Genomic DNA, 70,940 nt, shown 5'->3' with positions numbered 1-70,940 from the left:
ATTCGTCGCAATGTAGTATAGATGCTAAACCCCCAGCTGAACATCCAGACAGAAGAGCCTGGAAAACAACAAAGAGGAAAAAAAAAACCTACAAATAAATAAAACTAAAACAGTGCACAAAAGTTGTATGGCAGGTTTGAGGGACCTGATTAGCATAGCGCATTCCTTTCGACATCAAATCTTCCATGACAACTGACCAGATTCTTTGTCCTCTAAAATAGAGTTGTGCTGCCTGTGGAGTAAGGATGAAGTCGTTATTCACTCAGCCAGAGGCCTGGTAAATTTTACTCAATCTTCCATTGGAAAACAAATAAATTTTAATTGGAGAATACAGCTCAAGTCCAGCAGCTTAGTGAGCAGGTCAGCAATACCCTCAAACTACTGATTGTGGGGAAATGTAGATAAATATTTGTAAATGAGAGTGGTACTGTAGATGAGCGGAGACGGAAGTAAGTTTATGAATAATGCAAGATTTTCAGTTCCTGCTTTTGAGACTTGTGCAATGAAGAACAGACTTGGCAAAGCACATAAAAGAAAATATGTGCTGAAAGATCACTGACCTCATTTTGACTGTCTCCACTAAAAGATCCACCATCACAATAACGAACCTTGACCCTGTTCCAATTATAAAAATCTGCAAATGCGCATAGCAGTTATAATTTGTGCAAGAATTATGAGAGTAAGTCATGTGAAGAAGTTGTTGAGAGACATGAATGACCAGGATTTTCTTCATTTTTGTTGCTGAGAATGCCTTCAAAAGGTATCTGCTTTTCCATATAATGTGAAGAACCATGGCGTGTTTTCTTACTAAAAACACATTTTCTGATTGAATTACACCATCCTCCGCCCTGTTTGAGAAAGAAAGAGAGAGAGCAGGTGCTTAGGAGAAGGCTTGAATCCTGAAGAACAAGACATGATAGAAGAGCAAGTAGCTGGATACCTCCAATTGAACGAGCCAACTGTTTGCGCCTGATCCATATCCTCTGTGGATGTGGTACCCTGGTAATGAGCCGTCCAGGCAGACTGCATATTATTCGAATAACAAGAGAGAAAACTGGTGAGGTTGCAAGTCATTATCATTCATATTATCAGTTACGGAGGAGATGAGGTGAGAGTTAAGAGTAATAAGAAGGTACCAGCTCCCTTTGAAGCAGCTGCATAAACAAGTGTAAGACCCACCGTTAACGGTGGTGTGCGACGAGCATATGCATATGCAAATGCTTCTGCTGCTGCTTTGTAAGTGACATTATTATTCCAATCTTGGAGAGGCAGAGGCTGAGAGTGTTCGAATTCAAAACAGTTTACACATTTCCATGTTAAAGAGCACATCATTGACCCATACATAAATCCCAACCACAAGTACAACGTCATCATCTTCTTCCTCCTCTTCCTCCTCCTCCTCTCACTGCTTGCATTAACTATTTCAGAATATATATACACGTATATACGAGTGTAAGATAAGCCGATCCCAACAACTTTATATCAGAATGAGAAGGAGAAGGAGAGGCAACGTGGTATTTCTTCTTCTCCATACATATATTTATTGGATAGATGGAGCAGACAAGATAACACTAGCACTACTTCTCCAAGCTTTTTACAGCAAAACCACACAATTTTTAAAATCATTATCATTTGACAACGTTCATTTAATAAAGATACTTGATACTTTTTACAAAAAGGGGGCTAAAAAGCCCCATAAAGGACCAAGAATCAACAAAGATGGGGCAAGCCAACCCCAATGATATCTTGGTATAAGAGAATCCAGCCATTCCTATTGGTGAGAAATCAAGAAAATAAACTCTTATCTATTAAGAGTTTTGATCGGTTGGCGGATTAATTCGCTAAATCGATCCGATTAACTTCCATTTAATTTAATAGAAAACCCCTTTAAACTAAATACTAAATCAATAAATCGAGTCACAAGATTAACTTGTTAAACCAAATTTAATTTAATTACAATAGTAAAAAAAATTATCACGACAACTAGACAGATTCACCAGCCCTCAATGAAATGCAAAGCCATTTCTTTTTTAACAACGACTAGATAGATTAACCTACAACTATAAAAATCAGATCTTGCTGATTTCGGCAGGGTAACCCTTTCCTCTATTGTGCCCATCACAAGGTACTCGTAAATTGGAAGAACATAAATTTGTCAGCAGGAAAGAAGATTATGACTTGTGCAAGGGTCCCGCTCACAAAGGTCTTGGACCTTTAATTCAATCGACAAGCCACTGCATTTTGTCCTTGTTTGATGATAATTAGAGAGCAGTGTAAATGTATCTTTTCTGGTATGGTATGAAATGAAAAGGGGGATGGAAGACGAAACGGGGTCTGAAGAAGGGTCCACACTCACTCGTCTTTTTGTTTTGGCAGTGACCTGAAAGTTCTTCTCCACCGACACCCTCGCTAATCATGAAGGCTTGCTGCCAGCCAGCTAGAAGGATGCAGGGACTCACTTTCTCAGCTTTTCACGAATTATGATCATGAAACCATTATATCAGCCTCGTGGTAGGACCACTTCTTTACATCACGTTTGTTTTTTTATTTAAGAATTTATTTTGAATTTATTTCTTTAATATTTTCAATTGATTTATTTGTTGATATTAAAAATAAATTTTAAAAATAAAATAAAAAATATTATTATAATGTATTTCTAAATAAAAAATATTTTAAAAAACAATCATTACTTTTTGTTTTTTAAACATTTAAAAAAAAAATACTTTCAATTAATTTTTATTTTTCATTGTATTTGAATTGTCTTAACATGTTAACATATATATATAAAAAAAAAAAAGAGCTTACCAAGGCAGATCTTTCTAAGCATCTCACATGACTCAATAATGAAGTCTTTGTGTTGTTTCATTTGAAAGACAACACTCACTCAAAAAAGAGTTTTTATAAATGACAAATTCTAAAGCAAACTTCAAGAGATTCCAAGCGTTAACATAAAATGATTATGGTTACATTCTTGATTGATTTATTTATTTATTTATTTATATGCTAATTTAGATATTCAAGGTTTCCGACACTATCACATTAGATTTGTTTCTGTCCATGATTTTATCGATAACATATGTATCGACAAACTATTAATGTAAATACCAACAAAAATTTTTGTAATTAAATTATTAAATATAATAATCGATGGAGGGTTTAGTCCACCATCTTTTACAAAAACGAGTCTCATATGGTGGTGATATAGAAAAGAATGTTGTTGTGCATCTGCTTCAAACTTTACTTGATGATTCATGGGTATGCATTTGGCATAAGCAGAAAGTTGATGAAAACAAGTGAACCCAGTAGTCGGATTCGGGTTTGAAACCCTAAGTTCAGTCAATTAAGAAAGAGAGATGGGTTCAGGCACCACAATCCAGAACCAAAATTTGAGATGATGGGTCCCCCAAGGCTCAATTCCAAGTCCAATGACAAGCAGGCTAGGCTCGAGACGGTAGGTCCCCACAAGGACCCCGCCCGAGCCCACACCTGGAGGAGGTCCTAGGGTTCGGGCTTATTTGAACCATGTCCATCAATGACCATAAATATGAATCTCGAGTACCTCTAAATTTCACGCAGGAAGCGCCAATTTCTTCTCTTATATGCAACCGTCGCACACCACCGTGTATCAAATCGTTCAGAAAACCCCACCAATACAAGTTATAGCCCAAACTGACTGCAGGCAGCAAGTTTTGGATTGGACAAAGGTCACAATGGCTGCGTTCGCAGTATTTCTATCTATTATTTTCGAAGATTGATAAAAATCACTAAATTCTAGCTTTTCAATCTAAGCATAACAAAAAAAGAGCAATAAACAAACAAACAGTGAAGCAGACTGCTCCTTTCAGAAGGGTTCTTGGAATATATAGCTTCAGTGATTACTTCTCCCCAAGTTTCAGTCACAATGTGGTTAGGAACATTGAGAAAAGCGTTTGTATTCGAATAGGCATAAACAAACAAAGAGAAACAGTGAAGCAGACTTGAGCCATATTTCTCCTGTCTTTTCCTGTTCTCAATCTTGCAAATCGATTGTTAAGGCAGTGACCTGAAAGTTCTTCTCCATCAACGGAAAGTTTTCAAGTAAAAACCGTCTTCATTAAACTAATCCTGGAATTAAAAAGCAAGCTAACCAGACGAGGAATCTTTCATTAAACTGATCCTACCTTGTGTCATCTTCGAGTGGAATAGAATTAAAAGGTAAGCCAAACATGATGTCAACGGATGTCCAATGACTCACTGATGCGCCTGGTTGAAAGGACACTGCCATTACACGCCTCCCACCTTTGTATTAGCCGTGACTGCACTGGCCATAACAAGTGCATTCTTCACGTCCAACTGAAGCATACAAGAGGGTACATTAGCCATAAGATCGAGGAGAATTCTAATCAAAGAAAACTCTACGCAGTTTATTAAGAAAAACTATAATTACAGGATTGTAAAAATTCAATAAAGTCATAATATAGACTTCGCCGAGAGATGGTGAACACCGAAGTAACAAAGGGTTCCTTTACCACCGAAGTAACAAAGGGTTCCTTTACCTCGATGGAGAACAACTTTCCTCTTCCAGGGATGCACATCCTAGAATAGAGCCACATGCTGGTCCACACATTGGCCTGGTTTCCTTCCATTTTAAAGGCCTAGCTACTGGATTGCAAACCCTCACCAAATCTAATCTCACGATGTCAAACCTTCCAGCTCCTGCCTCTTCCCACTTGAGAACCTTTCCACCCAATATATACAGTTCATCTCTAAGGGAAGCAAAACCATAACTAAAGGCCTCCAAAGCCCTCGTGTGGTTGGTAAGAATGACTGAAGGCACTGAACCCACAGTGTACCACTCTCCTCCCTCAGAGTCCCTTGTTTTAATCAAGCTCTCACCCCAATCAACAACTGTGTATACTCTTCCATCACACATGACTTGAACTGCAAATTGCATTGCCCTGGAGAAAGGCCAAATGTCCTCCATTGTGCACCATGTGTTAATTGATGGATTGAAAACGTGAGTTATGTTTGTCTCTGACAGGCCAACCTGGTCACTCAAAACATGAAATTTTCCTTTATATGATAATCCTAAGCAGTCCATCAGTGGTGCTGGCATTGGTGGCAATTCCTCCCATCTGCAATTTCTGCTATGTCATAACCAGCAACAAATTGCACTAGAAAAAGATGAATTTGAACAGGATCTTAATTCCATTAGCCCTTAAATGAGGTACTGTGGACTAAGTATTGTTCATGGAATTAACGCAATCCATTTAACATAGATTTTTCTGTGCATGTACATGCATAATACTCCAAAGCAAATATCCATATTGACTTAATGAAGATGCATGATTGATTGGGGAATGTCATTATAAACCTAAGCAGTAAACTGTAATGGTGATGGATTTAACAATAAAAGAAGATATAATCAAAGGAGGACCATGACAGCTTAGATAATTAACAAAAAAACAGATCGTCTTTTGGTAATTAACCATGCACTCAAATCATAAAGCATGCAAAAGCCTGGTGTTTAATAAGAAGCAACCAGTAGTCACTAAACAATTATCAAGGGTGTTTGACAACATCACAAATAAATATTGCAGTTGTGCAAATGAACATACTTGTCTGTTAAAGGATCGTAAACCTCAGCCAGCGCAAGCCCCTTGGTGCAAGATAAGTTGCGCCCACCAGCAACATAAACCTTACCAGCGATAACACTGCAAGCAAAGTGAGAACGTGGTGTTCGCATTCTTGCCACACTAGTCCATTGTTTCTTAAATGGATCAAACTGGAGAACATTATCTGTTATTAAAGGTCTTTGAATTAGAACTGACGAATCCAGTGGTGCATAGGAGCCCCCAATGACTAAGAGTCGATTATAAACACAAACGCAGGAAAATCCAAAATGCTGACGGTCAGCACAATCCCCAGAAACCTTTGGCAAGGGATGCCACCTGTCAGCTTCAGGATCAAAGGCAACCCATTGGTTGTTAGACTGCTCGGTAAGAACAAACAGCCAATCACCGCAACATCCTTGTTTCGCTCTATAGCGGGCATAATCAGCGCTCCGAATCATATCCCTCCATCTCTTGGAGACAGATTCAAGAAGTCCATGGTATCCATGAGATACCTTTGCCAGACACCGCAAGGCCAAGTCATCCGGCAAACCAGGTATGATGGGTTGATGCATAGATTCCTAAAAAATCAATAGATGGGTTCAAAAATCAAACAAATCCCACCAAACTCTTGATATTGTTTTTGCTTTTATGTTATAAGAAAAATCAAATTTCACATCATATCCTATTATGCCCAGCTAGCCCAGCTGAATTCTTATAATATTGAAACTAAACCATAATCATGATAACTAAATTTCGAGAAAAAAAAACAAGAAATGAGAAAACATAAACGAAATTACCTTCGTTAACGGGAAGATTTGCCTTTTGAGCTCTCCTTTCTTCTCCTCTCCTCTCCTCTCCTCTCTCCTGTGGGTTGGATTTTCTCAAAACCTATCCGTGATTTATATTTTTATCTTCTTATACGTCATTATATTATTATACTATAGACTTGAAGATTTGTTGACTTTTACTATTTACCTACTATCAAAGACTGTCAGAGATGAGAGAGCCATTGAGACAGAGAAAAATTTTGGCGACCACATTTATATCATAAAATAAAAAAAAAATCGATATTAATATTAATGCAATCGTCTTGAAAAGAGTAATTTAATTATGATAATTTTACCTTTTAAACATGCCACAAAAGATATATCAGGTTTCTAATTTTTTTTATTTAGTTTGATTATTGACTCTTAAGGTGATTAGAAGGTGTTTTAGGATTAAAAATAAAGTTGTTGAAGTCTTTAAGCATGTTTTTGAGGTTTTTTGAATAAAAATATATTAAAAATAGATATTATCTTTTTAATCATAAAAAAATATATAATAAAAAATACTTTGTCGGAGCAAAAAAATACATCGTTCGTTTTTATTTATAAATAAAAAGAAAATATGTCATTGACATATAATATTTGATTTTTTTTCATTTTAATCCAGGTAAGCAGGATTGTGCTTAAATACCTAAACGCAATTAGTTTTTTATATGGCTATTAATTTTTTATTTTATAATACAATCCATTTTAAATAAAATTATTAAGATGATATTTAAAAATTTATTTGATTATTTTATAAATTTTAAATAAAATTAGATATTTTTAATAATATTAATAATTACTTTATGAATAATTACAAATGAAAATTGATTTATTTATTCTTTTATATTTTTTATATAGTCACATAAAGATAATCTAGATATTATTTTTTAGTTTTCTAATTGAAAATTGCATTATAGATCATGATAAATTTTTATATGAAGAACGAGGATTGTGATAAAAAAAATCATTGTTTAAATAAAATAAATAAAAAAGAATGAATGAATGAATAAAAGTTCTTTGAACTTGTAGTTTTCACATTAAACAAGTTTTGAAGAGCAATAGAAAATAAAATAAAATAAAATCATGTAAGCATGCCTCCTTCTAGTCAAATCTACTGAATTTGCAAATTTCTCCAGTAGCTGGGAAGTTAGGTTCGATTTCTTGAACAGAAATCTTTTTTTTCTCATGTAAAATACTTTATAATTCTCAACAAAATCATATCTAACTTCAAAATAATTTAATTGATCAAAAACTCAAAAATTATCTAGAACAAAAAAAAACATAGGTCATAATTTATTTTTTCTAGCAAGATAAGGGGTCAAAAATGACTTAATTGAACTCTTCTCGTTAAAAAAAACTCATTAATATCGAGAAATTGTTTTTTTAGTTGTTTAAATATAGATAATTGACAACTTTCTCTTTCCTCCTTTGTTTTTTTAGTAATTCTCTCCTCTCGTGAAATATAGGGATCAAAATGCAAAATAAATAAAGTATAGATTAAAACTTGGATCAAAATTTAAAAAAAATGAAAAACTTTGTGGATCAAGATTTTAAAAAAAATTGAAATTAAATTTAGTCCCTGTACTTTTAATTTATTCTAAGTAATAAAATTAAATTCTATTTTTAAAAAATTTAGCATTAACTTAATGTCCAGAATCACCGCAATAACTCCATAACAAGCTAATAAAAATAAATTATTAAACTCAATTCTTAATCAATGTAATATGAACAATGAAATTGAAAAGAAAAATATTGGTGATTGGAATAGAAAATAATAAAAGTAAAAAAAAAATACATCTTGATCTGTAAAGTTTTCCTAAACAGATTTATTTTTATTTTTTTTTCAATTAATGAGTTATCTGTTTAGTTTTATAAGATAAAAAATACACTTGTGAATTCATTATGATTAAGTTAATTAGAAATGTAATGAGCTATTTAGTTAAACAAAAAATAATTTAGATTTTATCAATTTTTAAAATAATTTATATTTTTTTACTTATTTTTTTAATGAACTCCACTTTTTTAATTTTTTTCTTTTCATATATACTCTACCATCTTTACGAATCTTGATTTTCATTTTTAATATAAAATGATACATGTGACGTGGTTTAGAAAGTAAAAAAACAAATTATTTTATAAATGAACTATTTTGATCAAATTTTAAATTTTAAGGAATTGAAAAACAAAATCTTACAATTATATAATATATTAAAAGAGCTCAATGCATCTATTACTGTTTACGGAGAACATAGATTATTATGGATTGAAATAGTGTAATGACAAAATTGTCTTTGCCAAAGAAACTTACTAGACATGCAGTGGAGGGTGAGGTTGTCTTTTTTCATGGAATGCATTTCGCATTAAAAGAATTATTGGAAACAAAATGGTCAATTCGGATTTTGTTAGGGCATGGTAAAACTACAGGCCCCAGGCGTTGGGGCATGACATGGGTGTCAGACACTTGGCATTGGGGTCAGACAAGGTTACCAAACACACGTCTGCTAAAGCCAGCCATGTGCCTGGCTGCAAACCCGTACTAGGATTATTATTATTATTGAAAAAAAAACCATAGATTTGATTTGAATCGGAAATTAAAAACTATAAGAACTTAGGTCTAGCATGTTTAATATTATTATAAATATTATTATTTTTATTATTATTAATATAATTATTAAAAAAATATTATTACTATTAAAAAAACTATAAATTTGATCTGAAGAGTAAAATTAAAAATTATTATTATTATTAGTATTATTCTTATTGTTAATATTAGTATTACTATTACTATTATTATTATTATTATTATTATTATTAAATTTGAAAAATAAATGTTATTACTATTGAAAAAAATTTATAAATTTGATTTGAAGAGTAAAAATTATGGTTTTTCTTTAATAGTAATAATATTTTATTTCAAATTTAATAATAATAATAATAATAATATTAAATTTGAAATAAAATATTATTATTATTGAAGAAAAACCACAAATTTGATTTAAAGAGATTAAAAACTATAAGAACATAGGTCGGACAAATTTAACATTATTATTATTATTATTAAATTTTTTAAAAAATATATTACTATAGAAGAAAAACCATAAATTTTATTTGAAGAAATTAAAAACTATAAAAACTTAGGCTAGATAAGTTTAATATTATTATAAATATTATTAAATTCATTAATATTATTAAATTAGAAATAAATATTATTACTAAAAAAAACATAGATTTGATTTGAAGGGTAAAATTAATTATTATTGTTATTATTATTATGTCATTTGGGTTTTGCAGCCTCGTCTGACCTAAGATTTTGGGGTCTGGTATCCAGACCGAAGTCTCTTGGGATCAATGTAAGGATCCAAATCTCTGGGGTCAGGTGTCCGGACCATCATTTCTTGGGTCCCATGTTAGGACCCAAGGCTCTTGGGTAGCATTCGGGCCCAAGATATTTGGGTCAAATGTCTGGACCCAAGGTTAATAGGTTTGGTCTTATAGCCAGACCCAAGGTTCTTAGACCTAGCATTTAATAGATATCCAAAGTTTTTGGACCTGATATTGCAGTCAAATCCACTTAAACTTGGATCAGGCAAGTTTAATATTATTATTAATATTATAAATATTATTATTTGTATTATAAATATTATTATTTGTATTATAATTAATATTAGTAATATTAAAAATATTATTGTTTTATTTATAATTAATATTATTAATATAATAATTAGTAAATTTGAAAAAATATTATTAATATTGAAAATCAACTGTTGATTTGATTTGAAGGGTAAAATCAAATAATATTATCATCATCATTAATAAATTTTAAAAACATATTATTACTATCAAAGAAAAATCATAAATTTTATTTGAAGAAATTAAAAACTATAAGAACTTGGGTCAAACAAGTTAAATATTATTATTAATATTATAAATATTATTAAATTCATTAATATTATGAAATTTGAAAAAAAAATATTATTATTATTGAAAAATATATATTTTATTTGAAGAATAAAATCAATTATTATTATTATTATTAACTTGGGTTTGACCTTCTCTTCGAGACCCAAGAAACTTGGGGCTGGAAAGGGGCGCCTGACCCAAGTTGCTTGGGTGTGGCTAGGGCACATATCCAAGTCCTTTGTGTTTTGCAGCCTTGTCTGCCCTAAGGCTCCGGGGTCCAGTGTTTGGACTCAATGCTAATGGATCCAGCGTCAGGATCCAAGGCTCCTAGGTCTGCGTTAGGACTCAAGGCTCTTGGTTCCGGCGTTTAAGAGAAGCTCAAAACTCTTTGGGCCTGGTGTTACAGTCAGGCCCATTTAAACTTATGTCAGACAAGTTTAATATTATTATTAATATTAAAATTTTATTATGTGTTATAAATATTATTATTTTTATTATAATTAATATTATTAATATTGAAAAACAATCATAAATTTGATTTGAAGGGTAAAATTCAAAATTATTATTATTATTATTATTAAATTTGAAATAAAATATTATTACTATTGAAGAAAAACCATAAAATTGATTTTAATGGATTAAAAACTATAAGAACTTGAGTCAGACAAGTTTAATATTATTATTAATGTTATAAATATTATTGTTGGTATTATAATTGTTATTATAAATACTATTCTCGGGTTTGGTGTTGCAATCAGACCCAGACCCAACGCGTCATACTCAACGCTCTTAGACCTAGCATTGCGGCCAAACCCAAAAGTATTAGGTGTGGCTGAAGGGTATGACATTGCAGCTAGACCCAGACCCAACGCGCTAGACCCAACACTCTTGGACTTGGCGTTGCGGCCAGGCCCAAGAGCGTTAGGTATGGCTACAACGTGTTGGGTATCACTGCAACTTTAGGTCCAAGATCCTTGGGTTTGGCTGCAACGCCGGACCCAAGGCTCTTAGGTCTCTCTTTGCAAACAGAGCCAACATTCTTGGGTCTTAGATTTTTTTGATAATTTTTATGAAAAAAAAGTTGGTATCCGGCGTAGCGCGGGCCACCTAACTAGTTGAATCTAAACAATAGAATGTATAAATTTCAATTTAATTTTAATTGAAAAAATAATGGATTTGAATTAACAACATAAAAACATAAAATCAATGAAAAAAGACATTTTATTAGTAAAAATAAATTTCATAAAAACTAGTTTCAGAGCATCACTCATCAACATCAACATTATCCTTTCCTTCACCAATTCTACAATTAAGAGAGAATCAATGTCTAAACAAGAAAAAATATATCCCTTGAGTTCTCTGGCTACCAAAATATATCCCTTGAGTTTTACTCGTCACATCCACTTTCTTCTCTTAACATGCCGTAAAGAACCTCCAGTGTGATCAATGAAGTGCAAACTTTAATCACACTCCAAGTAATGTTCAACTTGTCTTGTCCTCAAACTATTGTTTCAAACTAGTTTTTTGGCCCATGGTTGAATTATTATTTCTTCAACCTAAAAAACATATAAAAATGCTAGAAAGTTAAAAATTTAATTTATACTTTTGAGAATAAATTATTTTTTGGCCCATGGTTGAATTATTTTTTTAATTTCTTCAACCAAACTAAAATGATGAAACATTATACAATGTATTTAAAAAAAAATATTGAGAAGGTGATAAAGATAAAAAAAAAATGAAAAAGAAATTTAAAAAAGAACAAAAAAAAACCAGTGGAGAAGAAATTGAATTGAGGGGGCTAATTGATATAAACTGTACTTGAGACCAATGAAAATTTACTTTTAGTTTGTGTTTAGTTTAGGGTTACAAATTGGAGTTGTGTTTAGATTTAGGTTAAAAGAAGTTAAATGTTAAGGGTTAACATTTTCCCACCTTGTTTATGCGGTTAAATGAGTTTTTTTTTTTTTTTTTTGGGGGGGGGGGGAATTTTGAAATTTGTGTAAATATTTTTCTTAAATCCATCTTTCAATTTTCCTTCTTTTTACAAATACCAAACATATGGATCCCATTACAAAATATTATTTATTATTAATGGAAATTTAATTTTTATTTAAAATAAATTAGATCATATCACTAAAAATCTTTTTTACACACATATCAAATATCTTTAATATTTTTACCCTCGTCTACTTTCTTACACTTTAACACTTAAATGATATTTGAGAGTGTGATAGAAGTTATTTTTTAAAGTGCTTTTTACTTGGAAATGTATTAAAATAATATATTTTTTTATTTTTTAAAATTTATTTTTGACATCAGCACATCAAAACAATTCAAAAACATTTAGTGAAAAAAAATTAATTTGAAGTGAAAAAAAATCAATTTTTAATGAAAAACAGGTTCAACCTCAATGTCAAATACCTTCTAAACCCCAAAACAATTCAAAAACATTTAGTGAAAAAAAATTAATTTGAAGTGAAAAAAAAACAATTTTTAATGAAAAATAGGTTCAACCTCAATGTCAAATACCTTCTAAACTCCAAACCAAATATAGCCTAGAGGCTACATGTTAATACATTATAGGTGTAAAAAGATGACCGACAAATAGAATGTTAAAAACATTAAGTTTGTGTATAAAATATCTATAATAACGAGTAATTTAAAAAATTCAACAATAAATAATATTAGTCATAGAATGTAAAGTGAGAAAATTATTTGAGATCATGGCATTAAGAATGTTAAAAAAGAGAGGCTACTGAGCATATTGATAAAGAAATAAAAATGACCATATTGATAAATAAAGAATACTCATTTAATATTGAAATAGAAGAAGAGATATTCAGTTAATTAATATAATGAGGACAAATCAAACTCCTGGGCAATCATATAACCTCATTATTGAACAAATAAAACGGAAAAAATATTAGAAGTGGCATGATTCATATATATATATATATATATATAGACACACACACTAACAATAGTATTACTTTCAAAAATTCGATTCAAAAGGTATTGGCACTAGAAAATCATGAGAAACCTTTACGTAAAATATATAGGTCTTTTACTTGTCTTACAATTAACAAAAACTAAAGGATGTGGTGTTTTTACGGCACACCATCTCATAAAATATTATTCATTGTAATAGTATTTTTTTTAATTTATATGTTTTTCTTAATTTTATTCTTTGATATTTGGTTTATTGGAGATTAGGTTTTATGATTTGTTGTGTTTTTTTTTTCTATGTGGTTATCTTAATCTCATGACTCATATCACGGGTTTGACGAGCTAACCCGGTTGACTCGAGTTTTTTTTTTGTCTTTTTTTTCTTGGTATTTATTTTCAATTTCATCCTTTAAAATCTTCACTCTGGGTTGATTAGGAAATAGACTTCATTATTTATTTTGGTTTGTTTTATATGAGGTTATCCCGATCTCATGACTTAGGTCATAAGTTTTACGAATTAACCTAAGTAGATTTAGGTTATTTATTGTGTTTTGAATTGAACTCTTTTTAATTTCATCATTCAATAATGAGTTTATTAGGAATTAAACTTTGTAATTTATTTGATTTTCTTTCTATAGGGTTATCCCAGTCTTATGATTCGGATCATGAATTTGGTAAGTTAAATAAGGTTGATCCACCAAATCATAATTTGCTTTATGTGTGTTATAATGGTCTCATGACCTGAGTCGTGGATTTGAAATGTTAACTCAGGTTGACTCAAGTCGATCTAATATATTGTTATCTTAATATTAAAAAAAAAATATTGTCTTGAGGTTTTTTTAGTTGAACTATGTTTGTACAGGTCATACATATTGCCTTTAAAAGGAAAAAGGTCGTTTCATTTAAATAAAACGACGTCGTCTTGGCTTTTAAGGTTTTAATTTAGAAATTTGGTCAAAGTTCAATTTGGTTCTCTGACTTTTGATTTTTTTTAATAGCACCCTTAATTGACCATAAACTTCATATTTTCTGTAATTTTATCCCTGCCAAACTTTAATATTAGCCCTGAATTCTAGTGCTTTTTTATTTTGATCTTTGGTCTTGAATTTATGCAAATTGACCCTCAATTGACTATTAAACTTTCAATTCTTTTTAATTTCACCCATAACTTCTATCAATTAGTCCCTCAAAGTTCGACGCCTTTTGAAAAATGGTCTTTGCATGGGGATTTCTTCAATTTAGCTTTTAATTAACCCCAAACTTTTGATTTTTTTTGCAATTTTACTTTTGATTTGAATCAATTGACTTGGTAAAAATTAAATTTGGTCTCTTAAAATTACATTCTTCTCAATTAAGCTCAAATTGGGCTCTCAAACTTCATTTTTCACCAATTAAGCCCCTAATAAAATTAATTTGACCCATTTAAAGTATAATTAAGTTCTTGTACCTAATTAAATTCTTTAATTGGACCCAAATTAATTCTTTAACATAATTAAACTTTTATTTTGGCCTATTAAAAATTGAATTATGTCCACATGCTTAATTTTTATGCAGATTCGTTTAATAATAATTTAATCTGACCTTAAATCTGCATTGTCTCCCAAGTTTTAGGTACAATAAGGTATAATTAAGCTCATGATTCCATCCAAAATTACAGCTTGATTTTCTATATTTAAAATCCTTCCTCAACCAACTTTTTTCCACATTGCTAGTCTCCTTGGTTTTATTATTTTTATTATTTTTAAAGGAAAAAGAGTAAAATTTTAAGGAATAACCCAAAAATAGATTATGACAATTGGTATGATTTTGTTGACTACCACGATATTATCATGGTAGATTATATTTGTTATTTTCTTCATATCCATCTATAAAGCCTTTATATTAGTGTTATACAAGTTTAATGGATGATAATAGTATACAATCTCAGAAATTGACATTACCAACTAGTTAAAACTTAGCTTAGCTGAGTTGTGACTACCTAACAAGAATTGGGTGAATGCAGGCTCTTGTTGGTAGCTGAAGTTTGTAAGCAACCGTTTTTAATTTTAGTATCACAGGATATAGCCCATAAAATTGAATGGCAAGCTTTTGGTGGGCACGTTTAAAAATTGATTGTTGTTAATAGGGATGCAACTTGAGAAACACCATTTCACCTACTTCGAACGTGACATCTCTTTTTTTTATCAACTGTTTGTTTCATGCGATTGATAGAGGCTTTTAGATTGGCTTTGAGTTGTCGTAGTATCGCATCTCTAGTTATCAGTTGCCCATCTATTTCCTTGACAAAAGAAAAACTGTTATGAAAAAATAGGAATGAGGGGGGCGAACGCTCGTATAACACCTGAAATGGAGTAATTCTCATTGAGGCATGATATGTTTTATTATACCATAACTTAGCCCAAGGAAGATAGGCACTCCACTTACACGACCATTGATGCACAAAGCACCGAAGATACTGCTCCACACAGCGGTTGACCACTTCTGTTTGGTCCTTAGTTTGATAATAATAGGTGGAGCTGAATTGTAACTTAGTGCCTGACATTTAAAAAAATTCTTACAAAAACTTATTAGTAAAGACTAGATCACGATCACTGATAATGGATTTTGGCAACCCATGTAACAAGATAATCCCTTTCATAAATTTTTCAGCCACACCTTTAGAAGTAAATGGATGAGTTAAGGTTAGGAAAGGTGAAGATTCACTTAATTTGTCCACTACTACCAATATTGTATCCTTATCGTGGGAAGTAGGTAGTCATTCAATAAAGTCAAGAGTGATATCTCCTTATACTTAACACGAAATAAGCAACAGTTGGAGAAATTTTGTAGATGAGAGTGTCTTGGATTTAATCTTTTGGCATACTTTTCAACATTGGACGTATTTGTGGACTTCTTAATACATTTAAGGCTAATAAAATTATTAAGCTAAATGCTTGATGTTCGTAATACTTCTGAATGCCCCTCGATTTTTATGTTGTGAGCCTCATGTAGTAGCCTTTTTCGTAACTCCCCTTGGGAAAGAATGATTACCTTGCCTTTGAAGTAAAATAACCCATGTCATTATGTATATGACCCTTCGGTTTGACTCTTGGTTAATTAAGCGAATGATTGAATGTATGGATCTATTTTATATGCCTTTCAAACTTTATCCTATATGGTTACGGTAGGTATATGAAGGTGATTAAGGACTAGACTGTTAGGCTTACATGAGAGGGCGTGTGCTACTAAATTTTCACGGCTTGGGCGATAAGTGATCTCGTAATCGTAGCTGTTGTTACTCAATTTTGGACCCCACGTGCTGGAGACGGTGTATACCTCTTTTGAACAGAGTATAGGAGTTTTAGCTCATATTCGCCAGAAGATTGACAAAAGCACAGAAAGAAATATTTTGTTTTTTAAAAACCTTGTTTGAGCTGCTTTCTACTCTTTTTATCCTTCCCCTTTACTACTAAAATCATCAGGTTTTCTTAGGTTGATCAGGAGTCTTCATAATGCTAAATTTGTTCTTTTTTATCTGGTCTTTAAGGTTGAATAAATCCCTCAGAATTTGCACTAAAAAAATGGTTCTGCTGTTGTCGCAATTTTTTGTTCCAACTTAGGCTCTGATTCTGACTCAGTTTCGTACGATATCTGACCATCCTAGGTATATTCTGTCACTCATTACATGTTGAAAAATTGACGTACACCTTTATTAGGTCCTAGGGATCATTGTTCTTAGAGCAGATTCTCAGTCAGATTTGGATGCTCAGTATTGTCAGATCAAGAACCTTTTTGACCAACTAGATTACTACCAGTTTCTGTTATGTAAAAAGATTTTATCTCACTTTGACTCCCTCATCAAAGTTGTAGTCCTAGACGCGTAGATGAATTTGAGCTTTTGAATCACTTGATTTCGATATCAGAAGCTCAAGATATTCATGTTTGAATATCTAGTGTGAAAGTAGGGATTCCTGCCGCGAGAAGGATCCCCACCCGATTTTTGCACTGAAAACTCTATTTCCGTCACAAATTGTGATGATTTGTTCTTAGGTCATACTCTCAGTCATATCAAGATTCTCGGCATTGTCAGTTTCTAAATCAAATCAGAAGACTCTTTTTGATCAACTAGATTACTGCCAAATTCTGTTCTTTAAAATGATTTTATCTCCCTTCGACTCCTTCATCAAAGTTGTAGTCCTAGACGCATAGATAAATTTGGGCTTTTGAATCATTTGATTTTGATATCAAAAGCTCAAGATATTCCCATTTGAATATCTAGTGTGAAAGCAGGGATTCCTGCCGCAAGAATGATTTTTTTTGCCCAAGTTCGCGGGACTGATTCGAAGGATTTTTTTTTTACCAAGGACTGAATCGAAAAGTGCTAAAATAAGGGATTGAATTGAAGAAGGATATTGAAAGCTGGAGAAGGGGGTTGGATCATCATAAATGACAGGATTTTTACCACACCGAATAAGGAAAATAGGACAAGAAAAACGCAAGAGAGAGGCAGTAGAAAAAAAACATAGAAAAACAGAGAGAGTTTCTTTCTTGCATTCTTGAGTTACTGTGAGGGAAGAGGAGAAAAAAAGACAAGACGGAGAGGGGGTTTTGCTATAAACTTTGACAGCAACGTGCGTTTGGTTTTTATTTCAGTTGTTGCAGTAAACCATTTCAGCGAGACCTGCAGGTATTTGTTTTGATGTTTAAACAATTGTTTTGTCTTCTGGCTTTTCACTTTCGTTTTCTATTTCCTTTTTGTAATAAAATGAATGCTTGTCTTCTGTTTCTTCCCGTGGCTGTGAGTTTAGATTTTTTTGTGTTAGAGTTGCGGGTTCCTTCTTTCGTTTTTTCTTTCTGGTTCATAAAGAACCGTGGGAGGGGGGCTGTTGTTTCTTCATCATCATCTCCCTTTTATGTTCGTTTTTTTTCCTGCTTCTTGAGAGATTAGCATAAATAGAGCATGCTTTTTTTTTCTTTCTTTCTTGCTGTCTGCATGGGGGATTTAAAGCAGGTTTTAGTTTTGTCAAAGAAAGGGGTTTGTGGGTATGAACACTGTCACTAAAATGGGTTTATGGGGATGAACACTGTCACTAAATTCGATTTTATTTCTCTCCAGTTATTATTTTTTTTAATTGCTTTAAGCTTTCTTGTAAATTTTAGAATATATGTGACGATTGGTTACCTTTTATTGCGATTCTTGTATTTAGTTGCGATGCTTGTGGTTTTTTTTTCAAAAAAAAAATGTTTTCTTGTGTGTTGCATACGACCAATACCCTAACATGTTTTGAACGCTTTTTTTTTTATACAAAAAATATTGGAAGTTTCGAAAATGTGTTTTCGCATGGATTTCTTAAACACAACAAAAATTATTTTCTTGCATTTCTGGATTTTACAACATGTTTGTAAAACTCCAAAGGGTATTGGCCAATATTTCAAAAAATATAAAAAAATCTTATTTTGGGGGGGAATTCATCTATTATTCACCGCTAATGTTTGGATAAAGAAATCCTTAGAGGACGAATATCCAAAATATTATTGGGAATAATTTGTTATTATTCACTGTTAATATTTGGATAAAAAAACCTGGAGTGGTAAATATCTAAAATAATTTTCTAGGAATAATAAATCCACACAAATTCTTGAAAGAAGCCTTGATTATAATCAAGGACATTTCAATTTTTTTACTTCACGGTTTATGAGCCGTGAGAGTATAAAACACTAAGATAAAAAAAAATAGGTTTTTAAAGCACCCTAGATTTCTAAATTTTTGTCCCTCCTCCTTGCGATTTACGAGTCGCAAACTTTTGAAAAACTAAGGGGAAAATGAGATTTTAAAGCACATGGAACTTCCTTGGATTTCTATCCTAATAAATTTAGTTTAAATCAAAACCTAGAAAACTGATGGGATTAGAAAACACCAACACCATAGCAATTATAAGACAAACCTAACACCAAACAGTTTACCTTAGGTAGGGCATACTAGGGGTGCTCATACCTTCCCTTTACACAACTAGTCCCTTGCCTTAGAATCTCTGAAAGACCAGTCAATGTTCCTAGTGACCATAATACTAGGTGGTGACTCCCTTATTCACAATAAACAAACAAAGACCCCGAAATCAATCGAGGATCGTCGCGACGCCGCGCTCCGCTCGCGAAGGTGCGACAATCCTCTAACTAGGAAAGAAATCACTGCTGATCACAAAATCAGAATCAAACATTCTGGTTTCCTATTTCTGCTCACCCGAGAATACACCCTAGAGTTAATGTAATATTTGTTTCCTAAATAAAGTCGTGTATAGGCTATATAGAAGCCTTGGCTGCTGACCTAAAGGGGGGTGAAAAATGCAGAAAGAAAGAGCATAAAAAGAAGAGAAAAACAGAGAGAAAAGAGTAGAAAAAAAAACAGCCAAAGATGTGTAGATAAAACGCAGAGAACATGAGTTTCTGTTCGTTACTGTGAAAGGAGAAAAAAAACAGGCAGAAAGAGAGCAGAAAAATAGCAAAAAAAAAGAGCAGAAAAATAACAAAAAAAAAAAAAGCAGAAAAATAAGAGAAAAAGAGAGAACGGGAGAGAGGATAGGAAAAGAAAGACAAGAAAAACGCAAGAGAGAGGCAGTAGAAAAAAACACAGAAAAACAGAGAGAGTTTCTTTCTTGCATTCTTGAGTTACTGTGAGGGAAGAGGAGAAAAAAAGACAAGACGGAGAGGGGGTTTTGCTATAAACTTTGACAGCAACGTGCGCTTGGTTTTTATTTCAGTTGTTGCAGTAAACCATTTCAGCGAGACCTGCAGGTATTTGTTTTGATGTTTAAACAATTGTTTTGTCTTCTGGCTTTTCACTTTCGTTTTCTATTTCCTTTTTGCCATAAAATGAATGCTTGTCTTCTGTTTCTTCCCGTGGCTGTGAGTTTAGATTTTTTTTGTGTTAGAGTTGCGGGTTCCTTCTTTCGTTTTTTCTTTCTGGTTCATAAGGAACCGTGGGAGGGGGGCTGTTGTTTCTTCATCATCAGCTCCCTTTTATGTTCGTTTTTTTTTCCTGCTTCTTGAGAGATTAGCCAGCCATGGTTTTGTTTTTTCTATATATACATAAATAGAGCATGCTTTTTTTTTTCTTTCTTTCTTGATGTCTGCATGAGGGATTTAAAGCAGGTTTTAGTTTTGTCAAAGAAAGGGGTTTGTGGGTATGAACATTGTCACTAAAATGGGTTTATGGGGATGAACACTGTCACTAAATTCGGTTTTATTTCTCTCCAGTTATTATTTTTTTTAATTGCTTTAAGCTTTCTTGTAAATTTTAGAATATATGTGACGATTGGTTACCTTTTATTGCGATTCTTGTATTTAGTTGCGATGCTTGTGGTTTTTTTTTCAAAAAAAAATGTTTTCTTGTGTGTTGCATACGGCCAATACCCTAACATGTTTTGAACACTTTTTTTTATACAAAAAATATTGGAAGTTTTGAAAATGTGTTTTCGCATGGATTTCTTAAACACAACAAAAATTATTTTCTTACATTTCTGGATTTTACAACATGTTTGTAAAACTCCAAAGAGTATTGGCCAATATTCCAAAAAATATAAAAAATCTTATTTTGTGGGGGAATTCATCTATTATTCACCGCTAATGTTTGGATAAAGAAATCCTTAGAGGACAAATATCCAAAATATTATTGGGAATAATTTGTTATTATTCACTGTTAATATTTGGATAAAGAAACCTGGAGTGGTAAATATCCAAAATAATTTTCTAGGAATAATAAATCCACACAAATCCTTGAAAGAAGCCTTGATTATAATCGAAGACATTTCAATTTTTTTACTCCACGGTTTACGAGCCATGAGAGTATAAAATACTAAGACAAAAAAATAGGTTTTTAAAGCACCCTAGATTTCTAAATTTTTGTCCCTCCTCCTTACGATTTACGAGTCGCAAACTTTTGAAAAACTAGGGGGAAAATGAGCTTTTAAAGCACATGGAACTTCCTTGGATTTCTATCCTAATAAATTTAGTTTAAATCAAAACCTAGAAAACTGATGGGATTAGAAAACACCAACACCATAGCAATTATAAGACAAACCAAACACCAAGCAGTTTACCTTAGGTGAGGCATACTAGGGGTGCTAATACCTTCCCTTTACACAACCAGTCCCTTGTCTTAGAATCTCTAAAAGACCAGTTAGGTTTTCTAGTGACCATAATACTAGGTGGCGACTCCTTTACACAAAAAGACCCCAAAACCAATCGAGGATCGCCGCGACGCCGCGAGGGTGCGACAGTAGCCTAGCAATTTGTTTATCCATTTTTGTTACTTCGATGTTGCCAAACATTGTTCCAAAAAAGATTTTAGGTTGTGTTGGTTAGTTTGGATGAAAAAATATTTTAGGTTGTGTTGGTTGGTTTGGATGAAGAACTTCCTTCCTAATAAATATGGTCTTCATACGCGTATAGCCTCCACAATTGTAAGCATTTCTTTGGCGTATTTTGGCCATGATTTTTTTGTAACTCCCAGTGCACAGCTCATAAAGGCAATAGGCTTGTCTTGTTAAGTTAAGACCGCACCTATTCCTTCCCCTGCAACCTCTATTTTTATGGTGAAGGACTCGTTGAAATTAGGCATCGCCAAAATAGATGTGGTGGTCATTGCTTGCTCAAGAGTCATGAAGGCTACTCTAACTTCCTTATTCCATCTGAACTGCTCTTTCTTGAGAAGGTTGGTAAGGGGTTAAGCAATGATGTCATAATTTTGAACAAATTTCTTATAATATCCTATCAAGCCTAAAAAATCATGCAATTCATAAATATTAGTTGGTTGAAGCCACGCCACCATGGCTGTAATTTTGTGATTATCGACCTTCACTCCTTGAGGCGTAACAATGTGTCTCAAATATTATAATTCATGTTGGCCGAATGCACACTTACTGGCCTTGGCAAAAAAAATGATGCTACCTCAAAATCTTCAAGGTTTGCTTAACATGCACCACATGTCTATCCCAAGTATAACTATATATAAGAATATCATCGAAGAAAACCAAAATAAACTTTCAAAGATAAGGTCAATATATAGAGTTCATAATGACTTGGAATGTAGATGGTGCATTATATAGGCTAAATGGCATCACTAAATATTCATAATGACCGTTGTGAGTATGAAAAATAGTTTTGAATATATTGAAAGAATTTACTCTTACTCGGTGATATCAGACCTTTAGGTTGAGCTTGGTAAAGAAGGATGTGCCATGTAATTCATCTAATATATCTTTTACTATTGGAATGAGAAATCGATCCCTGATGGTTGCGGTATTGAGTGCAAGGTAGTCTGTCTGTGTCAAATCACAAATTTATGTCCTTTTTCTTCACCAATAATATCGGTGATAAAAACAGACTAGTGCTCAATCAAATGAGGCTAAAATTAAGCATCTTTTAAACTTGTTTTTCAATCTCTTCCTTCTTGAAATGGGCATATCGATACGAGCATACATTAATTGGCTCAGTCCTCTTATTGAGCATAATTCAATGCTCTACTTCGTGTACAAGTGGTAGACTTAAGGGCTCCTGAAATACGTTCGTATAGTCTTTCTGTAACCTTTACATATCTTGTTGTTTATCATCAGGTGGTGCACCATATGACATTGTTCCCAGGGTTGGTTGGAAGCATACTACAAATAATGCATGGCCTTGGTGAAGCTCCTTTGATAATTTGTTGGGCGAAGCAATTGCAAGTCTACACCTTGCAGCCTTCAGTTTTGATTGTGCCAAATAAAATCCATGGTCAATTATTTCCCGTTACAGACCATGGAGCCAAGCATTTCAATCCATTGCACACCAAGTATAAGGTCAAAACCCATATCATAATGCCCTCGACACTTTAGTTTTTCTCCATTGGCCACCCAGATAGAAAATGCTTCTGTAAGAACGACTGGTATAGTTTTTAGACCTGTTCATCTTGTTAATGCATGCAACATGATTTCGGGTTCCAGTTCATGTTCTTATACTTTCCTTGTATCTTCAACTTGGTCTTCTTCCAATGTCTATTGGTCAGTAATTTCTTCGTATACCACGTTACCTACGTGCCCTTCCAAAAGTAATAATTGTGGTCTTTCACATCTATGCCCAACTGTGAAGCATTCATTACAGTTGAAACATAGTTTTTTTTTCTGCATTTCTTCCTATATTAAGTGTCTAATTAGAATAGTAGGGGTAGTAGAAGCTACACACATGGTTTATGAAAAAGCTAGAAGAGTTCTTGTGGGTGGAGTTCATGTGAATCGTTGATGTCATGTAAGCTACTTGTCTCATATTCATGCTAAATTAATGGCCTTCTTAAGGGATTACGGTTTAAACATCTGGATCCCATTAGAAATCTCATCCTTCAAACCTTCCGTAAACATCCACATCAACACCCTTTGCTTTCATCCAAGTACCTTGTTCCCGAGCTTCTTAAATTCACGTTAATAATCTCTCAATGTTACCAGTTGCCTGATTCTTGAGAGAGCTTCATTAAAGTCTTCGCATTTTGATGGTCCGAAGCAAGCCCATAATTCCTCTTTGGATTTTCCCCATGAAATCACGTGTCCTTCTTATTGTAACATCCTGCGAAGCTACTACAACCATTGGTTGGCCTCCCTTTCAAGGTGGTAAACAGTCATAAGAACCTTTTGGTTCTCTGTCGTGCCCTAGTATTCAAAGAATTGTTCCACCCAATTGAACCACTCCGCTGAATTGTCTTCAGAGAAGTATGGAAATTCTAGCTTGGTTGATTTGGGCGAGATGATTTGCCATCCTCCATCTTGTTTTTCTCGATGGTGATTGCCATGGTTTGAGGACTCTGAATTAGAGAGCAACATATATATTTGAAAGTCGATTGAGAGCTTCCTCTAAATGGTGGAGCTTGTCGTTCATATCAAACTCCATTCGTTGTAATCCCTCCTAAACTACATCGAGCCCATATATACTCCAAGTGCTTAATTCACTCCTTGTTGGTTCCCATAAGAAACCTGGCTCTAATACTAATAATAGGTTTTGTTTAAATGTAAATAAAAACATTCAAAAAAATATCCTCTTCGGCTGAGGATGTACGTACCATGGTTTAACTGAAATAGTTTTTTTTTTATCCCTCATTGATAATCCATCCATGGCTACTTAAATAGCAGACCGACCATATGCATGAAACTGAAAAACAAAGTAAGCTGAAAACAGAGGAACATCATAAAGCCACTACTAGTAATCAACGTCTAACAAATAAAATGATAATAAAATGATAGAAATGGACTCCATATATCATTGAAATAAAATGCAACAGAAAGATAACATCAAGCATAAATTTCTCCAATTGCTAAGACCCAGTCCATGCACGTATCTATGCTACTCTTTTGCACTAGATTTGTTTAAAATTAATGCCAAAATACATGCCAATAATATTTTTTTATTTTTTTAAAATTATTTTTGACATCAGCACATCAAAATGATTTGAAAACACTAAAAACATATTAATTTAAAGTTAATAAAAAAATAAAAAAAATTTAAATTTTATTAAAAATACTTTTAAAACACAAAAACAAACAGGCCTTATGTCTTTATGTCCCGTTTACATCTCCCGTCAATCACCTCCCAAATACATATTTGGGATTTCATTTGAAACCTTTAACTGAACATCGCGGCTTATCATACTTAACTATTCTAAACGTGGGCATAAATTATGTCATTTTGTACTTTGAATTAACTTAGGGATTATAAAATTTTAAGTTAATTTACACAAATTTGAGTTGTTAAAATAAATAAAATTAAGTTGAACATAATTTAAAATCTTCTGTATAAAAAAATCCCTCAAAATTTATTTCACTTATTACCCTATTTGACTATTTGGTATAAAATTTTTATTTTATCTTTAGTGGTTTCTTAACTAATATTTATATTTATTATTTATTTATATATAAAAAAAACATTATTATAAAACTTGATTTGATCTAACTCATCAAGTTTATAATTTATCTACTCAAGATTTAGTTTAGAACTAATTTTTTAAATTGGCTTGAGAATTAACATTATCAAATCAAATTCATTCCATCATCAATGATGACACAATCCAACCAGAACAATATTTTAGTTTGATTTAAAACAAAAATTAAAACCACATTGTTTTGATTTAAAAAAAAAAAAAAGGGCCTCATTTTGTTGATTTAGCCAATAACAAGTAACCTAGGTCGGGTTGATTATGAAGAGAGAGAGAGAGAGAGAGAGAGAGGAAGCATCTAGAATTCCTTTCTCCGCAGGTAACCGACTTTAGCAGCAGGAGAGGAGTAGCAGCGATGCTTTTTATAGTTATTTTCTATTACATATGTATGGATTTCGAATAGGCAGGAGAAAAGAGAAGAGATAGATTTTGAACAATCGAGTTTGTTAGATAGATAAATCGAAGGGAAATGGATAGAAGAGGAAGCTTAACAAAGGGAATGTTGCCGCTGCTGGCATTTCACGCTGTAAGCGAGTACTATAGGCTGCCATGGAAACCTCCTGTCACCGCGGCTCTTCTCGGTGCCAATACTCTCATCTATTTGAGGCCTGCTTTTCTCCGTCATATCCTTCCCTCTATCGATCAAGTCTGGTTTAATCCCCACCTCATTCTTAAGGTACCTACCTGGGTCGTCGTCGTCGTCGTCGTCATCATTATTATACTAGTAGAGTAGAGTAGATCCTACATGTTTCAATTGCTATTATTTGTTAATTGTGTAAATCAATCAATTGGGTTTTTCCAATATATCAGAAAGAATCGGTTTTTCCAATATTTTAGAAAGAATCGATTGATTGATTGATTGATGATGGGCTTTGCTATTAATTTGCTAAAGTCTAGTAGTCTTACCTGTCTTATTCTTTGTTAATTTTTGTATACAATTATTAAGTAAAATAACCATCTTGTGGTTTAAAGATATTGTATTTGTAGTTTGTGTCCTAATTGTAGGAAATAACTGATGATGCCTTTGCCTTTTGCTTTTTATTGAGCAGTATAGGGACCTGAAACGCTTCCTGCTCTCACCATTCTATCATGTGAGTGACTCTCATCTCGTTTACAACATGATGTCGCTCTTATGGAAGGGAATTCAATTGGAAACTTCTATGGGAAGTGTTGAATTTGCATCTATGCTTGCTGCTTTACTTGCTATGTCCCAGGGTATTACACTGTTGCTAGCCAAGTCCCTCCTCCTCTTCCTTGATTATGAGAAACCTTTCTACTCTGAATATTCTGTTGGATTTTCTGGTGTTCTCTTTGCCATGAAAGTTGTCCTCAATTCTCAGTCCGAGAGTCTTACTAATGTCTATGGATTGGTCATACCGGCACGCCATGCTGCATGGGCAGAGTTGATTCTTATCCAAATGTTTGTACCTGGCGTCTCATTTCTTGGCCACCTCGGTGGAATACTTGCTGGGATTCTCTATCTCAAGTTGAAGAGAGCGTATTCAGGTCCAGACCCACTCACTCTAACCATCAGAACCCTTACCAATGTAATAAGCTGGCCTCTGAGGTTTGTGAGGAATTTATTTCAATTCCGGCGAGGACGGATTTCTGGTCGTGGAAGTGTTGGTGGGAGGCAGACGGGAAGGACAATGTCAGGGCTGTGGAGATGCCAAGCATGTACATATGATAATTCCAGTCTGTTAAGTGTATGTGAGATGTGTGGGACAAGTCGGGGTGCTCGTGGATTGTCCTCGCGTGAATTTTCACGCCATTCCGATGACCTTACATTGGAAGAAATACGTCTTCGAAGGATCGAAAGATTTGGTTGATCAGACTCTGAACTCATTTTATACGCCACCATTTGTTTGTTGATTCTGTAGCCAAGTTAGATGTGGATTAAGACCAGTTCTCAAGTTTGGCAGGCCGTCCGCCCATTTTTATGCTCGAGGTCCCTTTTCTTTGAGATGTAGCTGGTCTTTGTTTGCTTTCGTAAAAGAAGTGGAAGATAGATTTTCCACTCAATCTCTTGGTTGTGGATGCAAAGCAGAAATGAGCAATGGGATAGCCCTCAAGTGTTTGATGTTGTTTTCAAACATTAGATGATTGCTTTGTGAAAGTAGTGGAAGTCATCGATAAATGTTTAGCGACTCGCGCGGGAAGGCTTTCTGGTTGTGTATTTTTTTAAAAAAAAAAGAAAAAAAAACTAATATGCATTGGTGTTTTACTGTACACGTGGTAGTTACATTGAAATTACTATTGGTGAAATTACACTGGCTACTGGGGTAAAATAGTATTTTTACATTGTTGATTAGTTATTATTCGAATAATCTAGGGCATATAGATCTTTTCATCACAAACAAATTATTAAATCATCCTTGAAAGTAAAATTTAATTAACCAGAGTTTATGAAAGATTTTGTATTCACTTTCAAAGCACATTAAAATTATTAAAATATCTTTAAATACCAAGTTTTTGTAATTGGTGTGCATGGTTCCTTTGTTTTCTTAATCTTGTTTTTTTATTTATTATTATCAAGTTAAAGGGTTGCTTTGGTAATTTTATAAATATAAATATTATTATAAAGATGGTCTCTCATCTTGTTTTTATTATTATTATTATTATTATTATTATTATTATTATTATCAAATTAGCTAAGGAGTGCTTTAGTAAATTTATAAATATAAATATTATTATAAAGATGGTCTAAATACACGTGTTGGAAAGTAGGTGTTTTATGCGTTTGTCGGGCTAGTGTTAGAGTGTGGTCAATGAATTTCCAGTTTGATATCAACGATTTTTTTTTTTCTCTTTAATTTTTGCATCTTTCCCTCTAATTTTTTAAAGTAGCCTTTTAATTTATTTTTTTTCATATTTGGTCCATATTATTTTGATTATTTTTTTTTATTTGAACTGATTTATAAATTTTGATTTTTTTCAATTTTATTCTCTAATTTTTTTCATCTATCATAATTGATCCTTATTTTGTTTCTATTTTTTTGTTTTTTCTATCATTTTCTTGATTTATTTTATTTTATCATTTTTGTCTCTCGTGATTTTATTTAATTTAATTTTTATACCAAAATTGGTTTTTATTTTCTTGATTTATTTTATTTTTTAATTTCTTCCATTATTGTTTTATTTAATTTAATTTTTAAACAAATTTGTTCATTATTCTTTTGATTATTATTTATTTTAATTTTTAATCTTGGATGATTGAGAGTTTTGCTTCATGATTTTTTCAGGTTTGTCTTCTATGAGGTAATCCAATCTCATAATCAGCGTCACGAGTTTTGAAAATTAGCTTAATTTAACTTTAGTTTTTTTTAGATCATGTTTTTAATTTTTTTTTAATTTTATCATTCGATATCATGTTTTTAGATCTTTAGTTTCATGGTTTTTGTTGCTTTTCAATATATGAGATTATCTCAATTTTGTATCCCAAGTCGCAGGTTAGGCGGGTTAATTTATATTGACTCGGGTTTTTTTATATTTTTTAAATTGATTTTTTTTTCAGTTTCATCTTTCATCGTTTAGTTTGTTTGAGAGTTGACATCCATTGTTTTATTTATTTTTTTTATGAGGTTATTCCAACCTCATAATCGAGCTGTGAGTTTAGCATGCTAACTAAAGTTAGATTTTTTCTTTAAATTAATTTTTTTTTCTAATTTGTTCAACATTAGATTGGCTGGTAATTGAGTTTCAATTTTTTTTTTATTTTTTTCTTCATGAGGTTATCGCATTCTCATTTAATTTTTGATTTGTTGTCAAATAAAATCGTTGATACCTTAAAAGAATATTTAGAGGCTATCTTTTTATAATATTGACAAACATTCATTTTATTATTATTAGTTATTGTCATTTTTTTTTGTCAATAGCCTTTTTATCATATTATTAAATTAATCAAACTTACTGAACCTATTTGAATTAATGACTCGGCTCCCAATTTTTTCTTGCTTTTTTGAAAACGCTATCATCACCTAAATATTTTTTATGTTATGAAAAATTTAACTTGCCTTATAGTATGGTACAAACTACCTATCTATAAGAAACTATAGGAAGAAACAATTTGTCAATTTAGCATTCTACATATAATTCATATTTTTTCAATGTTATTATTTATTTCGGTTCTGTTTTGTATTGTGATGTATTATGGTTAGAGATGCTTGTAAGTTGATCATAACTTTAAAAATTGTTTGGTTTTCATTACTTAAATTTAGCATTTTATATAGTAAGTGGACCACTTATGCAGTGGAGATTATGGAAAGAAATAGTTTGTGATTTTAGCATCTTATATATGATTCATATTTTTTCAATAGTGTTATCCACTTTAACTCTGTTTTACATTGTGGTGTGATGTGCTTAGAGATATGTTTAGGCTAACCACCATTTAAAAAGTTTTGGTTTATATCTATTTGAGAGTGTGTTTCTAACAACGTTTTAAAAGTGTATTTGTTTTGAAAAGACATTAAATTAATACTATTTTTTAGTATTTTTTGATGATTTTAATGTGCTAGTGTCAAAAATAAAAAATTATTTTGATATATTTTCAAGCAATAAATACTTTTAAAAAACAAATTACACTACAATATCAAACACATATTGAAATTGCTTAAATTTACTTTATATCTCAAATTGTGGTAAAAACTTGGATTTTAGAGAAGCTACAATTGAACCTTTTCTTAAACTTATTTTCTTAAAACAACTGCAATAGTAAAAACTATCATAATATCAAATACATACTTTGTGATTCATACGAACTCATTTTATTTTATGTATTTTTTATGATGTTTTTTAGATATATATGATTCATGTTTTGAAACCTAAAAGTATGAGAAATATCCAAAATCAATATCAATCATGTAATAAATCATTTTTTATGCATGATAAATTTTAATATGATTTTTTTCTTAGTTAGAAATCTTTTTGGATTTTAGCTTTTGTGTTGCTAAAAATCAATGTGGCTAATTCTTTTTTATTTTTTATTTTTTGTTAAGCGATCTTTATTGCTGCTCTCATCACCTCCTGACTCTATCATTGCTACTATCTCTCTTTATGACTACTAACGTAGAATAATTTCTTTAAGATAAACATAGATTAACTATTTCTTAAGGAAAATATATTTTAGAAAAATATTAGACTAAAAATCAAATGGAAATATAAAATCATATGAATTTTTTTTTGTTTTTTTTTGTGAGATAAAATTTTTATCTCACTTTCTCTGTCTAAATTATAGATTCTACAAGAAGAGATAACAGGTAAAGATTTATATTCTTCATTGCATAATAAATAGGATTAGAATTTGGAAAATAGAACGTTTAGTATTAGTACTATTTTTTTGCCAGGGAGTGCAAGTTTTTTTTAAATCAATTTTTACTTATTTTTGTTGTGATGAAAATAAATATTTGTAAGAAAAGTAAGGATTTAAATTTTGAAAAAGAAATATATTTTATTATATGGATTTTTATTTATTGTTAATGCATTTTTTTTGTTTTATGAAAAAACATATCTTTTTTATTAGTAGTATGATTTTTAAATAAAAAATACACATCATTAAAATAAATATTCACAAAAATCTCAATCGTTAAAGATGTATCTCTTCAATCAAAACTTTCTTTCCTTGTTCATTCATATCTTTTTTGTTTTAAAGAAAATATGTTTTCTATGTGAATCATTGTTTTTTAAAATATAAATTTATCACAATATAAAAAGTAAGATTTAATAAAAAAAATTAAAAAAATCATGACTCGATAATTTATAAGACGATAAAAGAAAAAAAGTAAAAGTATAATTAATATTAAAAAAATTTACAATAAGAAATAAGAAAATAGATTTTTTGTTTTTAATTAATATATATGGACATTTTTTCTTTATGAATCTTGCTTGATTTTTTTTTTAAGAATCTTGCATCTCAGGTTTATATAACAATTCACAAAGTAATCGCTAACATCATTTATCATTATGAATAATATAATCTTACTTAAAAGCTATGGAAAAAATATATAATATTTTAAAAATCATTTTTATTTTCTTATTCATAACAAATTTTATTTAAAATAATAAGAAAAAAAGGTGAAGGTTAACATAAAAAGATGCCAAGCACTAGCTAGTAATAGTTGAATCTACAATATTTAAATTAAAAACCATAAATATTAATATATATTTTTTAAAATTATTTTATAACTTTAATTTCAAAAGCATTCTTAACTAAACACATTAAACTACTTTTTGTTCAACCTTAATTTCAACCACAGTTTTAACCAAACATCTATTTTTTCAAATCAACCTTAACTAAAAATACTTTTTATAAAACAATTTTTTTTCAAACCATAACCATAACAGCTACCACAATACCAAACACACTCTAAATTTATCTTGCAAGATGAAAGTTTATAATTTAAACATAAAATTCTTAAATAAAAGGCACCATATATATATATATATATATATATATATATATATATATATATATATATATATATATCTTTCAATTTGTTTTCTGCAACACATTAAAATTCTATTTTAATGGTTAATTCACATAGAGAACCCTCGTAGAAACCTCAGGGATGTATAGAATGCAAATAAAAGTTTGAAGGGTAGTTTAACTAGTTTGGTTTTGGGTTTGCTCTTTAATAGTCACGAGTTCGATTCTTTTTAGGGTCACCGAAGACTTATATGATCGTTAATTTCATAATTCGTTGAATTAATTAAGATACACATAAACTGGTTTAAACACCCACGCTAATTTAAAAAAGAAATTATGACTCATGAAACAATATAAGTGTGAGCATGAAATAGAAAAAATGAAAATGAAACACTGTAAAATAAACAATAGTAGCTATAGTTTTAGCCCATCTGCTGATTTTTTTTTAAGTAAGTGAATTACCAAATATATTTAGCAAAGATTCTACCAATTTACTTATATTTTAACTTTATTTTTATTTAGAAATTATATTTTATATCCTTAATCGATTTATACTGGAAAAATTAAAAACCTGTATATAATATATCAAAAACACATAGTAGAATCTCTCTTTTCAAAGTAGATTTCTCTGTTTTTAGAATCCCTTATGTTTTTTCAAAGACTGGTAATTTCTTTTTTATTGACTATCAATTCTTTCATCTTTTAACTTAAACATTATATGCACACCATCAACCTCCACTTCTTTCACCTGATAACCGCTAATCTTACTAAAAAATTCAGTATATGATACAAGCCAAAAGTATTCTGTTACGCTTGAATTAAACCTTTTCGTTTTTCCCCTGCTTCTCTCTCTTATGCCTGGACCCTGGATTCGATGATGGCGGTGATGGCGGAGGACTGTTTTGTGGCTCGGTTGCGACGCTTGTTTTCTCGGTAGAATCGCTATCTTGACACTTGGCTAAGATTTTACAGTCTCTGATTTTGGTGTTGGATAAAAAATTGAATGTTTTAGGTTTGAGTCTATACTGTGGTTAGGCTAGTAGTGATTTTGTGACCCTTTTAGGTTTCTTCTGGAGACCGAAGGAAAAAATAATATTTTGTGGGCTATGAAAATGAAAAATTCAGTTATGCTGACTAGGGTCAACAATACTATAAATTATATTATATACAATATTAAAACATGTGGAAAACACTATAAATTTATTGTGGACACAAATTTATTGCACTGTGGATGATATTATAGCCATAGATTGTTTGTACTATGGACGATACTGTAGCGTTTGTGAAGGGCGTTCTCTTTGTTGTGTTTAATCAATAATTGTTGCTGGGTCTAGCTAGGTAGCTGTACCCAATAACATTGGGTTGGGCTTGACCACCAGACTCAAAGGCAGTCTCAAAAGCATTGGGTTTGGTTGCCCAGTCAAACCTAATGGACATTGTCTGTTCTGTGTGTAGTCAACAAATATTGCTGGTCTGGCTGGGCAGCCAAACCCAATAACATTGGGTATGGCAGACAATTACATTGGAACTGACTTGACCGCCAGACCCAAATGCAGATCCAATAAACGTTGTCTATTTTGTGTGTAGTCAACAATTGTTGTTGGATTTGGTTGAACAGCCAAATCCAAAAGCAAATCCACTAGAGTTAAGCTCTGCTCACAGTAGGACTTACTAGAGTTAAGCTCTGCTCACAGTAAGACCCAATAACATTGGGCTCTGTTGTTAAGCAGGACTCAATAACATTGGATCTTATTCTATAACAAGAAATAAATATACCCAAGACTATCGAGTTGATTGTGGGCAACTTTAATTTACAAGGTAGGAAATTGGATAGAAGAGGACCAGAGGATGTGCTTCCCTTAGTGTTCTTGGTATCAATGAAAACCAGTTATTTCTTATAAGAAACTATTGGGTTGATTAATCTCTCTTTAAAACTTATATAACTCCACATTGAAAGAGTAAATCCCAGCTAATATTTCCATGTCTTCTTAACACAAAACTCACCAAAAATATATGTTTTACTAGACCACCATTCTAACTCTGCATTTGATTGAAGAAAAGTTAGGATTTTCTAATGCTGAGTTTAAAGATGAATGTAGGACATTTCTCTGAAGGTGGTGATGGAAGAGCGATGAAAATAGTAAGAGCATTTCATTATTCATGGCCCTGTCTTTCTTACCCTTTGCCAAGTGTTGCATCTTTGCTCAAGATGTGTCCATATAAGATTTCAAGGAAATGCTCATGGAATGGAAATGCCCAAGTGTCAGCAATTCAATTGCTCGAAGAAATCTAAGTTTCCTAAAGGTGGGATAACAATATCAAGCATATCTTTCCAAGGTGGTGTTACATGGGATGATGATTGAGCTGTTAGTGTGTTTTGAGGGGATTCTTATATCTTGAATGTGAATTGTTGGCTTTGTGGATTTTAAGTGTTGGGGTTTGTTCTAATAATGGATGGAAAGGAAAAGTGGGAAAAAAAGGAGACAGGCTTTCATTCTTTTTTTATTTGAATAATCTAAGCTCGGGGATGGATCCTGCTGCTCAACAAGGCCCAACAAGGATGGGGGTAGCAGGACCCTAGTGCTATTGGGTCCTGCCGGGGACAAGACCTATCGCTAATGAGTCCAGGTGTCCAGCTGTCAGTAAGACCAATCGCCAATAAGTTTAATAATATATATAATTCAAAACTATTTTAAAAAAAATCTAAGCTGTTGGGTCTTGCTACCAAGCAGGGTCCATCAACTTTGGGTCTGGTTGCCTAACAGGACCCGATAGCGATGGGTTCTGCTAGCAGGTGGACCCATGAGCGATGAGTCCTGCTTCCCATCAGGACCCAATAGCGTTGTGATCCTGTTGGCAGCAGAGCCCATCAATGATGATTATTTTTAAAAATATTGTTTTAAAAAAATATAATGAGATAATTTTTTTTATTTGATTTTGTATATTATAACATCAAAATAATACAAAAACATCAACACTTATTAATTTACATTAAAGAAAAAATATTAAATAATTTTTTTATTGACCCAATCTCCTTGGGTCTGGTTGCCTAGCCAAATCATTAGAATAAAATAATACAAAATATTAAAAATATTTATTTAAAGTAAAGAAAAAAATAAAAAATTTCATATTTTTAAAAAATATTTTTGAAAAGCAATAACAAATATGTTTTAATAAAGAAATTCAACCCAATCTAAAATGAAAAAAAATATCATCACCCAACTTTTATACAATATAAAAAATTCACTTTAATTTAGTTTCTCTTTATAGCATGAATAATAAAAATTCAATAAGAGAATTATTTTTAAAGAAGACAAAAAATAAAATTGAACATATTTTAAAAGAAAAAAATAAAAGGGAAAAAAATTTGTTGCCGATATATTTGACGCTGCTTTGCTACATACTATTTATAATTCTATTGTAGAAAATATTTTATTTAAAGATAATGATAATACAGATATATTACATGCTCTTAACCCAACTCAAATATTTTTATATTTAATACAAAAATTATTATTTACTCACTGGATAGCGAATCATATATTAACAATATAATATTGCTCGTTGAATCATTTAACTTACCGGCGTGATGATTTAAATATCATATACTTATAAATCTTAAAATAGAAAGTGTAATTATATAAAAAATAAATAAAGTAAAAGATAAATATAAAAGCCTCGGTCTCAATATTAATATACAATCTTTATAATGAAATAACTTCAAAGTCCAAACTTTCAGAGTTCAAATTAAAGTTATTAAATTTATGATTTAGATCCTGAATTGAATATGTTATTTAAAATTAACCGAATTAAAATTATTTTATTTCCTTTTAAAATTAAATTAAAATTAAATTAAATCACAAATGAATTTCTATTTAATTGAATCAACTTTTATTCTAATTTGTTTTTTTAAATTTATATGGTTCATGTCGAAGTTTAATAAGCAGAGGCATTAAAAAATAGAAAAAACAGATTATCATGTTTACGTCGAGGTTTCAGAGGTTTAAGGGTATGTTTGATATGTTGATAATTTTTATTTTTTTTATTTAAAATATTTTATTTTAATATATTATTAAATAAAAAATAATTTAAACCGTTATCATTATTACAAACCCTAAAAAGCAGAGAAATTGAAAAAAAAATCGCATCCGTAGATATTACAACAGGCAGTGGTTAAAGTTGAAGTAGAAGGTGAAGTCGGATTAGAAGAGAAGAGAAGAGAATATCTCTATTCCTAATTCCTATAAGGTATCGGCATCTATCTCAAAGCTTTAAGCACCAAAGAAGAAATGGCACATCCTCTTCTTGTAAGCTTGAGACCCCAAAGCATTATCATCGCCTATCACAGCCACAGCCACAGCCACAGCCACATTGAATTGAAATTGAATAGTAGCAGTCCTAGGGTTTTGTCTTTGGTTAGAGCTGTCCCTCACCTTCAAGCCTCTGCTTCTCACTCTCACCTTCTCGATGATCTTCATCACACTCCTTCTCCTCCTTCAAATAAGGATGATTCAGGTTCTTTCCATTTCCTTCTTGATCTCTTTTTATCTCAAATTGTTACTGTTATTGTTGTTGTTGTTTTACTCCTTATCTGATTTTGGTCGTGGAATATAATCTTTTCCAATTTTAATCGATTTTGTTACTTGAAATAAAAAATAATGTGGAAAATGCATAAATTTCAATCTTCACTTATAATATTTTTAATTTTTATTAATATTTATGGGCACCGGCACTGTCATAGGTATTGAAACTAAGGGAGTAGCTGCAAATTTTGGGAAACTAAAAGCACACAAGCTAAAACTTATTGCCAGAAAGGCAAAGCAACAATTCAACAAACACCAACATTTTCGAGAAGAGGAGGAGGAGGCAGATAAAGAGCCCATCAGTAGGAATTCAGACGAGCGTGGTGTTAATAGGACATCAAGGCATGATATCAAACCTCGAAAATCCGATTCCAAAGTGGCGGGAACACATATTTCTTCTTCCCACTCAAGAGGTTGGGGTAAAGGAGTCGACTCCAGATCAATGCAGGTTTCTATGCAACGAGGACATGAGAATGACTTCTTTAGTAGAAAATCATTTAGAGACCTGGGATGCACTGACTTTATGATTGAGTCTTTAAAAGGGCAGGTTTTTGTGCGCCCTTCTCATATTCAGGTACAATAATATCATGCCCTGTTGGTTAAGTGTACTACCTTTTCTCTTTCTCTCACTTCCAGTCATTGCTCCATCTTTGAAGACTCGAGTATACCTCTCATTCTAACTAACTTGCTTTAATGGTTCTTTTAAGTGAACTAGCCTTGTAATTTTCTCTGCTTTATTTATAGCCTATGCTAGTTCCAGTGGTGACCATGTGTCGAGTAATCTAGCAGAGAGGCTTTCTTTAATTTGAAGACTTTTTTTACCCCATCTTTATCATGGACGGATTTGTATTTTTTAGAAACATTGCACCATGCCTTGTGAAAGTGATATCCATGTGAGGTGCAACTTATATACATTTGTACTGTCATGGATAACTGCAGGCCATGGCATTTGCACCTGTAATTGACGGGAAGAGCTGCATTATAGCAGACCAAAGTGGATCAGGGAAGACAATGGCATATCTCATACCTTTAATTCAACGTCTGAGGCAAGAAGAACTCCAAGGACTTGGTCAATCCTCATCTCAAAGTCCTCGAGTACTTATATTGGTGCCAACTGCTGAGTTGGCATCACAGGTTAGCTACCTTTACACTAAAGGCGATGGAAATCCAACTCATGTGATCTTGAAACTCTTTCCCTCATAGTTTACTCCGTGACTTTATGCTTGTTTTTTCTCGTATCATTTTTATGAGCTATGCATATGTGTTGGTGAGAAGAAATCAGATCACTTAGCATCCGTTCTCTCACCAGCTTATGCATCTGCTACCACTCCAATTTGGTACATCACCTTGTAAACTTTCCTTGATTACCTTCCATTAGTTTGTGGTAAATTATCTTAAAGTTGACGGAATAAACTTTAGCTTCTGAAATAAGAAGCACAGAGAATTAAGTCCCATATATATGAATCGGGAAATAATGCTTCAACCCAACTTTTGGCATATTTTTAAACACTGACTTTAATGTTATAATGTGCTTGACTTATAGTTGTGCTCAGTTGTTGCACAACTTATTTGCTGTATGAATTGAGCTAGTTTAACGTGATAGAGATGTATGATAATTATAGGGGTTGAATTTTGCCCTGGTTGATCACTATTAGTAAGAGATACTGATTTTAGGCTTCATCCAAAGCCATGTGAGATCCAGTTAAGATCCAAATCCATGTTCAGAAAGGAAAATGCCCACATTCATTTGTAAGGATAAGTGAAAACTCACCTCAGTCTCTCAAGAGGATCAAGTCTGTTGGGGATTTAAAAGAGAAGTGCTCTCTCTCTTTTAATAAGTTCAAAGACTTGAGCATTCAATGCATAAAACCCATGTTCTGTTAAAAGCTAAATTCCCTATCTTTCACCCATCTCTCTGTGACACTCACACCCAAACTCATTTGAGCATCAAAGGATTTGAGTTGTAGTTCGATTCACCATCAGGTTAAAAGCTGAAGCTATCAATGCAAGGTTTGGATTTACAGTGTAAGAGCCGGGGTAAGGAGCGAGTTCAGTTCCCCTCAGGGTGAAATTGGCAGCTGTTAGAGTAGCGGTCGACGGGAATAGGACTAGCTTTCTTTACAGAATATACTCAAGGGCCATCCTCCTGGAATTAGCTGTTGAAGGAATGGGAACAGCTCTTGTTCACGAATCTGCTGCCATTGAATCTGTTGAGTTTGCTCCTATTGTAGATAAGAGAAAGGCAGCTTAAAGGAAAGTTGTAAGAGAAAAATCCCCTTCCCGGCATTAGACTTTATTACCGGGCAATTCAAGTAGTCATTTATTTGGTACCTTCCAAGGAGCAGGAACTACCATTCTAACCCTTATTCACAATGGATCCTGGAATGTCCACTTTGAGGCCATTTATCTTAAGCAGTGCCTAAATTTTGTATATGATGTCAATGTCTATTGATTTTTATACTATTTTCCCTAAAAGTTTCACAAATGCAAAGTAAATACTTTTCTTTTCATGTAACTAAAAAGCACGGATATTTCATGCTATTGGCATCTGATTTTATGAATGCCTGGTGAATGTGTAAAGAAGACGTAACTTTTGCAGGTTTTGAACAATTGCAGATCGATGTCAAAACACGGGGTTCCATTTCGGTCTATGGTTGTGACAGGTGGATTTCGACAGAGGACACAACTGGAAAATCTAGAACAAGGCGTTGATGTTCTAATAGCAACCCCTGGTCGTTTCATGTTCCTAATCAAAGAAGGCTTCTTGAAATTACAGAATCTTAAATGGTAACCTTACTTCCATTGGAGCTTACTTGCTTTACATCTTATTGCTTAGCCTAAATGAAGGATTGGTATATGGTGCACATCTAAAAGTGAATTCTGCACTAATGTGTACTGTAATATTGTTTCTCTTCCTTGGTAAATGTTTAGAGGCAGCAATAATTGTTATCATCACTGTCAGTTGTCAGTCATTGTCTTAATTTTGACAAGAAATGACCATTATAATTAAGGATTTATCTATTTCATGTTTCTTTTTGGAGTACCATAAACCTATACTTCAAAATAAAGCATAAACTCTACATGGATGAACCTGATTGTCATTTTTGGGTGTAACTTTTTGTGTTTTATGTTTTCTGCTGGTGATAACAGCCCTGTTTTACTTTGCTTGATTAACAATTTGTGAAAACAGAGAAAGCAAGTTTTTCTCCCTATATCACATGAGGTGGATGGTCCAGTGAGGGCATGCAAACATGTACTATTTTGTTTTGTTTTCTTTTTTTTTTTCGATGAAAGAAAACATACAAATAATATCTGTTGTTATTGATCTTATAAAAGCCTTCCATAAGTTGACTGTTGTTCCAATTAGAATGCAATGAAAAAATTGGTAAATATGGTTTGCATGAGAAACACCAATTGCTATTAACTAGTTAAAGGCACTACAAGCATGTGAGTCAAGAGCTGGTTGGAAGAAGATCCCCTGGGAGTCTGGGACATGAATAACCGTAACTGATCCCAAATACCTTCATGGTATATTGGCTCCAAAATGGAATTTTTGTTGTTGTTGCAATGACTGTTTGTTCAGCTATTTTCAGTTTAAATGAAGTTGTATAGTTGTTGTGGTGATAATGATGGATGTGAGTCAATAATGGAGAGTAGATATTTTAAATTCCTTGGACAGAAAACAGCGAAATGGAAACTTTTTTTTTTCCTTTTTTGTTTAAGGAAACTAAACCAACTTGTTGCTGACTCCATTGAATACTGAGAAATAAATATTTTTGATGCCTCAAGATTTGGATCTTGCAATTTGCATTAAGAACACCTGTGGTAAGGAACTCTGCGAACTGTCAAGATGCTTTTTAAATTCTCGGTTTAGTGCACTACTCTACATGTGCTGTAACATTGATTGCATCAGAAGCACTGCAATGGGTTTCCTTGAGCATCTCATTTCAGTTGTTGTTCCTTTTATGCCATGAATTTGTGTTATTTTTACTCTATATGCGAATTCTACCTTTTTTTAATATCTACAGTACGTGCATACCTTTTGTAACCTGAGCCAAAAAGCCAAAAACAAGCATACACCAAATAAATTCATAAGGGAATATTTTTCCGTGATGTTGAATCATAAGGCACATTTAGCATGATTCAATAACTCTGACCACAATTTGTGTTGAATGCACATTCATTGCCAGCTCAAGCAACCTGTCAGCAGTGGTTGCAATCACCACAGATTTGTGTCTCTATGCATCTGCTTATCACATCAGTTCTCTACACTACATCGTGCCTGTGCTAAATGCTTCATCTGAACCTCATTTTTGCAGTGCTGTGCTAGATGAGATAGACATACTGTTCAATGACGAGAATTTTGAGGCTTCCCTGCAAGGCTTGATCAATTCTTCTCCTGTTACCACACAATATCTGTTTGTGACTGCAACTTTACCTGTAGATGTATGCAATAAACTCATTGAAGTCTTTCCTGATTGTGAAGTCATCATGGGACCTGGTGTGCATCGTACAAGTGCCAGGCTTGAAGAGGTTGGTTTTCTATTGCTCTTTCCCCCCATCCTTACCACCAATCATAACATACGAGAGCCCTCTTGGTGATGAGCTCTGCTGGTAGCCAAACTGTTCTATGGGTAAAGTTTAGCCATTATCAAGTGCCATAAAGTGCAGGCATCCTTCATATGATCATAACTAATAAATATGAAGACATTTTAGAATATGGAATATGATAACAGTTAACCTACATGGTCATGTGCATTATGTAGATTCTAGTAGATTGCAGTGGAGAAATTGAGGCAGAAAAAACTCCTGAGACAGCATTTCTCAATAAGAAATCTGCTCTTCTGCAGCTGGTGGAGCAAAGTCCAGTTTCGAAAACAATTATTTTCTGTAATAAGGTAAATTTGAGCTCTATGTATGGGGGAACTTATTCGACCTTTTATTGTTGAAACTGGTAAATTATAAATTTTTCCTTCTAAAATTACAGATTGAGACTTGCAGAAAGGTAGAGAATGCATTAAAACGTACTGATAGAAAAGGGACTCTTGTTCGAGTTCTACCATTCCATGCTGCTCTGGCACAAGAATCACGTCTCGCAAATATGAAGGAGTTCATGAATCCTTCTCGGCCCAAAGAAGAGTCTCTCCTTTTGGTTTGCACTGACAGGTATGGTGTTTGCTTATTGCATGAATTATATCCGCCTTAAGCTATGCTAACAATCAGACAGCTCTAAATCCGTGCCCTTGCATCCATGAAACTTAAGAGAAATTGCTCTGCACTTAAGATAATCTGACCATTTCTCATTTGCATCATAATTGTTAAAACTTAATATATTAATAATTATATCTCTGAAACTTGTGGCAGAGCATCGCGTGGAATTGACTTTTCTGGTGTGGATCATGTGGTACTCTTTGACTTTCCACGTGATCCAAGTGAATATGTGCGCCGTGTTGGAAGGACTGCCAGGGGTGCCAGAGGAAATGGGAAAGCTTTTATCTTTGCTGTTGGGAAGCAAGTTTTTCTTGCACGAAAGATAATACAGAGAAATGAAAAAGGTCACCCGTTGCATGATGTACCATTTGCGTATGAGCAGGTGGGTTAAAAAATAGCATGCTGCACTACAGAAAGACCTCCTGGAGATGTGCAGTTTTTGCAGTACCCATGAGCATCTGGGAGGGAAGTAAAAGTTATGCTCTCTAAGGATCAATTCTGGCTAGGGAAATTGCTCTGGGATAGGCTATCCTGTTTGGAGTCCTGCTTCATGAGCTCTAGGAGGTGATTTCTTTCCCTTCCTTTTCTTTTGTACTTTACTCTTTCTTAGGAGGATGTGTTCTTCTCCCTCGTTTTTCAATCTTAGCTGTTCATATATATTGAAAAACGAATGCACACTGCTGGCCAACACTGCTAGATCACTATGTTCTCTCCCTCCCTCACCGGGCATGTCCTTATTTTTCCATGTCGCTATGTTTTAATCATGAGATGGTGTGTTTTAGAGATACTACATAAAAATTAATTCTAAGAAAATTAAAAAAATCAATCAAATACTTGTATAGGAATAATATTTGAATAAAACTACTTGTATATAACACATATAAGGCACAAATATGAATATAAATTTTATTCAAGGTTATACTAAATTCTAACACGATTATATTATAGTTTTTACAAATCTTTTTATTTTTAAAAAGTTCTTTTTAATATGTATGAGACATATACAAATAAATACAATTTTTATTCTACCATTTCACTAAGGAGTTTTTTTTTTTTATTGTTAATAGAGTTTGGAAAAAGGTATAATTTCTTCTTCTTTTTTCTAAAAGAATCAAAGATAACATAAAAAATAACCAAAAGGTTCACTATAAAAAAACAAAGGTCTAATTTAATAACTTTATTGAATTTTCATACAATTTTATTATTTTTGAATTTTAATTATATGTCGTATGCATGAAACTTAAAAATACAGACATGAGAAGAAATTTTATGAACTGTTTTATTATTTAAAGGTGTCTTCTTTTAATATTATTAGTAGCGATGAGAAAAAAGAAATAGCACAAATTTTATAAATCTTTTTGTCTAAATGACACAAAAATAAAGAATCTCCTTTTGATAAATTTTGATCAGATTTTTAGATTTTTATTATTGGCTTTTATTAACTTATTTTAAGTTTTTTCTTAAGGTAAGATGATATATTTTTGTATTTGCTAATAAAATCTTGATTTTTAAAATTTAAAATTTAAAGATATTTTTATCGAATCAAATATTTTGATATAAAATTTCTGTTTTTATATAACATATATATTAAAAGGCATGGAGGATTCCTGTAGCTCATTTTTCTATTTACTACTATAATGTGGTGATCATTTTGTCCCAAAAAAATGAATGTCTTTGGATTAAGGGTAATTTGATATTTGCACATGGTTTATGTCATTACTGATTTGAGTAATTTGTTTGTGAGTATTTTTGTCCATTCAATGTTGTATAGAAAGTAAAATAATCAAAATATCCCAGGAGCAAAAAACATTAAGTGCTGTCTAGTAAGGGTATTTAGGTATTCATTCTTTTTTATACACAATAGAATTACACATGTACTCTTGGATGGAAGACATTTCATCAATTGTTTTTAGGGGTATTTTGGTATTTTAAACTCATTTTTTTAATTAATTGCAAGTTTGGTTGAGGGTAGTTACGTAATTTACCATTAAAATAATAATTTTTTTAATTTAAAAAGCTGCAAGCGCGTGCAGAGCATGTGCCCGCATGTTGGAGGTGCCATATTTTGAGTGGTGCATGCGACAATTTCTAATTGTCAAAAATGGTCGAATGCCATCTCAGATTAATTCTCACTGTTTTCTTTTCCATTACAAACATCATGTGTGCTCCAAATATGATCGGTATATCATCAATGATTTTTTTTTAATTCGTTCATTTCTCTTTTCTACCATTGTAAATACACTACCATCCTCATTTTTTTGTTATTTTAAATTTAGACCTAGTTTTAGTTGCTATTTTTTAGTCATTTTCTCTTTTATTGAAGTTCTATTTGTTTTCAATTTAACCATGAGTTCTTAATTTGTATATATAAGGTATTCCAATTTGGTTCTTTTACTTTTAATTTTATTATTATTTTTCTTTGCTCTTTTATCAAAGTTTTCATGGCTTGCAATTTAATCCTTAAAATTAAGTTTATGATTTTTGTTTTTTCAATGATAATAATGATTTGAATTTGATTCATTTTCTTTTGATTTCTTGTTGTTTTTCTTAACTCTTTTGTCTAAGTTTTTATAGTTTTCAGTTCTATTATTCTAATCAACTTTATAGTTTTTATTTTTTCAATTATAATAATAATAATAATAATAATAATAATAATAATTATTATTATTATTATTATAAAATATTTATAAAAATAATATTATTATTGATAATGACGACAACAACATTAATTAAATTAGTAATGATAATAATAATGGTGACGAAAATAATAATATTAATGATAGTTGCAACAATAGTAGTCGTCGTAGTAGTAGTAGTACTAATAATAAAATAAAAGTGATGATAATAATAATAGTAGTTGTAGTGTTGTGGTGATAACAATATTGCTATTGCTGCTATTAATATTACAAATATTATTATTATTATTATTATTATGGGAGAGAAGAAGATGAAGAATATTGATGATAATAAAAATAATAATAATAGTTGTTGTGATGATAGTGATAATGATAATAGTAATAGTAATAATAGTGATGATGGTTGTTGTGTTGGTTGTTAAAATAATAATAATATTAATAGGAATGTTTCTATTATTACTAACAATGATAATATTAGCAATAATTGTGGTGGTGGTGGTGATAATAATAGTGATGATATTACTTATTAATAATAGTAGTTATAATGATCTTGATCCGTATTTTCTGAATTGTTATTTTTTAAAATTCTTTTGGATGATTAAAAATTTTCTATTTAATTTCATTATTTAATATTTATTTCTTTTGGAATTAGACTTCATGATTTTTCTAGATTGGGTGCTTCAAGTTTATTGATTCGGGTCATGGCTTTAAAAAATGCTTCGACTCAAGGTTAGACTATTTTTTATATAAAAATTGATGTTCAGGTATTGAAATGGAATAAAAAAAGATTATGTGACTAAAATAATTTGATTAAAAAAATAAAAAGAATTATAGAGCATTTTTTTAAAACTATGTTAACTTTTTAAACCCGTAACCCGAGTCATTAGACATGAAACATCCAATCTAGAAAAATTGTAAAGTTCAATTCCTATTAAAAGATGAAGTTAAAAAAAAAATTTAATCAGATAAAAGGTTTTAAAAATAACAATTCAAAGAATATGGATTAAAATTACTATTACTACTATTATTAATGAGTAATATCATTACTGCTATTGTTATTACTACCATCTCTATTATTATTACAGCTACCATAATTATTGGTAACATTATTATTGTTATTATTAGTAATAATAGTAGCAGTCCTATTAATATTATTACTATTATACAACTATTACCACAATCATCATCACTATTATTATTGTTGTTGTTACTACCATTGTCATTATCACTATTATCACTACTACTATTATTAATATTTTTATTAACACCACTTTTCTTCTATTAGTATTGTTAGTATTGTTGTTGTTACTATTATTGTCATTATTATTATTATTATTATTATTATTGAAAAAAAAACTATGGAATTGATTTGAATGATAGAATTGAAAACTATAAAAACTTTGATAAAAAGGCTAAGAAAAAGAATAAGAAATCAAAAAAAGAGGGACTAAATTGAAATCAATATTATCATTGAAAAAACAAAAATTATAAACTTGATTTGAAGGATGAAATTGAAAGCTATAAAAACTTTGACAAAAAAAAATAAAAAAATAAGAAATTAAAAGTAGAAGGATTGAATCGAAAAATATTATATATACAAATTAAAAATCAAAGAGTTAAATTAAAAATAAATAAAACTTTAACAAATGAAAAAAATATAGAAATCAAAATTTGATGGACTGAATCTGAAATATCAATAACAATGAAGATCATAATGTATTTATTGGGGTAAAAGAGAAATTAAAAAAGAAAAAGAAAGGGTTATTGGCGATAAACTGGCTACATTTGGAGGACACCCATAATGGATGACGAGACAATGAGAAATAAAATGAGACTATGAAAACTTATTTTTTACCACTGAAAGTCGTTGTGTGCTCCCAAAGTGCATAGTTGCTTCAATGAGCTGACATGTGTAAAACGTGTACCAATAATTTTTTCAATTAAAATAATATTATTTTAATGATAAATTATGTTATTATTCTCAACCAAATTAACAAATAACAAAACAATTGAGGCTAAAAGATCCTAGTACCTCTTATCCTAATGAATTTAGTTTTTTGGATCCAAGAATATATGTGTAATTGTATAATGTATAAAAAAACAAAAATAAACACCCCTACTACTTGAGACAACTTATTTTTACTATTAGGTATATTTTGGTTATTTTATTGTTTATTAAAAAGTTGAATAGATAAAAATATATCTAAATAAATCAACAATGATTAATGCATCTTGTGAAAATACCAAAATAACTTTGGTTGAAAGGCAAATAATTTTTACTGGGAAGGATTTGTTCATTATATTGTAGTGGTGAATAGAATAATAGAGTCGGCTGCAATGATTTTGCCTTTCAGTTTGAGTTTTTTATGTTATTTGCTAGACATAAGAGTATGAGCAGGTGAAGTGTTCCAATGTTCGGTGGTGGACTGGTGCTGCTGCTGTATGTTACGTGTGGGTTTGGAATTGTGGTCGTGAATTTTGATTTGGAATCGAATTGCCACCTTCTTGTCCTGTTTGTATTTGAATGTGAATTCAGATTATCTACTAGTATTTAATGATTTAAGCCCATGATGTGCCTCCTACTATAGCCGACCTAAATGTTTTTCAACGTAAAAAAAATGGTAAGGTGATGCATATGTTTCTAAAAAATAAGAAAAAAATTAAATTCATCTAATTTAAATAATATAAATTAAAAACATGACAATAAATAAATTGATAAAAAATATATTCAGGTGATGATAGTGTTTTTAAAGAAATAAGAAAAATTTAAAAACAAGTTCATAACTTGAATGAGTTTAATAAGCTTAATTTAATAATATGATTTAAAAAAATTAATAGTAAATAAAGAAAAAAAATGACAATAATTAGAATAACTAAATGAGTTGTTCATATAATAATAGTAAGGAGAATAAAAAAAGCATGTTGAAAACTCATAATTGCTTTGGCATGGACACTTCCTCACCACACAAAAAAGTCACACCAAAAAAGGTTGCACTAGTCGTAGGTTGCACTAGTCGTAACTCATTCAAAAAGTAAACAAAATAAAATATTATAAAGCAAATATTTAATCTATTAATTAAATTTAATTCAAAAACAAAATCTCTTTTTTTTTAAAAAAAATATTAAATTTAATAAGGAATGACAATTAAAAAGACATGAGATAGCCTAGGTTATTTTTAAAATTAATGAAAAATTCTATAGAAAGCAAATATATATAAAAAATGACATAGTCCAATATCTAATTAAATAAATATTGTAGGATAAAACTGAAAAAACATGAACTTATAAAAGATATAAAAAAAACCCAAACAAACTTAGGCTAATCTTCTAAACTTGGTTTAATTTCTCATAGTCACAATCCATGAAATTCTAAATTTGTATTCAATTAAGAAGTTCAATTCCCAACTAATTTAATGTTGAATGATGAAAATCAGAAAAAATTATCAATTTAAAAAATTCAATAGAGTAAAAAAAATAATAACTTAAAGAATGAAGACCAAATCTGATATGAAGAAAAACTAAAGGAGGATAAAATCTTAAATAAAATAAATAGTAATAAAAAAAATTGAGATAAAATCTAACTCATGAAAAAATTGGAGTATAAAATTGAAAAATAAAATTCAAATTCTAGAAATTATTTTAAATAAAATAAATAGTAATTAACAAAACAAAAATCAAATTCGAAGGAAAACAAATTGAAGAGTTGCTTTGAAAATTCATAGGGTTAGGTGCAAAAATCGATGAGAATAGAGAAATGAAGAGGAAAAAAAAAGGAGAAGAAACCACCAACACCAAACTGAAGGTCAATAAGTCACACGCACTATCTAGGAATGGAGGAGCCACCATGATGATTTGATTGTTGTCCTAGAAGCCACCAAATAGCATAAAATTGATTCATGCATTGCACATATCAATCACTATGTTTTTTAAATAATATTTATATTTATTAAATTATCAACTTGCTCCTAAATCAACTTGATTATTACTAAAAAATCAAGATGAAAATAAAAAGAAGCCTCTAGATGTAGTTATTTTTTTTATTCTTAAGGGTAATTTAGTTATTTTACCATACTTAAAAAAAGTAAAAACAAACCTTAGATCCCAGTTACATATTTGTTTTTAAAGTAATTTAGTTATTATACAATGCATCAAAAAGTTGAAAAGATCAATATGCCCTTAACTATTTTGATAATTATTAATGAACCTTGGTAAACTATCATATTATCCCTAATAGTCAATTCAATGACTTTTGTTTAGAAGAGCAAAATAATAATTATATTGTTTCAATCCATAATGATTTGTCTCAAAGCATACAATAACTTCTATATATATATATATATATATATATATATATATATATATATATATATATATATATATATATATATATATATATATATATAATACGGTCCAATTTAGGAATAAAATAAAATTTTTATGGTATTAAAAAAGTATTTAGTAATATCTTATTAGTTATTTTTAAGGTTCATTTTGAAAAAAACAACCGACATAAAGAGGAGAGATAATATATAATCTACTAAAAGAAATAAAAATATTTCCAACTAGTTTTTTTTTAAAATTATTTCCTTGTATCTATTTTTTTTTAAGTGTATTCCAATAAATAACTAAGTAGGATATCATTAATTACTTTTAAATACAAAAAAAAATTCTAAAAAATACTTGCTTTATTCTCATAAGCTTGCTCACAAAAATAACTCAGGACAAAGCATAAAGCCGAAATAAGAAAAAACAAAAAGTGCACTTTAATAGACCCAATCACTAAAGATACTGATTTTTCAAACTCCAGCTTGTCCATATCCATAGATAGAGTGAATCGTTTTTAAATTCGTGTAACTTACTATTATATTTGATTTTTATTGAGTTAGATTGGGATTTATTTTGTTAGATTGGGATTTAGTATAATTCAAAATTAATATAGAATAGAATTCTATGTAATATAAGTATAATTTAGTTAATATATGATACTATTATTTAATATTTAATATTAAATTTAGAATAATATTATTATTCCATTTTATACTATATAGGTAAAGGTGATGTATTACATTACATACATGATATAGGTTTAGTATTTTATATAGATTAGTATTTTATTAAGAAATCTATTTTTCTTAGTTTATGAAAAATTCTATTTTGAACTTTTTTATATAGATTTTTCCACAACTTCTTTTCGAGTTCCATAACAAAAAAATGATATATTTTATTAAAAACGAGAATTGATATATTATGTTAAAGACCATCTTTGAATAGATTGCTTTGAATGGGTAAATCAATCATTTTTCCTTTCTTATATCAAACATATCAATATCCAACCCGCAACATACCATTTCTCAATGAATTGACATATATATATATATATATATATATATATATATATATATATATGTTTATATTTTTTATAATGATAGTGTTTTTTCATAACCAAACTTTGTTCCATCCTTTCCAAAGGGGTGGGTGTTTGTGTGCCAAGTTGGAACCTATCATACCATATCTTTAGCCATAGCCATACTTTAAAGGCACCGGTTACCTTGTCTCCACAATTAAAATTATACTCTATATATTAGAGAATAATATAAATTATATTTTAGAATTTTATTTACGAGTTTAAGGTATTGAGTTAAGATGATTCTTTTGATATGGTATCAGACCCTTGATAACCAAGCGGTCGCGAGTTTAAATATCATAATCTCTATTTATTTGATAAAAATTAAGCCTAAGATAGTATGAGTCTGTACAAGTTTTAAGCTCAAAGAGCTTTCATTTGAGGAGGTATGTTAGAGAATAATATAAATAATATTTTAAAACCTCACCTATGAGTTTAAGTTATTGGGTTAAAATGATTCTTTGACACTATGTATATGTCACAACTTGATGGATATCGCGGTGGGAGATTAAAAATATATATCATAGAAAATTAAGAGTCATCACTTTGTAACTAGAGATCCTAAAATATACATTGGTTCCAGAGATTCAAATAAGAGGTTAATTTTACTTAAAAAAAGAGCAACGTTGTTTCACTTGAGATTAAGGTGGCAATAAAGGCAAAAGACCAGCTCCCAAACAAGTTCTTTTGAAATCTAGAATTTCTGCAAAATTAAGAACAAAATAGTATCGTTTCATTTATATATTCATCAATTTGTTCTTCTCTAATTTAATCAATCAAAACGCACCGTTTTATTGTTTTTGTTTCTTAATTAAAATTAGACTCCCACACCTAACTTCAAATTCATCCTCTCACTTTAGTGACTTTTGCGTTTAAGTCCTTGATCTTTTGATTTTCCTAATTTAGGTTAATTCTTCCTTTTTCTTCGTAATTTCTTTCAATTTTACACTTGAAAGAATTAGAACGACCCCTCTAACTTCTCTAATACTTTCAATTTTTTATTTTTAAGTTGAATTAATGACCGAATTCAATTTTTTTTCTCAATTAGTCCCTTAATTGATTTTTTAATTTTGCTATTGGTTTCAAACTCATCATTGAACTTCAATTTATTTCGATCTTAGCTAAATTAAACCAATTAAGCTTTTTTCTATATTTCTTTAATTAAAACCCATATTTATGGTCTAAAAATTTTCAAACTTTATTTTTCCCTCTAATGCTCAATTATATTGGCCCAATTTCAATTCTAGCTACATTGGTTTTTTGTATAGATTTGTTTTTTATGATTTTCATGATTTTTTGACACAAAAATTAAATAAAATTGATGAAAATAACAAAATAATTAAAATTAAATAAATTTATTGAAAAGACACTTTTTTTTACCTTTTTTTAAAAATATTATACAAAGATAGGGTGAAAAATTGTCTTTAGTCTTTTCGTCTCCTTTGTAGATTTTTAGGGTAATAAACCAATGATTAGAAACTCTACCTAACAATTAAAGAATAAATCTAAGAATAATACAAAAAAAAAAAGGAAGAGAAAAGTTTGATTGCACTACAAAAGCAATCAATCTCGTGACTTTTGAACATGATTTTTCTCCTCTTTTTTGTACCAAAGATAGAAATGACAATTAATATATAGAAAACTACATGACAAGAATATTGCTGTAGTTGATAATAACAAGTTCATGAACCCAAAATCAATTGATGCAGTCATTGAACACGACACCGATATCTCCAACTCAAGGAAATATATGCTACATGACCAAGAAAAGAAAAAAAACACTTGAAAACTAAACCAAATTAATTTACCAAAAAAAAAAAAGAATTCTATAGACCCAATATATAATCATATTCTTAAACTTCCATCTATATTAGTAAGAAATAATTTATTATGATCAGTATAAAATCAAATTAATTTATTATGCTTCCAAGTAACCAAAGGAAAAAAAATCACGAAAACATAATTTATTATGCTTTTCAAAAAATATAATTATGATTAGTAAGAAATCAAGATCACCGGCCACATAAAAAAATATTCTCAGTTTTCAAAGAAAATAATTTACCAAAAAAAAAAAAACATCTAAAGGCCCTACACACATCATATTTTTGGACTTCCATTTATATTAGTAAGAAATAATTGATTAATTACGACCGGTAAGAAATCAAAGTAATTTATTATACTTCCAAATAATCAAAGAAGAAAACAAATTAAGAAAATAATCGAATGAGAAGCTTTAAGAACAATATATTCTGTTTTGCGTTACTGTTTTATAACACGAAGATAATGATTTGCTCCACACACACACACACTCTGATTACCGAGAAAAGCAAGTGAAAAAGCCCAGTGATCAAAACTCTAATTTGTTTCAAATTAGAGTACATTTGTTTGAATATATAAAAAGGTTTTTAAAATCATTTTAAAAAATTAATTTTAATTAGGATGCAAGGTTATTATAATTTTAATTAGGTTTAATCAGTTTATTTAGCCCTCATCGTCTAATAAATAAATATTTCAGATATTTATATATGAAATAAAATAATAAATAATTTTAAAAAAATCATTCATTCTGATGAACTCTAATAAATAACCAATGATTTTGAATTAAATTCCCAACTTCCTTGCATTTGGATGTGAATTCAGATCATTGACTAGTATATTGTATATCTCATCAATTTTTTTTTAATGATTTTCAAGTTATAACTAAGTAATATTTTATAAATTATTAATCCCATAAACTAATATGCCAAATCACCTTCCAGTTTTGATATTGTGGATGATCAGAAAGTATGTTTAATACGGGTAGCCAAAGATTCTTAATTTAGAAGAGGATCCAAATCTTAATTTAATACGGGTAACCAAACCATACAATATCACTGGAAGGATGCATGTATGCCAATATTCAAAGCAAGTTCGCATTTTTTTTCCAGCATTTCGAAAATAATAATACGAAGAACAACAATACAACCTATTCGTAATATTTTGAGCTCTATATGCTTCTGGAATCCATTCTAGACTTGGGAAATTTTTGGTGGGTTTTTTGTCCAGGGTTCGTGTGAGAATATGGCCACCAACACAAGTAATGTAACAGCTGCATTGCCAAAGCCTATGAAGGCAACGTCAAATGGAGCGTTTCAGCATGAGAATCCATTAGATTATGCGCTTCCTTTGTTGATCCTTCAGATATGTTTGGTCGTCGCTTTTACAAGGACCCTTGCATTCCTTCTCAAGCCCCTCAGGCAACCCAGAGTCATTGCTGAGATCATTGTAAGTTTCTGCTCTTGAATACCATCATCATCGTGCATGTGATCTTGTCTTTTATATATCAACGACTTTGTTCTTCGATAAAAGGAGTCGAGAAATTTCTGCAGGGAGGAATACTGCTTGGACCATCTGCCTTCGGAAGAAGCGAGAGATTTCTTCACACGGTGTTCCCACCAAAGAGCATGACTGTCCTGGACACGGTCGCCAACATCGGTCTCCTTTTCTTCTTGTTTTTGGTGGGTTTAGAGCTTGACATTCGATCCATTCGTCGCACTGGAAAGAAGTCCTTGGCAATAGCCGGCGCTGGCATCACCCTTCCTTTCCTTTTAGGAATCGGCACCTCATTTGTTCTTCGTTCCACCATATCCAAAGGAAGCGCTCACGCCCCTTTCCTTGTCTTCATGGGCGTCTCTCTCTCCATCACCGCTTTCCCAGTCCTGGCCCGTATCTTGGCGGAACTCAAGCTTCTAACCACCGATGTGGGCCGCATAGCAATGTCTGCAGCTGCAGTCAATGATGTTGTTGCCTGGATTCTCCTTGCACTTGCTATAGCTCTCTCAGGCAGCAACACTTCTCCGCTTATCTCCTTATGGGTCCTCCTTTGTGGCGTGGGGTTTGTTGTGTTTTCAGTTTACGTCATAAGACCATTACTGGAGCTTATGGCCCGGCGCAGCCCTGATGGCGAGCCGGTGAAAGAGATCTACATTTGCATCACGTTGTCACTTGTGTTGGCTTCCTCTTTCGTCACCGACTCCATCGGCATACATGCACTTTTTGGAGCTTTTGTGGTGGGAATCTTAGTACCCAAGGACAGTCCTTTTCCCGGGGTTCTTATAGAGAAGATAGAGGATCTTGTGGCGGGGCTCTTTCTGCCACTCTATTTCGCATCCAGCGGGCTCAAGACCAACGTTGCAACCATAAGTGGAGCACAATCTTGGGGCTTGCTTGTGCTCGTAATAGCCACGGCTTGTTTCGGTAAGATAATTGGGACAATGTTTGTGTCGAGGATGTTTTTTAAGGTGCCCTTTAGAGAAGCTGCGGCTCTTGGATTCCTAATGAACACCAAAGGCCTTGTGGAGCTCATTGTCCTCAATATTGGCAAGGATCGCAAGGCAAGTACTCATGTTCATTGCTTAGCTAGCTAGCTCTAGGCAGCATCACTCACAATTCGTAGCGCTTCTATCTTATGCAGGTGCTCAATGATCAGACTTTTGCCGTTTTAGTTTTAATGGCGCTGTTCACCACCTTCATCACTACGCCCATCGTGATGGCCGTGTATAAGCCTGCTAGAAGGGTAGCGCCTTACAAGAACCGTACTGTCAAACGCAAGGATCTTGACACAGAGCTTCGACTACTGGCCTGCTTCCATAGCAGCCGCAATATTCCTACTATGATCAACCTTGTGGAGTGTTCCCGAGGAACACGGAAACGAGGACGCCTCTGCGTGTATGCCATGCATCTCATGGAACTTTCAGAGCGATCATCTGCAATCTCAATGGTTCATAAAGCCCGAAAAAATGGACTCCCTTTTTGGAACAAGAAACGTGATGATAGAGATCAAATGGTGATTGCTTTTGAAGCTTATCAGCAACTCAGCAGTGTCACCATCCGTCCCATGACTGCCATCTCTGCTCTCAACACTATCTATGAGGACATTTGCACCAGCGCACACCAAAAGCGTGCTGCCATGATTCTCCTCCCATTCCACAAGCACCAGAGAGTGGACGGAAGCTTGGAGTCTTTGGGGCACTCGCTGCAGGAGGTAAACCAGCGCGTCCTCCGTCATTCTCCATGTTCTGCTGGTATTCTCATTGACCGTGGCTTCGGAGGCACCACCCAAGTCTCGGCCAGTGATGTGTCCTACGAGATTGTAGTCCCTTTCTTTGGAGGTAGTGACGACATGGAAGCTCTAGCCTACGGGATGAGAATGGCGGAGCACCCTGGAATCATGCTTACTGTCCTTAAGTTCGTGCCCGCATCAGGGAAGACGCTATTGACATTAGAAGGCCACGATACCAATGTGATCAGGGTTGAGAATGATAAAAATTCTAACAGCGAGGCTGATAGCGAGATCTTCTTCTCTGAATTCATCCAGCATGCTGCCAAAAAGCTGCAAGATTCAGTGTCACATGAGGAAAGAGTTGTAGAGAGTAAGGCAGACGTTGTTGCAGCATTGAAATCAATGAGCAAGAGCAATCTCTTCATGGTAGGAAGAATGCCACCCACAGCTCCTCTGTTGATCTCAACCGACACTCCAGAACTGGGTCCCGTTGGAAGCTTTTTGGCTTCCTCCAACTTCTCCAATACAGCATCCGTTTTGGTGATCCAACACTATTATCCAAATGGAAATCTTCATCCGGTCGTTGAGGAAGAAGAAAACGAAGTCACGGATGATGGCACAGATACACTGGTTTAGTTGACATATATTTCTATATAAGGCATCAGCCTACGGATATCCGTTCAGAACAGCCTCTTCAGATTATTGTTTTTCACTTTTCGGTTTTTTTTTTTAATTATTTTGAATAATCTATAAAATTAAAAAAAATCAATTTCAATCCTTTTAGTTTTTAAATCTTTTAAATTTAATTTTTTATTATTTCGATTGCTATTTGTTTTATTAGAACATATTTTTAAATTATTTTTTATTTACTAGAAAGGTGTCGTTTGTATTGAATAGTAGCTCGTCAATTTTCAGGTTAGCTCGGTTTTATTCTGATCTAGGATGATCCAATTGCTGGATCATTCTGATTGTGAGATATATTGTGTACAACTTTATGATCTATATTCTGATCGTTGGGTTCAACCAAATAATCAGAGGTGGATGATTTATTGTCTTTTGAATCTATTGCTAGCTTTAGCAAAATTTAGGAAGCTTGATTAAATACATGATTTGATGAAATTAGAATTGTGTGGGTGTAGGGTTTATGTAAGACGTAATGGTAAAATATGTTTTTGTTATTAGTATTATTTATAAATTAATTGTGTTGTCAAATGTGTTAGGGAAGTTTTGAAATTTGTATGAAGAGACATTGAGTTTGATGATTTAATGTTAGATATATGTTTTTAGGCATTAAAAAGGATTGGGTCTAATGGTAATTGAAAGAAAACTTGAAGAAAATTATATCCTTCATTTAATGTAAAGATTTAGCATAGACATATAAATGAGAGGATGAGCTTAATTGTTTTAATTGCTATGGAATTTGAGTTGAATGAGGTTAGAATAGATATGAAATGAATGAGTAAAGGTTTATCTGGAATAATTAAAAAGAGAATCATCTCTCACCATGAATGAAGGCATTCAGCCAGATGAAGAAGAAATAAGGAGATAAGATTTTGATTCATTTGCTATGTAAATTATGTATGGATGTATATATGTGTATATATAAAATTAGGTAGAGTGTCAATTGGAAGAATTTGAAAAGGATCAAAATTCTCATCATAATATGGAATTCAACCAAAAATGAAAATCTTGAACTTGAGTTTATTCAATTTAATGTTATAGGGATTTTATAGGATTGTGGTCTGTTGAATGCCAAATGAATTGTGTCATGTTTGAAATAATAGATTAATGTGAGGAACCATTTTTTTTTTTTGTGGAATTTTAAGGGTGTCCAAATGGATAATAAATCTATTATTTCGAACATAACAAAAATGGAATTTTAATGCAAAAAAAAATGGAATTATAATGCAAAATGTGTTGTTAAATTTACTTAAGATGAAGTAAAGTGGACTTATGAAAAAAAATTGAAAAACTCATCATGAAAAAATAAATATAAAAATAAGGTCATTCGGCCAAGAATTGGTTTGATAAGGAAAATGAATTAGTTTCAATGGTATGAATAAATGTAAGGATGTGAAGTTACTAAGTCTGTACATGTACATGATGGGTTGAGTAGACAAAAAAAAATAATAAAATTGTTACGCCATGTTTAAAGATATTCAGCTTGGAAAGACAATTAATGAAAGGAAATAAAATAAATAAATATACAAATGCATGTGTCATGCGATGTTAAATTTAAATGAGTTTTAGAATGGAATTTCCAATTATGGTGGAGCCACATTTGATATGTATCTTTAATGATACATGAGAGATTGCAGGATCTGTTCAGTAGTATGAGATTTTTGCGCGAGTTCAAGCATTAAGTAGGTGTCTTACACCTCATACTTTTGTTTTTACAATACTTATTAGAGTTAAATAAATGGTATTTCTATAAATATACTTGTGCTTGTGTAATTGTGAATGTTTATGTCAAGGAAAATATAGTAGACTAGCTGGCTTGAATAAAGTTAGTGGTGGCAATATATTGACTGTAGAGTTAGATATGTAATAACAAAAATGAAGTAAACTGATTTTAGGATGATAAATTAATGGTATATTATGATTAAATTATTGATGCTCGATTTATATATGTATATTAATGATGTGTATGTGTTTAAATAATTTATGGGAAGGAAGTAGGTGCATCAAACCTTATCTTTTTAATTTGTGTAAACTTATTGATAAATTTCATAATTTGTTGTTTTATTACTTCGATGATATTGGAATGAATAAGAGTACCTTGTGTGCAACGGTATACCTCTATTAGTTAGGATAATGTTTGAACGAATATGAGTGTCTTGTGTGCATTGTTATCTATCAAATTAATTATGTTATTATGGTCGTAGTGTCGATAACTAAGTTTGTGTGTGAATGATACTTAGCAAAAATGATTACAGTGAATATGATGTAAAAAAAGAAGAAGAAAAGAAAGGAAGGGGATCGATACAAATGGAAAATTCAGATGACATTGATTAGCTATCAGGGTTTGGATTGCTAATGGTGTCAATGAGGTTTTATTGGTACCGGCATTACAGGTGACATTGATTGGCTATCCGAGTTTGGATAGCTAATGGTATCAATGAGGTTTCATCGTGTTGATATTTTAGACGATATTGATTAGCTATCCAGGTTTGGATTGCTAATGGTATCGATGAGGTTTCATCAGTTCCGACATTTCTTAAATTGATTAGTCAATCCCGAGCAATTGGGTGACTAATGATGTTAGTAAAGATTAATAACCTTAGTGTGGTTACTTCTGGTTCAATGAAAAAGGTAAGTTGATTAACTATTCCGAGTTGAGAATAGTTAATGATATCAATAGGTCATATTGGTATCGGCAACCATTTCTAGTGTGATTAACTACTCCGGGTAAGGAGGCTAATGATGTTAAGGGTTCTTGACATCGACAACCAAATATGAATAAGATTTGATTAACTATTCTGGGAAAGGAATAGATAATGATGTTAATTAGTTGTATTGATATCGGCACGTGAATGTAATTGATTAGTCTAACTCAATATTTAAAGACTGATGATACTAATGAGATTTCTTAGTGTCGGCGATTACCTTCCAAAAAACTAAAAGGGATAATATTGATTAGTTATTCCAAAAGAATGAGATAAGTTAATGATACCAAGAGAGGAATATCTTGATAACAAGTGAGAATTGATTTATAAGGATATGGTGTTCGCAAATCATTAAGTTGTGTTGAGATTTCTAAGATGAAATTATTCTTGGCAAATAAGATATGATATTAGATGGATATTGGTAATAGATGAAAAATATATGTTGTAAAAGAGGTTTATGCCTAATTTTATGTATCAAAAGAAATTCTATGGAGATCATTACATGTCATTGTTATTGTTTGTTATTACCCTTTTATATTTATATGTACACGTTAATTTCTATTTTCAGGTCCATCAGGGTCGCGTCAGGAGTGATATTGGTTTATTTATCTTTTGTTTTTGACCATGTAAATTACTTGTAAATTAAGAAGCTTATCTTCTAAAACTTGAAATGTAATATTAATCCATAAATTTGAATGTATGACCTTAATCTAATGTTTGTAACTCTAAAACCTTAATTTAATATTTGTAACTCTAAGTACCTATTTAACCGTGTATGTTTATAGTTGAAATCGAATCTTTCATTTGAATTACATTATATGATATTGAATAAGATGTGGTGTTGATAATCATGAGTTGAGTTGAAATCCACGATAATTGGATCCGAATGTAAATTAAAATTAGAAGTGTAATAAAATTTTGTTGATAACTTGGGACCTCCTAGTATAGGGGAGACTTGCCGGAATTTTGGTAGAAATTTTGGTGTAACCTATATATATATATATATATATATATATATATATATATATATATATATATATATATATATATATATTACCTAAAAAATCCCACTATATCGTGAAAAAAGGGATTAGGAAATCAAGGTTGTTACACTCTATATGTACATGCCTGTATATTCTAACTAGCTGGTTTCCAGCTTAGTTTCATTTTGATCTATAAAATTTCTTACATTTGATCTAAAAAAAAAAAACAAAGAAAGTGTCAAACCAATTCATCAATATTGTCTGGTATGATTAATGTACTAGGGACTCCATAAAAAAAAAACTCGATTTGCAAGGATTGAACACCTTCTTGATATGTTTTAAACATTTCCAATTATGATCATTATCTTCATGTTCACTGTCTTCAACATTTAAAATTGCTTCAACATCGTCTTCCCTCTCCTGCTATACACATATCATTGTGAGCATCTTAGTTAAAAAAAAGAGAGAAAAAAATTAACAAGACATATAAAAAAAAGACAAGTATTCATTTACCAATCGTGAAGAAAAGGATTGTGCACTCCTTTCCTTTGCCCCTGAGGAGTTAATGGATTTCGTTTTTAGATGATCTTTTGAAGCATTCATTCCCTTCACACTAGGAATCACAAGTGGTGTCTTCTTTATGTGGGCACATGTTAGGGCACCATTCTCCTTGCCTAAATCAACATCAACTACTTGCTTGTCTCTTTTATTGGTAGGAGAAATTCTTTTCTTTTTTTATTAAGATAGGGCCATTCTTCTTTTCTTTTTTCTCCTAGGATCTTTTGAGAATGATTTTCATCTCTGGAGGACAAACTTTGGACCACCTTGGAGTCCACCAGTCCATGTAGCATTTAGTCACCAAGAAAGTTTAATGTTTGGGGGCAACAAAATCTTGCACTAAGAATGAGTGTTGAGTTTAGTAAAACTATACCAAAGTTGAAACGTATCTTCCAAGGTTGGAACCTAGTTCTCCTTCTAAAATCACGAGGAATATATTGGCAAAATCCAAACTGTCTACTAAATCTATTAGGAAAATAGAGCTCAATAATAAAAGTTCATCATAATAAAGATTCAAATAGCTGGATCGAATACACATAAAATAGTCACTCTTAAAGACCAATAAGTTGCCATCATCATGCAAGACAACAACTTTGGCCAGGGAAAGTAATGTTGGAGATATGATTCTCTTGAGATTTCTAAAAAGAGCATTAGCTTGAGATTTATTGAAATGTTTTCCTAGCCTTGTGCCGACATATCTTGTCATCCTAACTAACTTTGGTTGTTTGATAGGTGCCAAAGTTTTCTACAAGCCAACTACTAAGAAAATAAATAGGAAAATGGATGTTTCATGTAGTCACACCTAATACAGATTGGACTTTCTTTAAACCTTGAAAGATACTTACTAGAACTGGTATTGCAAGAAAGAATTGTCTCTTAATCACCATCATAGATGCTACTTTAAAATTACTAGGATGAATGAAACCATCTTTGCTAGGAAATACAAATTTACATAGCCAATATGAAAGAAAAGCTGCTAAATAAGCTCATCCTGAATATAATGAGTGACATTAAGCTTTTTAAGAGGATAAACAAATTTTTCAGAGCGAATACGAGACTTGCCAATTAAGCCAGATAGATAAGTAATTTTATTGGATTCACTAGACTTACCTATTGAGAAAGGCATCTTATATCTCAAGTCATCTCGGAACAAGAAATCTACCCAATCTTGAAGAATCATTACATAGTAACCATCGATGGTCTCACATTTTTTATGAAATGCAATAAATAGATACTTGCAACTCTTTGAAATAAAAGAACATTCTTTCTTATCAGCTTCATTAAGTTCATCAACAGAAAGGATGACTTCATCATAAAAGTGCTAAAAATAGAAAGGCCACTATATGATTTCAATTCCCAAAGTGACACAGACTCCTCACCATTCGGGGTAGATAGCATGTTAGTAGCAGGATTCCAATGGTTGTAGAAAGAAAGAATTATTAGAGACACAAACTTTATACACGAAAATCATTAGATTGGTTTGGTTTTTGGATATATTATGGTTCTCACCACCCTCTAACATCTAACCATTGGGATCTGAATGTTCTGGTTTGGTGTGAAAGATATAGCCCTCGCAACATTTCAAGGAAAATCTACCTGCAGGTCCGTCATGGTTGTTAGCTATTTCTGTCTTTGTCCATCGTTGGCTCTTGCTCAATTTTTGATATGTGGGTCATATTGATGAGCTCTTCATTATGAACGGTGAAGATTGGGATTAGAGACTCTGAAAAGAAGTTATTCATCAGAGAACCTTTTTTGTCCATCTCTTAAAAAATTAGTATTCATAACATAGTTTTAAAACTCGACCTGGCCCGGCAAGTCGACCCGGGACCCGGCTGACCCGAGTATGGAATCGGACCAGGTTTATGAAAAAATAATAGTTAAAAACCCAGCTGACCCGACGGGTTGACCTGGTCGACCCGACGAGCTTAGTTGATGACCCAGCAAGACACTGTCAAAACCCGGTTGTAACTCGTTGACTATTTTTTTATTTTTTACCAAAACGATATCGTTTTGATTTATAAAAAATTAGGGTTGACCTAGGTGACCTGATCAAAATCCGGTAACCCGGGCCTTGAGTCGGGTTGACCACCGAGCCAAGCTTAAAATCACTAATTCATATGCATTATTTTAATAAAGAAACCACAACACGATAGTAGAACACCATAACACCCTTTCTTGTTCATCACGATAGTGAAATCACTATTCAAAAACTATTCTTCTTCTTTTTTATTTTATTTATCCAAATTTAATTTCTTTCAATTTAGTCATCAAGATTTATTTTTTATGTCGGTTAGATTTGGTGTTTCATAACATGTCAAATTTACATAGGAAAATCTTGAATTATTGTAAAAAATAAATAAATAAAACAACAACCATCAAAATTGATATTTGTAAAAAATAAATGTAGACTTTTTGTTAATGAGACGTGTTAAAATATAGTTTAATCCCTCCATTTTAATTTTCTTAAAGTTTAGTACGATCTAGTTTCTAGTTTCGGATTGTTCATTTATATCATAAAGTTTATTTGATTTGCATTCCAATCTCTAAAATTTAAAAGAACATGGAGAAAGTTATTAGAAAATAAAAAACAAAGAGAAAGCTTTTAGGTGGCCGTTTCCGAACACCATTGACTTTTATTTTGATGACTATGGATTTGTCTTTGAAAGTGTAACTTAATGGAGGTAGTTTTCATTTTCAATGATACCAAGAAAAGTATATCAAAACTCCCAAAGTTTTTTTTATTTGATTTATGTTTTTAATTTTATTAGAATATGTTTTGCTGTTTGAAACAGGGTTATAATGGTTTATGGAATTCTTCAGATTTTCTTATGAAATAAATTGTTAAAATTTGGGTTTTTAGGGGTATAATAACTTGAACCTCAATTTTCAAATCACTGAATGCGTCTCCAATGATTGGAAAATGAGGTAGAAACAGGCGGACATTTTTCAATTTTGAAAAAAAAAACAACTGAGAAGATGACCTTAATGACAAAAAAAAAAAAAAACCAAGAGCGTTTGGGTTTTCATATTGGTTAGGCATGAATGTCCAATCCTTGCGCGCCTGGGTTTTTTTATAGATTTTTTATATATATTCTTTTTCATTAAATTATTTTTTAATAAAATTATTTAAATAATTTTTAAATAACTATCCAATCATGCCATTATTTTTAAATAATATTAGCATTTTCTATGGTAATATTAGTGATTGTTTTTTTTTTTGAATAGGTATATATGTATTTAATATAAATGATCTTCTAAATGTGTATGAAATATTTATTTTTAAATATTTTATTTTAAGTTTTTTATATAATTTCTAAATATTAATTTTATTAAACATTTTTATTAATACATCTCCATAAAAAATAATAATTCATTGTTTTTTTATTTATTTATTAAAACTTGCTTTTAAGACTATAATAATTTTTTGTCTGGGAACATTTTTTGATTAAGTTAATTTCTTATATTTATTTCAAATTGTTAGAATTGATATTGATTTTAATTGCTTACAATTTCTAAGCAATAAAAAAAAGCTAAAGAAAGATATATGATTTTTTTAAAAAAATACATTAGTTAAAAAAGATATAATTATAATAATAATTAAATATTTTCTACAAAATTTAAATTATGACATTTGTAATGAAAATCTATTTTTATTATTATTATTATTATTATATATATATATATATCAAATTTTTATTTTAATTATCAATTAATATTAATAACTTTTTTATATTTTATTAACTGATTTAATTTTCTCTGTATTTACACTAAATACTGGTAAACTTTTCAATTCTTAATTTAAATTTTCCTAATAAACCAATAATATGAACATCTAAGGAGAGATGGGCCAAAGAAGGCCCAAAAGTCTTCCTTTGAAAGAATTCTTTTTTTTTTTGTGAGGAGGAAGGATAAGGTGAGGCGTGTTATTGTTTTAAGGGTGAGACAGAGAGAGATTCTGAGAAGATAGAAAGGAGAAGAATGGGGAGCAGCGGTACTTGTTCTCTTTGGAATGGGTTCTTAGGAAGTGGGGGGCAGCAGCTCCGGGCATCGGTGGCAGCAGCCAAGCAGAGGACAAGCCCAAGTCTAAGCTTTGTAACAGTTGAAGCCAAAGCCAAAACTAGACGCGAAGACAGGACTGCTCGCCATATTCGTATCAGAAAGAAGGTCTCTCTCTCTTTGCACTTCTTTATGTGATGTGATGACTTTTAGATAATCCCACCTCAGATGGGGTCTTAAAATTCCCTTAACTTGTATATAAAAAGCTAAATCCTTTTTTTTCCCGCATTTTTTCATAATTAATTAATGCTTTGGATTGTTGTCTCGGCTGGTCTTGAGTTGGCTGTGGAATCTTGGTCTCAGGTGGAAGGGACTCCAGATAGGCCTAGATTGTGTGTCTTCCGTTCCAACAAGCATCTCTACGTCCAAGTGATTGATGATACAAAGATGCACACGCTCGCTTCCGCTTCAACCATGCAGAAGCCCTTCGCTCAGGACTTTGATTACTCTTCTGGTCCAACCATTGTAAGCTTACCAACGCTACAGTCTTTCTTTGATGTTTTCTTTTCCTTTCCAATGTCTATTACAGCTACTTAGTTTTAGCCATGCCAACTTCTTCATTCTTATTCTGTGATAGTCTTTTTGAAAATCTGCAAATTGTAGCTTCTTCTTAACCAAGATTTAAAGAGAGTTTGGAGCAAAACTGTGATGTAAACCAAACACTTTCAAATTTGTGGTTGGGGCAAAACGACGGAAACAAACGGAGCCTTAATACTTGTGCTTTTTAATGCATTGCTTACTGAATTATGATCCCCCTACCTACAACCCTCCCTGAATCACTTCATTTCTGTGCTGCAGCCGTTTTGCCAAACCTTTTCTCATTGATTGCAAGCTAAGCTTTTGTTTCTACTACCTTTTCCTTTCTCACCAGGATGTAGCTAAGAAGGTAGGTGAAGTCATTGCAAAATCTTGTTTAGAGAAGGGGATAACTAAGGTGGCTTTTGACAGAGGTGGGTACCCTTATCATGGGCGTGTAGCAGCCCTTGCAGATGCAGCTCGGGAAAATGGCCTTCAATTCTAGAAATGTGATTGGTCAGTCACTTTTGAGCATTCTTTTTTCCTTTTCTTTTTGAACTTTGTGATGGAATCATGGATGAATTTGTTGGTGAAACTCTGTAATTTTGTTAATTACTGAAAGTGGAAAAGTTCTTTAGTTCTCTTGGTCAATTCATATCATTTATATTTGAAAAAAGGAAATCAAATTCAAATGTGTCCTCTTATTTTGATGGATGGAATTCACATTGAACTTGACAGCTGTTCTTTCCTCTCCCACCAGTGGGTTGGGAGCTGAAATGCATAAGCCCATAATCGCTTGGAGTGGCAGCTTAGTACAACATAAAGTTGATTGCTAGGGGTGTGATAGGAGCATTTATGCTGGAAAAGAAAAGTAGGAGCAAACGATTCTATGGAAGCTCTGTGAAGAAATCCAATATCCCAGTCACTCATTAGCAATACCGGTATTAAATAAGGGAAGAACAATGTCACTTGAAATCGTGTCTTTGATTATGACGACTTTTGTTGTCTTTGAATACTTGATAGGAAGAGGCTATAAGCAAGTTTTTTTTTTCTTGGAACAACCTTTCTCATGTCAAGTATTTAGATATATCACATCCCTAGATTCAAATGTAGATAGAAGGCTTCATGTTGAGCATGCATATAGAGGCAAGAAGCCTATCTTTAGCATATTTACATAGCAGTGAACGCCTTTGAGTTAAGTGGTTATTTCAATGGTACTGAAGCTCTGTTTGATCTAGCATCTGAGAGGTCCAAGTATTGGGACTAATACTCTCATTTATTTGCAAATTAATTTCAACATAATTGGTAGGTATTATATCTGCCTACATGGTTAAATATTGCACATCTCAGTTTGGCCAATCATACATGAATTCCCAAAATCCAGTCTGTCCATTCATCCCATACATACCTTCTTTTGATATTAGCCACGAGCATTGAGTCTCACATCTTGTGTGATCCCTTGAAAACGAGTATGCATCAAAATGGGATCTCCTAGCATTTTCCCATTCCATATCACAATAAAATAGAGTAGTTCCCCATGCATTGACTGAGAAGTCCCAACCAAATTCACTTCCATCGGCTATGTCCTGCTGGCCAAGATCATCATCTTTCGACTGACAATGTATGCTCAAGTTTTCCCCATTGCCTAATCTGTTCTTGATGCTTGCATGCACGTCATCTGAAAGAACCATCCTGGAGAAGCTGAATACCAGGAGAAACACCACATGATAACCCACCTGATATGGGGCTGGCATGTTGTTGTAGTCGATTTGAACAATTCTGATCTGGTGCTGGTTTTTTTTGACGAATAAAAGCTACAATGATAGCTTTATTTATGTGAGCGAGCTTGTTCAGCATCATGCGATAATTTTAGTTAATAGTGTCAGCCACAACAAAATGAGATCCGATCCTGTCTACAAAATTAAGGATTGGCGATGCTTTCTAGTACGGTTCCTTGTTTTGTTACAGGAAGTAACGTCATCCTTGTTTTAACTGCCGAGCGACAAGGTTCTGGCATTGGGATTGCTGGACTCATGACCCACGTACTGATCTGATCTTGCTACACTGAACAATTTTACTCCCAATTCTTCTAATCAATGACTTTTTTTCCTAATCACGATCACCATCATATCCAACCATTGTTGTACTAATCAAGTCGTTGTTGATTTGGATCTTGCAGAGGAGGTTTGATATTTCTAAACGAACACACCACACATCTATTTTCATTGAAAGAAAGCTATGATTTACAAGCACAAAAGATCATGCTTTCTTTTTCAGTCCACTTCAATCCGGTTACTATCATTTGTATGATGATTCTTTTGTTTTTTGTATCAAATTATTTTAGTATTTATTATCAATTAACTCATTATTTCTATTGCAGCTCATTAGACATTTATTTGCTAGAAATTGAGAAGTTTTTGCTTAATTTTTAGAACCCAGAGCACAAAAGATTCACCAGAACTGAAACCTGCTTCCTTAAATGAATCTATATATATATATATATATATATATATATATATATATATATATATATAGATACAATGACACAATGATAGTCTTAGTGTGATTTTGGTATTGTGATAGGTTTTTGTGATTGTGGTATAAATAAATAGATTTTAAAAAAATATATAAATTTATAACCAAAGTTTTAAGAGAGTTTTTAGTGAAATATAAATAAAATTATAAAAACTATAATATATATTGATTAGCCAAATATTTTTCAAAACTGTGATCGAAGAAAAAAAAACAGTTTCAAGCACAGCCCATTGAGAACTAACTTTACAGGTGGGTGGTGTTTGAAAGTGTGGTAATAATTGTTTTTTAAAATGTTTTTTGTTTAGAAATATATTGAAATAATTTTTTTATTATTTTTTAAAAAATTATTTTTAATATCAATATATTAGAATGATCAGAAACACTAAAAAAAATTTATTTAAAGTAAAAAAATAAAAAAACTTAATTTTTTTTAAAAAATACTTTTAAAACATGATTTAGTGATTGTATACCCTAACGTAGCTATCATTGAGCATTTAACAAGAAGCAGCCCTCCTCCCCCTTTCATAGCCATCCTATATATTATCCAGGGCCTTAACTCGATATACCCAAGTAGACATTCCAAATTTTAACTGCCTTGGGCTGTCCCCCTTGAGGAATATTTCATAAATAGCTTGCCTAATTTAATTGCTATGACTAAGGATCGACAAGGAGAAGGTTGCCTTCTCTGGCAGAAAATACGCACACAGCTCATGCATTCTTCCCCACAGCTAGCTAGCCCTCAATTTAAATGTATTAGCAATAATATGCGTGCTCTATAAATAGTCTTACGTTGGATAAATTATTATTTTTTCTGAAAAGATTCCAAGCTTGTTGAGAACCCCAGTTTTTCCTCCTCTCTGGTAATTAACCTGTGGGGTTCTGTTGCTCATGTTATATATATGTAAAAAATAGTGTTTATCTAGGGTTCGTGTGAGAATATGGCCACCAACACAAGTAATGTAACAGTTGCATTGCCAAAGCCTATGAAGGCAACGTCAAATGGAGCGTTTCAGCATGAGAATCCATTAGATTATGCGCTTCCTTTGTTGATCCTTCAGATATGTTTGGTCGTCGCTTTTACAAGGACCCTTGCATTCCTTCTCAAGCCCCTCAGGCAACCCAGAGTCATTGCTGAGATCATTGTAAGTTTCTGCTCTTGAATACCATCATCATCGTGCATGTGATCTTGTCTTTTATATATCAACGACTTTGTTCTTCGATAAAAGGAGTCGAGAAATTTCTGCAGGGAGGAATACTGCTTGGACCATCTGCATTCGGAAGAAGCGAGAGATTTCTTCACACGGTGTTCCCACCAAAGAGCATGACTGTCCTGGACACGGTCGCCAACATCGGTCTCCTTTTCTTCTTGTTTTTGGTGGGTTTAGAGCTTGACATTCGATCCATTCGTCGCACTGGAAAGAAGTCCTTGGCAATAGCCGGCGCTGGCATCACCCTTCCTTTCCTTTTAGGAATCGGCACCTCATTTGTTCTTCGTTCCACCATATCCAAAGGAAGCGCTCACGCCCCTTTCCTTGTCTTCATGGGCGTCTCTCTCTCCATCACCGCTTTCCCAGTCCTGGCCCGTATCTTGGCGGAACTCAAGCTTCTAACCACCGATGTGGGCCGCATAGCAATGTCTGCAGCTGCAGTCAATGATGTTGTTGCCTGGATTCTCCTTGCACTTGCTATAGCTCTCTCAGGCAGCAACACTTCTCCGCTTATCTCATTATGGGTCCTCCTTTGTGGCGTGGGGTTTGTTGTGTTTTCAGTTTACGTCATAAGACCATTACTGGAGCTTATGGCCCGGCGCAGCCCTGATGGCGAGCCGGTGAAAGAGATCTACATTTGCATCACGTTGTCACTTGTGTTGGCTTCCTCTTTCGTCACCGACTCCATCGGCATACATGCACTTTTTGGAGCTTTTGTGGTGGGAATCTTAGTACCCAAGGACAGTCCTTTTCCCGGGGTTCTTATAGAGAAGATAGAGGATCTTGTGGCGGGGCTCTTTCTGCCACTCTATTTCGCATCCAGCGGGCTCAAGACCAACGTTGCAACCATAAGTGGAGCACAATCTTGGGGCTTGCTTGTGCTCGTAATAGCCACGGCTTGTTTCGGTAAGATAATTGGGACAATGTTTGTGTCGAGGATGTTTTTTAAGGTGCCCTTTAGAGAAGCTGCGGCTCTTGGATTCCTAATGAACACCAAAGGCCTTGTGGAGCTCATTGTCCTCAATATTGGCAAGGATCGCAAGGCAAGTACTCATGTTCATTGCTTAGCTAGCTAGCTCTAGGCAGCATCACTCACAATTCGTAGCGCTTCTATCTTATGCAGGTGCTCAATGATCAGACTTTTGCCGTTTTAGTTTTAATGGCGCTGTTCACCACCTTCATCACTACGCCCATCGTGATGGCCGTGTATAAGCCTGCTAGAAGGGTAGCGCCTTACAAGAACCGTACTGTCAAACGCAAGGATCTTGACACAGAGCTTCGACTACTGGCCTGCTTCCATAGCAGCCGCAATATTCCTACTATGATCAACCTTGTGGAGTGCTCCCGAGGAACACGGAAGCGAGGACGCCTCTGCGTGTATGCCATGCATCTCATGGAACTTTCAGAGCGATCATCTGCAATCTCAATGGTTCATAAAGCCCGAAAAAATGGACTCCCTTTTTGGAACAAGAAACGTGATGATAGAGATCAAATGGTGATTGCTTTTGAAGCTTATCAGCAACTCAGCAGTGTCACCATCCGTCCCATGACTGCCATCTCTGCTCTCAACACTATCTATGAGGACATCTGCACCAGCGCACACCAAAAGCGTGCTGCCATGATTCTCCTCCCATTCCACAAGCACCAGAGAGTGGACGGAAGCTTGGAGTCTTTGGGGCACTCGCTGCAGGAGGTAAACCAGCGCGTCCTCCGTCATTCTCCATGTTCTGCTGGTATTCTCATTGACCGTGGCTTCGGAGGCACCACCCAAGTCTCGGCCAGTGATGTGTCCTACAAGATTGTAGTCCCTTTCTTTGGAGGTAGTGACGACATGGAAGCTCTAGCCTACGGGATAAGAATGGCAGAGCACCCTGGAATCATGCTTACTGTCCTTCAGTTCGTGCCCGCATCAGGGAAGACGCTATTGACATTAGAAGGCCACGATACCAATGTGATCAGGGTTGAGAATGATAAAAATTCTAACAGCGAGGCTGATAGCGAGATCTTCTTCTCTGAATTCGTCCAGCATGCTGCCAAAAAGCTGCAAGATTCAGTGACACATGAGGAAAGAGTGGTAGAGAGTAAGGCAGACGTTGTTGCAGCATTGAAATCAATGAGCAAGAGCAATCTCTTCTTGGTAGGAAGAATGCCACCCACAGCTCCTCTGTTGATCTCAACCGACACTCCAGAACTGGGTCCTGTTGGAAGCTTTTTGGCATCCTCCAACTTCTCCAATACAGCATCAGTTTTGGTGATTCAACACTATAATCCAAATGTAAATCTTCATCCGCTCGTGGAGGAAAAAGAAAACGAAGACACGGATGATGGCACAGATACACCCGTTTTGGTTGACAAATATTGATATATTAATTGTATGTAGGTGTGCGTGTGTGTGTGTGTGTTACACTATGATATTGATATATTAATTTACCATTAATTAGCAATTATTCATCATTTAATTTGTTCTATGACCTTCCTTTCTCCAGCTAATTAAGCTTGCTACATATGAAGACGTATGAATAGTAATTACGATATGATGGGTCATGATTTCTGTAAACCAACCTGATTTAAAAGTCAACACATGAAATCACAATCTAAAATGGGATTATGTCTTTCTTGGCGTCCAATTTCATGTTGGGCTATGACATGACCGCGCCCAACTTTAAGTTGGGTAGGGGCATGTCCGCGCCTAGCTCTAGGTTAGCCTGTGACGCATCCCCGCCCAACTTCAAGTTGAGCTAAGGTGGGTCCGCGCCCCAACTTATGTTGGGTCAGGGACTCATCCGCGTCTAACTCAATGTTAGGCCAGGGCATGCCCGCGCCCAACCCCATGTTGGGCTAGGACGCATCTCGTCCAACTCCATGTTAGGCTATGGGGTGTCCGCACCCAATCCCCTGTTGGGTCAGGAACGTGAACGCGCCCAACTTCATGTTGGGTTGTAGTGTGTCCGTCCTTGACCATTTTTTGATATAGTCACAAGTTGAACCCAACTCCTTCTAGGCTTAGTGTGTGAGTTGAACCCAACGTCCCTTAGGTTAAGTGCGCAATTGAAAGGTCACTTCACACTGAACCTCTCATACCCTGAGTCTGGGTTAATAATTATAATACCCATCATAATATTGTTAAATACGACCAAGCAATCCATGCTTACATTAATTAGATGTGATGGTACGAGCAATAAGATAATATTGTCTTACTCATATAAGATTATATTTATACA

The 70,940-nt window shown here is 32.4% G+C and overlaps 7 protein-coding genes across 9 annotated transcripts in view; 5 read left to right on the top strand and 2 right to left on the bottom strand.

The window, feature by feature from the left end:
• Positions 1 to 2,103, bottom strand: part of LOC133697754 (pectin acetylesterase 10-like) — a 4,744-nt gene extending 2,641 nt beyond the window's left edge. Inside the window, exons 1-6 of one of the 2 annotated variants that reach the window (XM_062120509.1) lie at positions 1,137 to 2,103; positions 941 to 1,023; positions 710 to 848; positions 561 to 634; positions 146 to 232; positions 1 to 58 (exon numbers count right to left, since the gene is read on the bottom strand). The exon at positions 1 to 58 is cut by the window's left edge and continues 67 nt beyond it. In XM_062120509.1, the coding sequence (XP_061976493.1) occupies positions 1 to 58; positions 146 to 232; positions 561 to 634; positions 710 to 848; positions 941 to 1,023; positions 1,137 to 1,374 (679 nt within the window). In that variant the 5' untranslated portion in view covers positions 1,375 to 2,103. The remainder of the gene's footprint in view (positions 59 to 145; positions 233 to 560; positions 635 to 709; positions 849 to 940; positions 1,024 to 1,136) is intronic. The other variant, XM_062120510.1, reaches the window with a different exon arrangement.
• A 1,736-nt stretch (positions 2,104 to 3,839) lies between these two features.
• On the bottom strand, positions 3,840 to 6,607 carry LOC133696034 (F-box/kelch-repeat protein At1g16250). Its single transcript, XM_062118048.1, has 4 exons — positions 6,392 to 6,607; positions 5,598 to 6,172; positions 4,536 to 5,114; positions 3,840 to 4,332 (listed from the first exon to the last, which is right to left on the bottom strand). The coding sequence occupies exons 2-4, from the start codon at positions 6,164 to 6,166 to the stop codon at positions 4,323 to 4,325; spliced, it is 1,158 nt and encodes a 385-aa protein (XP_061974032.1). The 5' UTR covers positions 6,167 to 6,172; positions 6,392 to 6,607; the 3' UTR covers positions 3,840 to 4,322.
• Positions 6,608 to 25,432: 18,825 nt separating this feature from the next.
• On the top strand, positions 25,433 to 27,466 carry LOC133696242 (rhomboid-like protein 14, mitochondrial). The gene is made up of 2 exons (XM_062118363.1): positions 25,433 to 25,854; positions 26,228 to 27,466. The coding sequence occupies exons 1-2, from the start codon at positions 25,648 to 25,650 to the stop codon at positions 27,005 to 27,007; spliced, it is 987 nt and encodes a 328-aa protein (XP_061974347.1). The 5' UTR covers positions 25,433 to 25,647; the 3' UTR covers positions 27,008 to 27,466.
• Positions 27,467 to 35,770: 8,304 nt separating this feature from the next.
• Positions 35,771 to 42,157, top strand: LOC133697446 (DEAD-box ATP-dependent RNA helicase 50). Its single transcript, XM_062119994.1, has 8 exons — positions 35,771 to 36,114; positions 36,341 to 36,756; positions 37,122 to 37,316; positions 38,782 to 38,969; positions 40,502 to 40,715; positions 40,949 to 41,080; positions 41,170 to 41,348; positions 41,547 to 42,157. Exons 1-8 carry the CDS (start codon positions 35,889 to 35,891, stop codon positions 41,782 to 41,784), a joined length of 1,788 nt encoding a protein of 595 aa, XP_061975978.1. The 5' UTR covers positions 35,771 to 35,888; the 3' UTR covers positions 41,785 to 42,157.
• A 10,105-nt stretch (positions 42,158 to 52,262) lies between these two features.
• Positions 52,263 to 55,538, top strand: LOC133696790 (cation/H(+) antiporter 19-like). Its single transcript, XM_062119069.1, has 3 exons — positions 52,263 to 52,697; positions 52,802 to 53,806; positions 53,887 to 55,538. Exons 1-3 carry the CDS (start codon positions 52,494 to 52,496, stop codon positions 55,108 to 55,110), a joined length of 2,433 nt encoding a protein of 810 aa, XP_061975053.1. The 5' UTR covers positions 52,263 to 52,493; the 3' UTR covers positions 55,111 to 55,538.
• Positions 55,539 to 63,318: 7,780 nt separating this feature from the next.
• On the top strand, positions 63,319 to 66,326 carry LOC133696229 (large ribosomal subunit protein uL18c). Of its 2 annotated transcripts, none has more exons than XM_062118352.1 (4): positions 63,319 to 63,568; positions 63,764 to 63,925; positions 64,332 to 64,492; positions 66,156 to 66,326. In XM_062118352.1, the coding sequence occupies exons 1-3, from the start codon at positions 63,383 to 63,385 to the stop codon at positions 64,479 to 64,481; spliced, it is 498 nt and encodes a 165-aa protein (XP_061974336.1). In that variant the 5' UTR covers positions 63,319 to 63,382; the 3' UTR covers positions 64,482 to 64,492; positions 66,156 to 66,326. The 2 variants fall into 2 exon arrangements, with proteins under 2 accessions (XP_061974336.1, XP_061974335.1); XM_062118351.1 differs by lacking the exon at positions 66,156 to 66,326 and adding an exon at positions 64,715 to 65,216.
• A 323-nt stretch (positions 66,327 to 66,649) lies between these two features.
• LOC133696561 (cation/H(+) antiporter 19-like) lies at positions 66,650 to 70,185 on the top strand. Its single transcript, XM_062118779.1, has 3 exons — positions 66,650 to 67,653; positions 67,758 to 68,762; positions 68,843 to 70,185. Exons 1-3 carry the CDS (start codon positions 67,450 to 67,452, stop codon positions 70,079 to 70,081), a joined length of 2,448 nt encoding a protein of 815 aa, XP_061974763.1. The 5' UTR covers positions 66,650 to 67,449; the 3' UTR covers positions 70,082 to 70,185.
• The last annotated feature ends 755 nt before the right edge of the window (positions 70,186 to 70,940 follow it).

The sequence above is a fragment of the Populus nigra genome, chromosome 6, assembly GCF_951802175.1.
Source record: "Populus nigra chromosome 6, ddPopNigr1.1, whole genome shotgun sequence".
In the NCBI taxonomy this organism is placed as follows: Eukaryota; Viridiplantae; Streptophyta; class Magnoliopsida; order Malpighiales; family Salicaceae; genus Populus; species Populus nigra.
This window is presented reverse-complemented; position numbering and strand designations above follow the sequence as displayed.

What these genes read in the sequence shown, in the direction of transcription:
- LOC133696229 (XM_062118352.1), top strand. Translation starts at nt 63,383, where the DNA reads ATGGGGAGCAGCGGTACTTGTTCTCTTTGGAATGGGTTCTTAGGAAGT. An exon ending in ATATTCGTATCAGAAAGAAG is followed by an intron (nt 63,569 to 63,763) that starts GTCTCTCTCTCT and finishes TCTTGGTCTCAG; the next exon opens with GTGGAAGGGACTCCAGATAG. An exon ending in ACTCTTCTGGTCCAACCATT is followed by an intron (nt 63,926 to 64,331) that starts GTAAGCTTACCA and finishes CTTTCTCACCAG; the next exon opens with GATGTAGCTAAGAAGGTAGG.
- LOC133696790 (XM_062119069.1), top strand. Translation starts at nt 52,494, where the DNA reads ATGGCCACCAACACAAGTAATGTAACAGCTGCATTGCCAAAGCCTATG. An exon ending in GAGTCATTGCTGAGATCATT is followed by an intron (nt 52,698 to 52,801) that starts GTAAGTTTCTGC and finishes AAATTTCTGCAG; the next exon opens with GGAGGAATACTGCTTGGACC. An exon ending in ATATTGGCAAGGATCGCAAG is followed by an intron (nt 53,807 to 53,886) that starts GCAAGTACTCAT and finishes TATCTTATGCAG; the next exon opens with GTGCTCAATGATCAGACTTT.
- LOC133697446 (XM_062119994.1), top strand. Translation starts at nt 35,889, where the DNA reads ATGGCACATCCTCTTCTTGTAAGCTTGAGACCCCAAAGCATTATCATC. An exon ending in TGCGCCCTTCTCATATTCAG is followed by an intron (nt 36,757 to 37,121) that starts GTACAATAATAT and finishes GGATAACTGCAG; the next exon opens with GCCATGGCATTTGCACCTGT. An exon ending in CTGCTGAGTTGGCATCACAG is followed by an intron (nt 37,317 to 38,781) that starts GTTAGCTACCTT and finishes TAACTTTTGCAG; the next exon opens with GTTTTGAACAATTGCAGATC.
- LOC133696242 (XM_062118363.1), top strand. Translation starts at nt 25,648, where the DNA reads ATGGATAGAAGAGGAAGCTTAACAAAGGGAATGTTGCCGCTGCTGGCA. An exon ending in ATCCCCACCTCATTCTTAAG is followed by an intron (nt 25,855 to 26,227) that starts GTACCTACCTGG and finishes TTTATTGAGCAG; the next exon opens with TATAGGGACCTGAAACGCTT.
- LOC133696561 (XM_062118779.1), top strand. Translation starts at nt 67,450, where the DNA reads ATGGCCACCAACACAAGTAATGTAACAGTTGCATTGCCAAAGCCTATG. An exon ending in GAGTCATTGCTGAGATCATT is followed by an intron (nt 67,654 to 67,757) that starts GTAAGTTTCTGC and finishes AAATTTCTGCAG; the next exon opens with GGAGGAATACTGCTTGGACC. An exon ending in ATATTGGCAAGGATCGCAAG is followed by an intron (nt 68,763 to 68,842) that starts GCAAGTACTCAT and finishes TATCTTATGCAG; the next exon opens with GTGCTCAATGATCAGACTTT.
- LOC133696034 (XM_062118048.1), bottom strand. Translation starts at nt 6,166, where the DNA reads ATGCATCAACCCATCATACCTGGTTTGCCGGATGACTTGGCCTTGCGG. An exon ending in TACGATCCTTTAACAGACAA is followed by an intron (nt 5,115 to 5,597) that starts GTATGTTCATTT and finishes CAGAAATTGCAG; the next exon opens with ATGGGAGGAATTGCCACCAA.